The 72,089-nt window shown below is 41.5% G+C and overlaps 1 protein-coding gene across 3 annotated transcripts; it reads right to left on the bottom strand.

Annotated features, from left to right (window-relative positions):
- Positions 1 to 17,205: 17,205 nt before the first annotated feature.
- LOC148018824 (mitochondrial import receptor subunit TOM40-1-like) lies at positions 17,206 to 64,850 on the bottom strand. 3 transcript variants are annotated; one of them, XM_087701610.1, is made up of 14 exons: positions 64,616 to 64,850; positions 64,411 to 64,485; positions 64,033 to 64,331; positions 34,786 to 34,867; positions 34,601 to 34,700; positions 34,425 to 34,520; positions 33,852 to 33,902; positions 33,681 to 33,746; positions 32,696 to 32,797; positions 32,517 to 32,585; positions 32,324 to 32,407; positions 17,965 to 18,060; positions 17,810 to 17,879; positions 17,206 to 17,709 (listed from the first exon to the last, which is right to left on the bottom strand). In XM_087701610.1, exons 3-13 carry the CDS (start codon positions 64,277 to 64,279, stop codon positions 17,820 to 17,822), a joined length of 1,053 nt encoding a protein of 350 aa, XP_087557736.1. In that variant the 5' UTR covers positions 64,280 to 64,331; positions 64,411 to 64,485; positions 64,616 to 64,850; the 3' UTR covers positions 17,206 to 17,709; positions 17,810 to 17,819. The 3 variants fall into 3 exon arrangements, with proteins under 3 accessions (XP_087557736.1, XP_087557734.1, XP_087557735.1); XM_087701608.1 differs by having other exon boundaries at positions 17,208 to 17,709; positions 64,423 to 64,485; XM_087701609.1 differs by having other exon boundaries at positions 17,208 to 17,699; positions 64,423 to 64,485.
- Positions 64,851 to 72,089: the final 7,239 nt, after the last annotated feature.

The raw sequence follows: 72,089 nt of genomic DNA, 5'->3' as shown, positions 1-72,089 counted from the left end.
CTATTAAGCAAAAATTAGAGGTGTTAGCTGCATTTCAATGCTTGCCTATGATTTGACAATGGGAGTGAATATGTCCCTAAGGCATTTGAGTAGTTTTGTGATGAGAGGGATACTAAACATTAGTTGATCACCCTGTACACCCCACCCTAAAATGGCATTTCAGAGCACATGAATAGGACTATTCACGAAAGAGTCCACTATATGCTTAGTCAAGCAGGCTTACCACAGTACTTTTGCAATGAGGTAGTTACTATTGTTAGATCACCTATTTAATAGATCCCTATATATTGCTCTTGGTAGTAGAGTTGCAAAGGAGGCATGGTTTGGTAAACCTCCCTCATATGCATGTACTTTTTGTCTTTGGATGTGAGACTTTCTACCATATTCCCAAAGATAAATAAAATAAGATGGATTCGCAGTCTATCAAATGTATCTTTTTTAGATATGGTGATACATATGTGATGGATTAATGCCTTTGGGATCCATAGGCTCGTTTGCAACTTTGATGTCATATTCTATTAGGAAAATATGCATATAAGAACAAAGCAATTAGTTGAGATATGGAGGGTGATCTTCCAAGATGAGCTTCCTATTATAGTCCAAGTAGCCCCAATTAGACAATTTGTTGTAGCTGTTAATGATGTACTGGCCTAGGATTCACCTCTTATATACTATCAAAAGGGAAAAATAAAGAAGATAGGCCATACAAGTCCCATAGCCAATCTCGATATGCTCCACTAGAGCTTCACATTCTCCTAATCATTTTGAGTCCTCTATGCATTATGTTAGGGAACATATGATATTGGTGAGTCTCTCACTTATGATGAAGCTATGCATAGAGATGCTAGTCACTCTTGGGAGAGATCCATGCAGTCTAAGTATGGTTCACTATAGAAAAATTATATATGGATGTTTTTCCTTAGCCCAATGGAAAAAATGTATCACCACGCAAGTGGATGTACAAGTTGAAGAGTATTCATGGTCATCCTAAGCTAGTAATAAGGCTAGATTGGTTGCTAAGTGTTTTAAGTAGGAGAAGGGTGTTGATTTTGATGAGATATTCTCTCGTGTGGTCAAGATAACTACCCTATGCTTGGTATTGGCCTTGGTTATGCATGTGGATTTGGACTTATACTAGATGGATATGATAATAAATTTTCTTCATTGGGACTTGCATGAGGATATGTATATGTAGCAACCTAAGGGCTTTGAGAAAAAGAGTAGGGAACACTTAGTGTAAAAGAGTCTTTATGGACTTAACTAGCACCTAGGGAATGGTATCATAAGCTTAATGCCTTTATGCATTCATAGGGTTACTCCCGTAGTGATATGGATTCATATATTTACACAACAAAGACATGTGATGGTAGCATTATCATTTTGGTACTATATATTGATGGCATGCTATTTACTAAGAGTACTATGAGCCAGATGCTTTGAAGACTTAGCTCAAGAAGAGCTCTAAGATGAAGGACATGGGATATGTCTCTCACATACTTGGTATATGCATTACGTGTAATTACTGTAAAGGAATCCTCTACCTATCACATAAGGAGTACATTTATAAAGGCCTTGAGAGGTTCCATATGCAAGGTGGAAAGCCTATTGGCTATCCATTATGTTCTCATATAAAGCACAATCATGCAGATTGTCTTCAATCAGGCTGATAAGCATTAGGTCAAAGAGCCTTTATGACTTTGTAAGGTCCACAATATCTTGGGCTTAGCTTCTTGAATTTCCCCAAGGATAAAGAACTCTTCTTTGGGCGTACACTGATAAAAACCTTCTCCCCTTCTTGGAAGATTCGCTCTTTTCTCCCTAGGTTAGCATAGGCTTTCTGCCGATCCTTCGCATCTTGTATATTTTGCTTGATGGTTTTGACTTGTTCGTCCATCTCTTCAAGCATCTTCTTAGAAGCTTCAACCTTCAAGGTAGGGTCAGAGAAGTTTAGCGGAGTTAGGCATTCTTGCCAGTATAGATCTTAAAATGGGGTCATATGAATGCTCTGATTATAGGATTCATTGTAAGCAACTTCCACCAAATGTAGATATCATATCCACCCTCTAGGTTCTTTGCAACAATGTACCCTAAGTATGTCTTCAATGATCTGATTTACATGCTATGTTTGCCCATCAGTTTGAGGGCGATAAGCTGTATTAAAACAAAGCTGTGTACCAAGAGCTTCAAATAATCCCTTCCAAAAATGCAAAGTGAATAGAGAATCACGATCACTAATAATTCTTTTGGAAAATCCATGAAGTCTAAAGATTTCTTTGACAAATAACCTAGCAATATCTAAGGCTTAGTCAACATGTCCACGATAAGGTGGGTAACCTTAGTCAACATGTCCACAATTACAATGATTGAGTTGTATCCTCCTTGAAGTAAGGGTAATCCAACTACAAAATCCATACTAATGAATTCCCATTTCATCTTAGGAATATCAAGTGGTTGTAGCTTTCCTAGCAGCTTAACTCGTTCAGCTTTTATTTGTTGGAAACTCAAGCATTCGGTACGTATTTAAGTACATCACTTTTGAGCTTTTCCCAATGATAGCTTTTCCTAACTGCATTGAGAGTTTTGGCATAGTCAGGATGTCCTGAAAATGGGGAATCATGAGCTTCCCATAGTATCTTCTTCTTAAGTTCTTGACTTGAATTAATACATAAGCTTGTCCTGAAGTAGACAAGCCCTTCATCAACAAAGAAGCTAAGATACTTTGTCTTAAGCTTGTGATTTTGCTCTTTATTTTGAATTTCCTTCAACATTTGCTGATATTTGGGATCATTATTCACCTTCTCCTTGGCTAGCTCAATGATGGGATTGCTAAGCATTGATATCATTGTAGCTAGTGTTTGAGCTCTAAGAGGTTCTTCTAAGATAAGTGCATTGAGAAATGATTTTCAGCTTAAAGCATATGCAATTACATTCTCTTTTTCCGGCCTATATTTGATCTCAAAATCGTACTCTTGCAAGACTTCGATCCACCAACGTTGCCGCATATTTAGATCTGGTTGAGTGAAGATCTATTTAAGACTTTTATGGTTGGTTACAAGTGAGAATTTCTTCCCAAGTAGATAATGTCTCCATAACTTAAGAGCGTGGATAATTACAAGTAATTCCAGGTCATGAGTAGCTTAATTTCTCTCGTGAGTCTTTGATTTTCTGGAGGAATATGGTACTCGATGTCCTTCCTGCATGAGTACACATCCCAAAGCAAGAGAGCTCGCATTGGTCACCACTTCAAATTCTTTGCTAAGATCGGGTAGTTTGAGGATTGGGACTATGACTAAACTTAGCTTGAGCATGTCAAAGCTAAATTGTTCAACTTGGGTCCATTTAATGCTAACTTGCTTCTTGAGTAGGATGGTGAGGGGTGTAGCAAACAATCAAGGCATAATTCATGATAAAGACATGATACCATCCTGTTAAACCCAAAAAGCTACGAACTTCGCTTATAGTAGTTGGAGATGGCCAATCTTGTACATCCTTTACCTTGGTTGGCAAATCTATTGATATTCCCTCTACTGAAACTATAAACCCTAAATACTCGATTTGCTTCTTGAATAACATACACTTCTTCTTCTTAGCATACAGCTTGTGAGTCCACATTGTCTCAAGAACTATCTGCAGTTGTGACTCGTGACTTCCTTCATCCTTGGAATATGTTAAGATGTCGTCAAAGAATACAAGGATGAAATCATCAAGATAAGGTTTGAATATATCTTGCATTAATCTGTCGAAGCTAGTAGGGGCATTTGTTAATCCAAATGGCATTACAATAATGACCATACCTTGTGCTAAATGCAATTTTTGGGATATCTTCTTGCTTGATTCTGATTTGGTAATACCCTGATCTGAGATCAATCTTGGAGAAAATCTTCGCTCCTTGTAGTCAATCAAGTAGTTCATCGATCCTTGGAATTGAATACTTATTCTTGATCCTATGACATCTTTCATTCCTGTCATGAACCATCATTCCCATTAGTGCTTCCAAAATAGTTATTTGCTGAAAAGGAAGACTTCATGTTTGTTGAATGAAAACATTTAAGCTCCAACGTAAACTTTCCTTTCAGACTTGCCACCCTTTATTTCAAAATTTCTGTGACATTTTTTCTCAATCGCAAGTTAACATGTTTATTTCCTTTTTGCGTTTAAGTGTAGACTAAGGTTTTCACTGCAATGTGTTTCTTCTCATGTGTTCATGTGTTTGCTTGATTCTGACTGGTTTTGATTTAACTCCCTTATTGCTTTACTCTCACCTTATTTGATTTAACTCACCTTCTACGTTTGAGAAGAATCCTTCTTAGGATTTCGAGCCAAGGGCATTCAATGTGTGGATCGACTGTTTATTTTCACATGAGCCAAGCATTGAAATCTGGACTGTACTCCAATCGAGCTTCATGGTCCATATTGAAGGGTCGGCTGCCTACATGTGTGATGTAAGTCAGGACATCTATTAGAAAGTCGTTGAAATTGATACGGCTAGCAATATGTAGCTCTTCCTTGATCAGGAGGCAATCAAGGTAAGGGTATCCTTTGATGTGCTCTTCCATTGTTCAGCCACAAATAGTTGTTAACACCCTATAGGAAGTTGGAGAAACATAATTCGGGTCATACTCTGGACATCTTGATTGTGCATCGCTGCTCAACATTGGTCATTATTTGGCATCCTTTGAGTTCCCATTGCAATCGAAGAGCATACCAGTTCTGTAAGAACAGGGATCCGGTCTCAACAAGCTGTTTCAACTCCTCCATTTCTGGTCAAAGATAGTACAAGTAACTTGCTTATCGTATGACGTGATGAGGCATTGTTTGATGGCTTGCTCTTTAGTTATCTCAATACTGAGCAACTCTGCAGCTGATTGGGGTGCTTTGACGAATACGAATTCAAATGCGTCCCATGAACAAGGCATTGTATGAACTTCGGTTGCAAAGGGCTCTTGCAACAGGTCCAAGTCCAAGCGGTCATAGCTCAGAGCCAGCGACATGAATGTGGCATCTACGCATCGAAGGCAAGTAATCATATCATCTCCTATGTCTTCTACTAGATCTGCGGTCAGTGTCAAGAATGATTTCCGCTCATAGCAGGGACTAAGGCCTGTGGGTGGTTGGGGTGTGAAGAACTAGAAAGTTTGGTAGCATATGGTTATGGGTTTGGTTGTTCCTAAGATTGCGGTTGGGTTCTTTGCACCACGGGCTGGGACTGGCTCCTAATGGGGTACTGCTACTTGCAGATGCGGCTTCTTGAGTCTTGGTAGAGTCATGTGGTACTAGTTTGGGAGTAGCAAGCTGAGATTTGGCCCGATAGACTTGGCTGGTCTTCATGGGCATAACCAATTGCAACTCCCCAGGCTTAGTGTCTCCAGGCTTATGCAGCTTGAGGCCTTGGCACGTGGGATAGCGGGGCATGGTTAAGTGCGAGAGCGGCGTTTGATTGGTGCCTTTGGCTGTTTTAGATATCCAGGCATTACCCACATAATAGCCTTGTGCTTGCAATAGGGTCTTAGGCACCCAGCGCAGCTTTAACATACATTGATGTCTGTAGCTATGTCTTGGTCTCCTAGGTTTTGAGGTTGCATTCTTAGCTTTGTGATGGCGTGGCCGAATGTCCCTCCGTGGCCGGTTCTGATGTTTTGGCATCCATCTAAACTAGGGTTCATGGCCATCAGCTTTGGCCTTAGTAGCAGGTTGGCGGCATAGAGGCTTGGCGGGTTGTAACAAGTCACAACCCCCCTCCTTAGACTTGGCTACAGGCGTTTCTATCGGTGACTTTATGGATCCCATAGGAGTCGCGCAGTCCTTGCTAAAAGATATTACTGTATGAACATTGCCAATTGCTAGGTGGATACACTACGACTCATAATCTACATTGCAGCAGGCTTGCTTTTTAAAGTTTTGACCTAGCAGCAACTCTATGCCTGTATCTTTAGTGTTTGGTAACACATAAAAGATCATTGGTATGCTCTCAGACTCGATATAGAAACTGCGGCCATGCATTTCCCTAGGAGTGCATATGATCGGCCCCCATATGGGCTTAGTTTGGCGGTAATGATCGTGGGTTAGGACATTGAAGTTTGCTCCCTCATCAATCAAGACGTTGAAAGTGCATGTCTGCTTGGCAGTGACCATGATGCAGAGGTAAGCACGTGCTATGGCTTCCTCATCTTCATCATTAATCTTCGTGATGGTTCAGTTCCTTGTAGCATGAACCGCCGATAATACCCCATATGACCTAAGAAGCATTGAACTCCCTTATAGTTGGTTGGGGGTGGAAGATCAATGATGACCCTGACTTTTGAAAAGTATGTTGCAATGCCATTCTTCGACACCACGTGCCCTAGGATGCATCCATGCTTTACCCAGAACTGGCACTTTAAGGGATTCAGAGAGAGATGATATAGACGACATCGTTCAAAGATTGCTCGAAGTTTGTATAAGTGTTTTCTCCAGGTGGAGTGAACACACATGCCCTCCATGAAGACTTCTAACTCTTTCCTGAGCATGTCTTTAAATATATTGCACATAAGGTGTTGAAAGGTGGCTGGAGTGTTAGTCAACCCAAAGGGCATGACTATGTAGGCAAAGACCCCCCACTCAGTGGGGAATACAGTCTTATGCCGATCATCAAGGTATGCCCGCACCTAATTGTATCCAGAGAAGTCGTCTAGGAAATTGTAGGCCTCTTTGCCTGCCACTCTCTCGAGCATGTGCTCGATGTACAGCAATGGATAGTTATCCCTCGTAGTGGCAGCATTCACCTTCTTGTAATTGACACACACTCTAATCTTTCTGTTTTTCTTCATTACAATGACTATGGGTGACACCCAGTCAGTGTGCTCAATTTCATGCGTGACTATCAGTCGCATAGGCGGTCTGATGCACGCGAAGCAGTCAAGCAGGGCAAATCCAAGCCGGAGTGGCTTGATACATAGGACTGGAGCAATCTCCAGGATGAGGCGACATCCACTCCAAACAAGTGGAAGCAGCAGAAGGATGCAACAAAGGCGCACTTGGACGCAGGATCGGTGAATAGCGGCTACCATGCAACATTCGTGGCAGATTTTGTAAGTATTAATAGGGTAGAGTACTCTAATTTAATGACATCTATGTTGATGTATGTATTTCAAACATGAATCTCAAGTACGTTGTTTTTCAATATTTGTGTGCCACAACAAGGTTTTACGAATTGCAACCCGACTGCCAGATGGCATCTATATCTAGTAGACCGCAAACTATGGGACATGTAAATCTTGTCCAACATCATCATGGGCAACTGGAACATCAGCTACAAGCTCTCTAGTTATTTGTACGGTAATAGAATACTTCTCTTGAAATATCACTCTGTGTATCTCAATTACTTGTTCATGTTGCTTATGCATCTTCTCTTCATGGAAACAATATCATGGCTACGGATCACCTTTCTAACCTGTGTATCTCAATTACTTGTTCATGTTGCTTATGCATCTTCTCTTCATGGAAACAATATCATGGCTATGGATCACCTTTCTAACCTATGGATCCCATAGATAATAGATGCATCCCCTAAAACCAAGAAAGATTCATTTCACTAATTTAGGATCCATCTTATTATGTAGTCCTTGGGAATATGGCAAAAAGCCTCACATCCAAAGATGCACAAATGAGTATATGATGGAGGTTTTCTAGACCATATCTCCTCTACAACTTGGCAACCAATAGTAGTATATATGGATCTATTTAGCAAGTGTACAACAGTAGTAATTGGCTTAGCCCAAAAATGTTGTGCCAAGTCAACCTGGCTAAGTATACTACGGACTCTCTCTTGAATCATACTATTCATGTGCTCTACAACACCATTCTTGGGTGGGTGTAAGGGGCAGTCAACTAACGCTTAATACCCCACTCATCGCAAAATTGCTCAATACGTAAGAGACATATTCACCCCCATTATCTAACCTTCGGCATTTCATTGTATACCTAGACTAATTCTCAACAAGAGCAAGCTAATGCTAAAAGGTAGCCAACACATCTTATTTCTACTTTATGGGATATGCCTAGACCTTGTGCGAATAATCATCGATGAAAGTCACAAGGTACTTCACACCACCTAGAGATAGAAAATGCATGGGACCACATACATTAGAATGAACAAGAGCCAAAGGATTACCCATGCATCTAATGCTAGACTTCTTATGAGAATTGCATGTCTGCCTATCATAAAGGCAATGATCACATGAGTCAAAACATTTGTAGTCAAGGGGTGGATGATAATGCAAATGAGAAAGAATTTTCATTCATTTTAAGGACATTTTTCCAAGGCAACAATGCCATAAAGATACATGTGGTATGTCAACCATAGCTAAAACATGGTCAATAGATCCAGATACAAGCAAGGAACAAAGGCTATCAACCTTGGCACCTCGAGCAAATACAACATTCCCACGGCGGGTAATCTTCCATGCGGAATCACCAAAAGATATATACATAAAGCCATGCATCATCCAATTGTTCAACATAGAGTAGCCCTCTGGTCAAAGCTAAAACATGGTGTACATCATGCAAAACAAAAGTGTTTCTTGAAGCAAACTGTAGTCTAACATCATTAATGCCAATAATATCCAATATCAAGTCATTTGCTAGTCTCACAGAACCTATCATGATGTAACAAGAATGAAACCAGTTCTTATGCAGGGTAACATGAAAAGAAGCCCCCAAATCAAGGATCCAACACTAAGTAAAAGTGGATGAGGCATTAGCCAACTAACTGGCATCAAGAGAAGAAGCTACCAAGATGTAATCATCATTAGACTCAGGCTCCGAGGAATTTATCTCCTCAACTTTCACATTGGACTTACTAGGAACAATGCTGCAATCATGAGACTTATCATGAACTTTGCCCTTGCCTTTCTCCTTGCAGTTATCATCATACATTTTATAGCACTATAGCCTAATATGACCCTACTTTCCATAATAATGACATGTAAGAGAGACCTTACAACCACAAGACTTATTGCAAGACTGCCTGGGAGATTGAGACCTTTGTGCGTCTCTACCATGGTGGTAATTACCACTCTTACCATCATGTCTCCCCCTAATAGTCAATGTATGAGAAGTATATGTTGCATCCACATTCTTTCTGTTTATCTCCTCTCTGAGTAAGGCACCCTTAACATCCTGGAGTTTCAAACCATCCTTAGGAATATTAGTACTACACATGGAAATATGAAAAGTGTCCCATGACTTAGAAAGGGTTACAAGAAAGAACAAGGGAAGAAGAGTATCCTTAAACTCAATGCCTTGCAAAGTCGATTGGCTGAAAATCGAGTGAGACTCATCCTTCAAATGTGCAGACACATTAGTCCCTTCCTTCATGCAAAGGTCTTGAGTTGTTTCAACCAATACATCTATGAAACAAGACTTTTCTTATCATAAAGATTACATGACTTTTCCCATGAGTGCCAAGCATTATCTTCATGTGCCACAACATTGAAATTTGGACTTTACAATTTTGGTTTTCAAAGGCCTAACCTGCTTCTTTTGAACTAGTACCTACCATATATGTGTCTTCCAATAGGTGAAGTTTGATCCGTTAAGCTTTTCAATATTAAAAATAGCATTGTCATTTGAAAAACCAACCATAATGACAATATACCAATGTAAAATCCAAGAGAATGGGCTACTATAAATGATTGCAAATCATCCCCCAAAACTCAGCCAAAACAAATGTGAAACAGGAGGAAATACCAAAGTATAGAGCCGTCCACGAACCACAAGCAATAGACTACCAAAGTACAATGTCTACTCTCTAAGACAATGTTGAAAATTGTAATTGTAGTAAAGTTGAAATAAATATAGTTGTATATGTCAATCCAACTATGGGAAAATAGCCAAGAAAGTAAGCTCCCATTGCCAGGGATATCCGAGTAGCCACCAATATCAAAGATTGTCACAAACTCAAATTGTTAGTAAGCCATACATCCCATAATCATATACATCACTGACAAACTGGTGATAGAGGTAAGTGTCGATTTTAAAGCATACGAAATCAAATCAGCCCACAAGTGTAGGTATTGTGTCCAATAGAATATAAGAGATCAACCTCTGCCAAGTACAAGCATCACCCACTAGAAGCAAATCCATAATGCAAAGTGAGCAAGCAAAGCTCAAGACATATATATCAAAGCATCCGAGAAGCCCAAGCGCATCACAAATACATCTAGGAGCATAAGTGTCAAATGAAGCTTCAATATTTGTAAGTAAGCATAAAAGCTCAAAGAATTTGACTAAATTCCAAGTACATCAAATGTAGCTCAAATCCAATAATCAAAGCATGTCATAACCATACCTTGGTTTATACATCAATGCTAGATATCACCATAGAGACATGTAGCATACTTGAAATACCATGTAGGCACAATAGGCATTCAAAGCATGAAGTTCATTGTTGTATGCTTGCTATCCAAACTATTATAATATCAATAAACACCATATCTTCTTCATCTTACCATTCATGTCCTAGCTTTCCCCATTGACTATGTGTGCTTCTACACAATACCTCTGATAAAGCATGCTAAGGGACTAGCATTTACCTAGGAGGGTACAAATATTCATTCCATGATTGCTAAAAATTGAACTCTTACAAATAGTAATTATCAAAAATAGATATTATTTAAATCCAATAGCTCAAAGAAGCCATCAAAGGCATGAGGAGTTACCACAAGCATCATCTTCAAAAGTTGTTAAAAATAGTAAGTGGTAACTAGTAGCTACAAGTAGCAAGAAGAGACCAAGACAAAAGCTAACCAAATAAGATAATAACTTTTTGGCATGTTTCAGGCTATTGTAGTCTCTTAAAATTTCATTTCTATTCATACTTTCATCCCATAATTATCTCATTGCATTTTAGAGTTTACACAAAGACTGCATATTATAAAATTCAAGTGTCGAGCCTACTCCTATGCAAATTGGTAAGCCTATGGGTGAAACTAAATTGTCTTACAAGCTTATGTGTGTTTGAATATCATGTATGCTTAATATAACAATACCACGCATGCATATTAAATCCCACATGTGCAAGCTATGTCAACCTCATCTAAAGGCCAAACAAGAAAGGGACTAAATGGTCAACGGTGCCCACCCAAAAAGGATACCCTGTGTATGTAGTTTGCAAAGATTAATGGATAGCTCATTCTTGGCTATGCAAAATTGTAGAACTCTTCTTCTCCTTCACAACTCCATAGGTCGAGAGAACGAGAGCTTGACAGAGCATGAGTGAGTGAGGTAAAAAGCATCAAAGAGTGAGTTAGAGAGGAGTCCACCATTATTATTCTTAATTTCCCCCCTCCTCCTCCTCCTCCTCTTCTTTTGCATTCTTAGGGTTGGAGCTTTAAATGCATACTTCTTCGTAATATTCTCTTTGATTATCTTATCAAAAATATTTCTTTACCAAAAAATGAAATTGAAGTTCCTCAAACTCAATTATCCACTTGATTAATCTCCATGAAAGTCTTCTATTATTGAGAAGTTGATGGAAAAGGGAATAGTTAGCCAAAAAGGAAACACGTTTGGAAAGTAGATAGGTTTTGATTCTTATATATGGAAAAAAATCATGATCTATTATGAGTTCCATTGGAATCCTAACTCTATTACAATATTCCTTTCATGTATTGAGAATATTTTCTCTTTATGAAAGGACAAGTGTAATAGCAATTTCGCATATTGATCTATCAGTATGATAAACTTACTCCCAATCTAGTGGTCGCAAACTATTTATGTTCCCGCCCTTTCCTTTCATTCTAAAAACTACATATTTGCATTCATGCATATGGCAATATAGCAATAACAAGGGATATAAGACTTGGAAACCAGAGGAATAAGATCTTGTTTTTGTCTTCTAGCAAAATCCAAAGTTGAAATAACCAAAATGGTCATAGAGGCTATATCTCTTATACTCTGCAACCTCATCCAAAATATAATAGATGGATCAATTTCCAATCAAGGAATGGAAACATATAATGATCTCTTTGTAGTGCAACATTGAGGGGCTTGCAATATACACAAGTCTTCCAACCACTAGTATTCTTTGTTTGAAACACCACAAGGATAATCCACTATGAAAACTCTGGTGAGAGTAAATGTCCTAGCCTTTAATAGCTTGTCAATACCATAGCTTGTTCCTTCAACAAAAACCTCAACCTTTTATAGATTGGCTTGGCTCCTTTCGAAATGATGTGATATTTTCTCCCTTCTAACCATATACTTCTTCATAAGATGTAATGAACACATTAGGGAACTTTCCAATCCTAATTTCGTAGGCACTACTCTCGGCATTTGTAAGATGCAAACTTAGCATCTATTCCATCAACTCCTTTGCACCCCTTTACAACTTCAATTCCATCAATTTTCTTTCCTTAACTCTGCTTATTAGATCCCATTATTCAATTACTTGGGCGATATAGGCTTCAGAAACCACGTCTTCAAGGAAAGGGGTAGATATATAAAGATCGAATACACAACCAGAGTTTGACAATTTATCTTCTACAAAATCACCTTCTTCTACTCCATCATTCCTAGTTGCCATGTTGAATTTCTTTCTTCAACCTTTCTTGTTGTGAAGAGTGAAAATACCCCATTCTTATACAACTCCAATAGCTTGTAAAAGAGATAAAGCACCAAGCTTTGCATGCATTACATGACAAATTACTTTTATAAAAACTCCAAATGCTTTTCCCTCTAACCCTCAAATGATCCCCAAACACAAACTTTTGCCCAATTAGTCAAATGGATTTTGGAACCCAAAAGACTAGACTATTGAAAGTTAACCACTTTGTACAAGACTATACGATTAAATGCATTTGGATACCTTTATCAATGTACACCTCTCCAACACTAAAAGTCTATACCAACCATCTATAATGGAAAAAATGTCGAGGTCTTCAATGCTATGAACTCTCACAATTTCCCTCTCTTGCACAAGGCTCATTAGAGACCTTTAAGTTGTAGCATTCTTTGGCCTTCTCTCGAGTGCAAATGACATAGCATGAAAATTTGTTCTTAATTTTCATTTCTTCTTTGACACTCTCCTTTCATATTCTTCTACTTACTTCCCTTGTTCCATGCCTCATCTTCTTTGTCTTTCTCTATCTTTAACTATTTCTGTGTGCATATTAGCTTCTTCACCTTGACATGGCTACATTCTTTCCTCTATTATTACATTTCAAATGAGTTGTTATATATTAAGACTAGGGCTTTGATTTCTTTTAATTTGGGAAGGAGATAAGGAGGGGAGTTAAAATTAGACAACACTAAAGGGGCCCCCTTACAAATTGTGTTGAAGTAGATGAGGAGAAGAATTGAAATTGAATAGCACTAAAAAGGCCTCCTATTGAATTTGCACATGTGTATACCTTTAAGAAAATTAAAAAGATAAAGCACTAAAAGAACATCACCTAGAATGTATTTCTAAGCAAGGATAATATATAACTTTTCCTAGGTGACGTGCAAAGATATATATTTTGATGGGCTCTTTTTTTGTTATGCATAACTACATTAATTACATAGAATTTATAAGTCGCATGATTACTAAGCATCACACAATGTGGCAAAGGAGATGCCAACATGCCAATGAGCCAAATTAACCTTGGTAAGAAAACCCACATGCTCAATGGTGCTAAACCACCACTAAAGGAGAATCTCTCTCTCTCTCTCTCTCTCTCTCTCTCTCTCTCTCTCTCTCTCATCACCATTCAAGGATGAGCTGGAGAGAGTGGCCTTCATGAGGAAGAAGGTTATCCTACAAGGACTCCCAAGGGATCCTATCTATATAGACAATTATCTTACTAAATCCAAGTGGAGCATCGATGCGCCAACATGATTAGAATCCATTAAGCAAGAAAATAAGGCAAAACTAATGTATAGGGATAGTTGGGCCATGAGCGATCACCTATGAGCAAGATCCTCTAGAAATACCAAAGACCATATGGAGGTGTAACTATGTGAGGATTCTTTTGAGCTATTTAAAGTCTCTCAAAAGCTTCAAGAAGCCTTACATGGCCCATCACAAGTAATGAAATATCTTGCCTTTGTATATATGTACGAAGATGTATGATCATAAATTCATGCGGTGATAATAATATAAATCCTCATGCCCTTGAAAACCGTCTTGCACATCATGATACTGGTGACCCCGTGAGTGAGATAAGAGGGATATGTGAATCAGCCCTTAAGTGGCTCTAAAAGAAGAGCATTACGAGTGAATTTATTCAGGGAATTCAGTCACAAAAAAAGTGACGACTTAACAAAGCGTGATACCAAAACTGGCTACCAACCTTGGCGCCAACATCATGATGCTTTCTTGGCAACGATCAGCCCAAAATGACCGTGATGATGACAACACCACTCACAGGACTGATCATCGATACGGAAATCAGCAAATCGTGATCTAAGTATCTTCACAAGATGCGAGAAATTAGCAAGACAACTCTAGAACTGGGTATAAAGAGGCAACGGTGTTGGATATGGAAGCATGTGAGAGCGTCCCACAACTTGGGGAGTGTAAGGAGAGAAGTATTAGTGTGTTGAGCAGACAACAGGAGCTGCTTTGAAGCCCAAGAGCGGGGACTTTCATGATAGGAAACTCTTGCTCCTCTTGTGTATGATAGAGGAGAGGAGGGGGGTTATTCTTGTTGGAGATAAAGTGTTATTTGGGGTTGTTTTAGCAGTAGAGAAGGGGCTACTCTCTTTTGGAGACATCAAGAGTGTGTGAAGACAAAGAGAAGAAGACCATCCTGTCCATTTATCTATCTGAATCACAAGGACTTCATTTCATCTTCATCAAGCTCACTGGCCAAGAGTCCAAAACAGACGAGTTCGTGTGTTCATGGTGACAAGGGATTTTTGACTTCTAGGAAGCTTCGAGAGGTCTATTTCCCATCTTTTGGTGGTATCCTGGTACGAGTGTTTGTTGTCTTATCGGACTGTTAGATTTCCTTTTGTCCAATGCTTTGTAAATGCTCCTCTTGGTTGTGTGAACCATGGGTGGTAAATTGTTAATTTATGTGTCAAGAATCAAAGTTCAAGGGTGCTCTCATGTCTAATAACGAGATGGGTCTTGGTGCATTTGATGCCTAATAGTCTTTGTTATCTGATGTATTTCAATCATGGTGTTAGAGGTGTGAGCTTTCTTTTGGCGATATAATCATTTGTAAACAAACTTGCCTTTATATACTAAGTTCTATCCCCAATTTCAATGCTCTACTTAAGTCTCCTGGTATGAAGAGGTAAATAAACCTAGTAGTAGGCAATTCTTGTTATGCTCATTATCTATATCTATTTTGATCCTTTGAGTTGTGTGTCCTTGGATTTTTGGTGCCCCCTCGTGGTTATAACTAATATTTTGCAATAGATAACTCTAGACACATCTAGGGAGAATGGAGGCAATTGAGAATCAAGACATGATCATTGTTACACAAACACACCAAAGCTTTGAGAGGGACCCACCTAAAGTTTGTGACACACTTCGGAGTCCACCTACATATGCAACATAAGACATCAAGTTAAAGACTAGCTATATTGATCAAACAAGAGGTATACGATTGGATGTGCATCATTGATAATAAGGCAATCATATAGTGACTCGCGATTTACGAGACTCCGAGCATATGAGTGCAATATCAAGCTTTAATGGCTCACTACATCTAGGAAAAATGGAGATAATCACAAGACCAAACATGTATCATTACACGTGATCTTGAAGCTTGATATATGTGGGTTAGACTGAAGATCTCACGAACGAGAGAGAGAGAGAGAGAGAGAGAGAGAGAGAGAGAGAGAGAGAGAGAGTCACCCTCTGTAGACTTATTAAATGATATTATACAATACTCTAGACTAGGATAGATTCTTCTTGCAAGAGAAAGTGGACGAGATCTAGAGCACTAATGTTTCCAACCCATTTGCTCCAATGCAATGGACGTCATCCTCCGGTCACATTGAGACAATGGAACTAATTGGATATTCTACTAACCCCCCTATGCCCAATTGGCACAAAATGTATGTAGATCCCTCACTATACACTTTAGTACTTTTCATATTTAAGTTTCATCATCTTGAAGACCAATTTTTGTGGGAAAAAAAAATTGGGGATGGGGGATTTCATTTCATTTGAACGTTATGTACTCAATGGAGCATCCCAACATCATGTACTGAAGTCTCCATTGCATAAGTAGATCCCTCACTATACACTTTAGGTAGTACTTTAATATTCATATTTCATCATCTTGCAAACTAATTTCTGTGTGAAATGATATTTTTTTTGGTGTGTGTGTGTGTGTGTGTGTGTGTGTGTGTGTGTGTGTAATCAAAGCATCCAATTGTTACACAGCTCAATTGAAGGTTGAAATGAAGGCAATACAGTAAGAAAGAAAGCAAGCATGGATAAAAAACTCTTCCGTCTTGTCACTTTGCTTTGAATTGTGTATCACATATTACACTTCGTATGACACACTTTGATGTCCAATCACATAGTCAAGTTGTGCCCAGTCCACCAACCCCCACTTTGTATCCCTATGTGGATGTTGTATTGCATATCACGTGGCACTTTGCTTTGCATTAAATATCGCAGACTTTTCCTCGCACAACATACTGATAAGCAGTGAATACTACCCATTTTACACACTTCCTTCACCCAAGCCACTTTCGCCCTCAATAGACATTAATATATCTTTTTTTTTCCTCACCCCCTACACACATGCCCCCTTTCCCCCACTTATACACACTAGTGAGTATGTAAGAGGAGCAACTTCAATTATAAATCAACTGCTGGCAGTTTTACATAGACTCAATCGGGTGGTAAATACATAAAGGATGAGTATTTAGAAGTGCCTGTTTGCTTACATCCATATTAAATTATCTTAAATAAAATCCTCTTTTCATTGATGATTGTTGTATACTGGCATGTGGTAGAAAGAAGTCACCCTGTTATAGCTATAACATTGAGCTAGGCAGGAAACAGAAGGCACAGTACATCAGTTGATAGCACAATGAACAATCTGGAATCAGGCCTAACCACCTCAACCCAATTTATGTAGCATGGCTATACTGCCAGAAACAAAGTTCAGGTGCAATAGCCCAACCATTTGTTTCGTCATAAGTTCTATGACACAATTTCACGGGACTTCTCATAGTATCCTGATTATTTTATGGTTCACACCTCCCACTCCGAGCATGCAAGAAACAAATACAATTCTGAACCATCACATGGCACTGCCAACCGTTGTCAGAGACTAAATCTATAGCACTTCAAGAAAGCCAATACAAAGGGAAAAGCTAACATAGCCAAAGAGCATAGGTCTTCACTCTAAACATCCACTCACTAGAATATAAATTGCAGCATCTACTTAGATACATCTAGTTGATGGATGTATATACATGGACTACTGCTGACATTACAAAATTTACTGCTGCTGCTCCTCAAGTTAATTCCAGTCGTTTTATTTGCACATGGTGCAACATCAACAGAAAATTCCAACAGCACATTGCCTGTTGAATAATACACTCAGCCACTTGCAGATTGTAAGAAATTGGTATGGCAAATTGGAAGAAAATTCCCAGAAGAGAAGATAATATTGTCATGAGTAATTGCCATAAGTTCTACGCTAAAAAAGCTGGCAGTAACCAACCTCAAGAAGCCAAAAAATCAAATGATCTGCAACATAAATTATCTGCAAAAGCCTGAAGCAGACAAGTTTAGGAGATCCATAAAACACGGCATTTATTCTGAAAGACAGCTGAGATGCGGTGTGATTTAGAGAGTATGATAGCAGTCGCTTACACTGCAACAACTAAAACTCTCCGACACTCAGACCAAATCCAAACTTGTGATCTTTCTTCCAATGATCAATCTGTGTATGAGAAAAGTAAACCGCATTTAAGGTAATAAGGAAATACATGAAAGTATAAGCCTTTACACATTAGCAGTGTGCCCACCTCAGCTGACAAGAGAAGGTTGACCCCTAAGTTTAGTCTCTCTTCCAAATAAGCTGCCACACGACCATTTGAATCAATCTGACCCCTCAAGCGGCACTGTAAAGACAAACAACAAACAATTCCAAAGATATAACTGTCTCACTAGTATGAATATATCATGACACAAGCTAAAAAATAATTTATTCTGACCTCTCAAGCAGCACTAAAAGACCCCCACCAAAAAAACAAACAAACAAAACCAACTCTATGGATTAATTGTCTCACTAGTATGAATTCACATGACCACAAAATAATGACGACTATTTTTCCTTCAACATTGTTTCTGAGTTGTAAGGACCTGATCTGATAGTCCAGGCACTTAAATAAGAGGATGATCCACCATAATTTCAAAATATTTAGCAATCCATACAAAACAGTATGCCCAGGCAGCACAGGACTATCAATGACTATTTTCTAAACCCCCCTATTCGATTTCATGTCCTTGAGTTCGAACTTCCGAAAATTGACTTGATACTCAGGAGCCAATTCTACTGGATGGTTGGGCAGCTTGAGTTTGTCCATGGAGAAAACTAAGTCTGCTGTCAGCCCCCAAGTGAACACATTTCTGTTACCAATAATGGATTATGTGAACACATCCCTATGAGGATGTGTCTGAACTTTGAAAAAGATGTCTACAAATCAGAAATGAGTGTGCATGCCAGCTATCAGACCTCACATTGGAAGACTGTATCACTTGAAATCAGAATAGACCATATCCCCTAGTTCCTGGGGTATGAATGAATTCTAAATAGGCTAGGGGATAACTCAGGGATGACTGAGCTTGAGGATCATAAATAAACTGGGAGATCAAACATTCATAAAAGATTGGCCTCAATCCAGCTCTCCTTCCATCACCAAGAGGGGGTTTAGATAGAGCCCAGCTCCATGTTGGGTGCACACATGTTTTGTCATGGACACCTCACTTTTTACACACACACACACCCCCCACCCCCCCCCAAAAAAAAAAAAGAGGAAATCCTAATAAATAGCATTTCAGTGATAATCACCACCAAAGGAAATAACACTAGTACAAATTCCCTTTCCATACACTAATTTACAAGATAGTGCATGTTGACACAATAGAGTGGCATTCCATAATTGCCTACCATATGCCCTAGTTCTATTCAGTTTCTTTGCATTCCATGATGCATCTTTAATTCTCCCTCTGTTGTAAATTGAGCCCAAGTGTGTGTTACCAAATTTATTTTTCTTACAATCACTACAAAGCAAATCCATGACAAGACTAAGGGCTGTGAATAAATGACAAGACTAAGGGCTGTGAATAAATGGAGAATCAATACAAGAGTGCAGCTTTTGTCAGTGAGGTTTGTCAACTTTAAATAACCTGAAATACTAACTTGACCCTAAATGGCAGAGTCACATCCTAGCTCAAGCTGTAGTTAGGGAAAAGGCATTCGAATGGATTCAAACCAAAATTCTTAGAGCCTTGCAAGTAACCAAAGACATGTTTAGCAACTTGGCACTACTACATCCTTGGGTTGTGCATGTGCCTACTCACCTGTCATACTGCAAACTGAATACCAAGCCTCGCATTGCAAAAAAAGATAAGGCATCCTGTAGCCAGGCTGTAAGTGGAGGCATCAAACAATTTATTACCATTCGCGATAGGTTTGCAACCTGCAACCAAAACTGCTCTAACAGTCCTTGCAAATATTTAGATTGTTATGTAAACATGCCCTTTGCGTTTTGCATGAGTAGGATGGGGCAGGTCTATGAATAGCCATCCTTTGTAATCTCAAAACCTAGAGGATGAACCAAGCACACCTCTTCAGGAACGTCGCCATTCAAGAGTGGAGTCATTCTATCTTGCTCGTACACATGCAGCCATAGCAATCACATTTTGAATGGCAGTCTTCCTGGATGTGGCCTCTTCCTCATCATCCGGCTGACTTTACATAGTGTTACGCCTCTGTCTCAACACAAACTACTGCCAATTCCACCATCTGATGTGACCTTGAAAAGTTGTGATCGGCCTAAAAAGTTGTGATCGCCCAGCAGGGCATTAGAGGTCCTTCCCATAAATCTTAAAGTTTTCATCGACTGCATGATCCACATCCTTGTATCAACAGACTCACTGAACTGAGCATTTAGCACACTAACCTATTGCTGCAAATCTGATTTTGAGTCAAAAACTTCGTCGATAGTAACACCTCAAAATCCCTCGAACATGTCATAATTTTCAATTGATTGCTGTGTTTTAAAGTCAGCCATATGTTAGTGTTAGAGATTAGTCATCCCCGGGACTAGCATTTCTCACACTACTATTGGAGAAGTCAATTCTCTCAGAGGTACTCTCCAAGGGCACTTGGCATTTTTCCTATCAGTTTGGGTATTATTTCCAGCTGTCACCAGTATCCAAGCAGGTTTCATGGGCAAAACAGTGCTATGCAGGCAGGCTGGTATTTTTCACACTTATTGCAGCTGCTCAATCGGCCAGTTATAGCAGCATTTGGCAGGTCGGCCAAATTTGACAGCAATCGGCCAAATTTGGCTGGCTGATCTGCATACTTCTCATCTCCTTTGCTGGCTGTATCAGGGTTGTCACGTCCGATGGCATCCAATTAGTACAGTCCGATACTAGTATGATACTAATCGGACTAATAAATCTTCGACCTACGTCCAATGTTACGTCCGACGAAAGAAAAAATACATATATTTTTAAGTCTATGCTTAATGTTTGGACTTAAAAGTTAAAACATAAACTTGGAGATTCAAGTCAAAAGCGCAAAAGAGAGTTGGAACAAGACTTGAGAGTGTACTATGTAGCATGAATAATGAAACCAACAACTTTATTATGAGCCAGATGTGCAATCTCATACAGAAAGTATACAAAAATGAATTGAGATAAAAGCCATTATCTATGGCTCAATCCGAATCAAGATACATGATTACTCTAGGTGCTCATATCACTCTCGGCATCGAAGGTGGAAGCATCCTCATCGCCGCTTGAGGAGCCATCACCCTCCTCAACAAAATCACCCTCAATAATGACATTGCCCTCGTCATCATACTCAAGCTCTCTAAACTCTAGGTAAGAAGCAATGATAGGTATGTCCTCCTAGGACAAACTAGGAGTACTTCTCGAACCACTCCCACGCCTCATGTAGCATCTAAGGGTCCCACAAGCATCACAGGCAACCGATGTGGATGCCGAAGTGAAAGCTCCATCGCTACCGATGCAAGGGCGAATAACAACACGGGCACACCGTGCTTGAGTGCGAGAGACCCGCCACTCTATCTCCTCGAGCTCCAAGTAAAGCTCCCTAAAGATTTGCTCCTCCTCTAAGTCTTTCTCACAAGTCACACTTTTAAGTGTACTAGCGGAGAGCTTGAGTGAATCCACATTTATCTATACATTTAAAGAATAAATAACTTAGATTAAACAAATGAAACTTCTTTAAATATATTTCATAATCTATGAATAAAGTTATGAACTAAAAAGTATAAAAATTGAATATACGATACATGTCTTGCTATAGGCATCTCATGTTAATTACGTAGCATGCCTAAATTGAAGCAACAATAAATTAGTCGCTCCAATTGTCGTATGCTAAGCTTATTACGAATTTTGGTATGCATGAGGGAATAGGCGGACCCATTCCTCTCACATACACCCCACGAACAATCCTAAACCATGTGCAAAAAAAGTAAATTTAAACTTTAAACTTGCAAGTTATAAGTTTTAACTAGAATTAAATTAAAAATGAGAAAAGATTTTCAAACATGTGCAAGAATGCGTAAGGCCACTCTTTCGAGGTGAGGTAATTGGTAGCCAAATGACTCCCACCAAAAAGCAGCTTCCCAATGATTCTCGCTTCCAACAAATGATAGATGCGAAAGCGGTATCCCTTTGATCACTATAATTAATAAGCTCTTGGAGGAAGACACCACGGTGCTCTTAGGTCAAAGCCTTTGAAAAAAAAGTATCATGATTGGCAAGGGCATTGGTATCCATGAAGAGAGAGGGTTTTTTGAAGGCGGGATACAAGAGTCCCGCAAACCCATGCATGGGTCGCTTCATCCACTCCCATCTTTTCTTTGTCAAAAAGAGAATATCATCTCTTTTACGTGTGGTATCCAAGATATCACTACAATAAGTATAAGATAGTAGAGATTTAGAGAAAGATTTAGAGGTGAAATTTGAAAAGAAAAAGTATGAGACAATATGAAATGTAGATTCTAAAACAAAAATAAAACATGAATCGTTTTTCTTAAGAAACAAAAACAATACCATAAAACAGAGACCTCCCCATCCAAGATGATCAATAATTGTATCTCCTCCATTGTATCCACCATAAGATGATAGAGGAGGTCAATAGTAGCCTCCTCCATGTCTAAAAAGAAACAAAAACAATACCATAAAGAAAAGACCTCCTCATCCAAGATGGTCGATAATTATATCTCCTCCATCGTATCCGCCATAAGATAATAGAGGAGGCAAATAGTAGCCCCCTCCATGTCTATCATGGGAAGCACCTTGTAGATAGGAGTGCCGGCAATGATAATGCCCCTCACATCCATCCAAAATTCCTCCTTTAAGCAAAGCCTTTGAACGGCCTTTGCTTTCACTTGGCATGATGTGGACTCTCGTTCAAGCCATTTCTTAAACTCATTTGATACAACTGTTTTTTGTAGCTTATTGCAAACGTCATAGAGACGCTCAAGGAAAAGCCACATGATCGTAAACCGAGTCTTCGAGGGTTTCTTCAACTCCAAGTCTAAGTATGAGCGATAAATCACAAGAACTTGGACCTTGGAATTGACAAAGCCAATGACTATGTAAGCATTGTTGACAATCCTCGCTATCCACTCCAACTTCCCTATATCTTTCATAAGAAGATTTAGACAATGTGTAACGCATGGTGTACATACTATGAACGAAAACTCGGCCTCAAGTTTTCACCCCATAGATGCACAATTCGAGGCGTTGTCCGTGACAACTTGTACCACATTTTACAACCCAACCTACAAGATTATACACGATGAAATAAGAATAAATTTGGAAGGTTAAAAGAAAAGAGAAATTACAAAATAATGGACTTAAAAGCATTACCTCAATGACGGCTTGTCGTATGTGCCAATACATGAACAAGCCTATGGTTCTTCTTCCCCTTGTGTCCGTATCCACTGCTCGTAGAAAGTATATGCCAAGTGGGCAAGAGACGAGAATGTTGATGATCCCCCTTTTTTTGCCGTCACTCCATCCATTGGATAAAATAGAGCATCCATACTTTACCCAACCGACACGCACGGGCTCAAGGGACTTATCAAACCTCTCTCTCTCCTCATAGCGTTTCTTGGTCGCACGTTATTGTACGTGACACCGTACCATCCCTTACATGAACCAACGGCAGCAATGGCTTTCACCATCCGCTTCCATTAATCCACTTTGAGAATACAGAAAGAGAGATCGCACTCTGCATGCAATCTCTATTTTCGCTTGCCTTTGCCTCTCCTTGATAAAGAAGAGGGGACCGAAAACTTGCCCTATTGCTTAGGCAAGAGTGGCTTATCTTGAAGGAGAGAGGAGTGCGCAATGAAGTGCGAGATGGAGACACAAGTTGTAGAGCTAAGAGTTAGAGAGAGTGAACACAAAGATAGGTGTACCAAATCGTAATGGTACACAAAGAATAAAAGAATGTATTTATATGTTAGGATACAATAAGGGTGTGAAGTGATACCTTTAAGCTAACCAACTCCCACTAAACGAATGCAATGCTCATGCTAAGCCTTTGCAAGACACTTAGTGAGAACATCTACAAGGTAATCTTAGGTTTTGACCTTAGTCAATGTGACAAGACCCGAATGAAGTGATACCGAACATCTATGTGTTTGGTACGTGCATGGAACATGGCATTCTTAGCCAAACATACTACACTCTAGCTATCACAACCAAACACTGGGGTACGTGAAGAAAGACCAAAATCCTTGACCAAACGGCCAAGCCAAATAGCTTCCTTAGAAGCTTCTTTGGCTGAAATATATTCAGCTTCTGTAGTACTCAATACCACAATTTTTTGCAATCTTGAACACCAACAAATAGCCCTACCAACCAAAGTAAAAACATGCCCACTGGTAGATTTTCTAGTGTTAAGATCTCCTCCCATGTTCGAATCACAAAATCCTTGCAACTCTAGTATACCCTTTCCATAGCATATGCACTTTTCTTGTATACCTTTCAAGTATCTGAGGATACATTTCACAGCTTCCCCACGTGGCTTGCCACGGTTAGACATGAATCTACTAACAACTCCCATTGCATAAGCAATGTTAGGGCGAGTTGCAACCATGGAATACATCAAAGATCCACAAGCTGATGCATAAGGTATACCCTTCACGGCACTAGTAACTGCATCATTCTTAGGACAATCATCTTTGCTAAGCTTTGTGTGTGGCGGTAAAGACATACCAAGAGGCTTAGCATCAGCCATATTAAACATGTCAAGTACTTTGTTAATGTACTTGTCCTATGAGAGAAACAACAAACGTTGCTCTCTATCTCTTTTAATGCGCATGCCAAAAATGTATTCAGCTGCTCCCAAATCTTTCATGGAGAAGGCTAAACTCAACTGCCTTTTAAGAGCATTCAAAGTACTCTTATGCTGTCATGTAATGAGCATGTCATCCACATATAAAACCAACTCAATAAGGTTTCCATCATCAACCTTTTTAGTGTATAAGAAGTGATCTGCATGATTGCGTTTAAAACCAATGGCTGAGTATAAAGCTATCAAATTTTTTGTACTATTGTCTAGGGGCTTATTTCAGCCCATATAAACTGTGTTTCAGCTTGCAAACCAAATGCTCTTTTCCTGAAATAGCAAATCCTTTTGGCTGCTTCATATACAACTCTTCATCCAAGTCACCGTGAAGAAAAGCAATCTTCACGTCCATCTGATCCAACTCTAAATCCAAGGATGCAGTGAGAGCAAACAAAACATGGAGCATAGTCATCTTCACCACTGGTGAAAAGACCTCCTAGAAGTCTATGCCTTCCTTCTATGTATAGCCCTTAGCAACCAACAGTGCCTTGTACTTGGGCTTTCCATCAATACGTTTAACTTTGTAAACCCATTTATTTGGAATAGCTTTCCTATCCCTGGGCAAAGCTCCCATGTGTTATTTGCATATAGAGACTTCATCTCTTCCTACATAGCAAGGTCCCACTTTCTCTTGTTTTCACATGACTGTGCCTCTTTAAATGTCTGAGGCTCACCCTCATCAGTCAACAAAATGATATCCAAAGATGGCTGAAACCTCTGTGGCTGCCTTTTGACACACGTAGACCTTCTTACCCAATGATCTGTATTATCAAGCAGTGAACCTACATCCTGAGGAATGTGCACACCATCACCAAGTGGCTGATTTTCAGCATTTTCTTGCTGCTGTAATCTGTTTTCAGCATGTTCTTCTTGCTGTCCTATTTCATCTTGTGCATCTATTTGCTGTCCATGATCTTCTGGTTGTAGCACAATAGGTTGCTGCTCATTTTCAGTATGAAAAGGGACAAAACTTTCAGCTAATGGCTGCTGAATGGCTGGCTGTTCACGCTGAAATTTAACCTTCTTTTTATCAAGATCACCATGTGTAGCATTTTTCAGCAACTTTGCCTCATTAAATACTATGTCTCGGCTGCATACTATCTTCCTGCCCTAAGGAAGCCAAACTCTATAACCCATCTCTCCCTCGTCTCCATATCCCAAGAAGATGCCCTTGATGAATTCCATGTCTAGTTTGGTCCTTTTTTCCACATGTACATGCACAAAGGCATCACAACCAAAGACACACAAATGGTCATATGAAGCAGTTTTGCCAGACCAAACCTCTTCAAGAATGCCATTTTCCAATGCATGATTGGGAGAGTGATTGCGTACATGAACTGCAGTTTTAAGAGCATGAACTACAATTTTAAGAGCCTCTCCCCAAAATTGTTGCAGGAGATTAGTTGTGGACAGCATGCATCTGACTCTCTCACAAAGTGTGTGATTATATCTTTCAGCCATGTCATTTGATGCAATATTATAAGGGGTTGTTAACTCCCTCTTAATGCCATGCATCTCACAAAACTTGTTAAATTCATTTGAGACATACTCACCCCCATCATCTGTTCTTATGGCTTTCAACTAAAGCCCTTTCTGTGTGATAACAAAAGCATGAGCAACCTGCAGTGTATTCAAAAAATGAATCCAAAGAGGGGGTAACATGAAAAGTGGCACTGCTGTCCACTATCCATAATTGTAACAGCCCATCGTGAGCTAAAAGTAAGGCATCAATGACCTCCTTTTTGGTTATGTGCATATCACCAGCTGCTGCCATGAATATCTGCATCATTACATGAGGCTACAACAAGTATCTCTTCAGTGTCAGGAAGCTCTTCAATGACCACACCAGATACAATATTTACCTTCACAACTTCTTTTAAGGAAGAGTTGTCATCATCTTTCTTATCATCCTTCTTTTTCTTACCCTATTGTTTCTTTCTTTCTTGCCCTTTCTTGAAGTACCGGCAATCGGGCTTTTTATGCCCTTTACACCCACACTGATAGCATGTGGCATCCTACTGTTTACCCTTGCTTTTGCTTCTGCTTTTACCTTTACTGGCTACAGTACCTCTCTTTTCAAACCTACTTTTCAAAGAGGGATTTAGTGTCACTACTTCTAGAAGCATTTGCAGTCATTTTTCAGCAATACACCAGAAATTCAATGCAGCAATTTATGACAGCAAAAATGAGCTGAATATTCAGCTTATTTCAGCCCAAATTTTCAGTAAATAATAGCAAGATTCAGTCCAAGTACACGTACAACAGTAGAATGAATGACTTTCAGCAGTATGATTGCAATTTCAGCATACATTAAATGCATACATCACTGCCAGGTAACTCCCACTTCAACAATATCACCAAAAATACATCTACAACAATCCCAGATCTGCAAATGATCACTAAGATTGCTGCAACATAAATAATCAGCAATACATCAACTCAATGGGAGCTGTCCAACATCTGTACTGCATACATATGTGCTCGTATCAACTTCTAATACACAAAACACCAACAAATCTCTGCAATTTCTCCAAACTCGCACAAGCGGGAGATAAAAATGCTCAAATCACTTTGCTTATGGCAACAAGATTGCTTCAGCAAATATTCCCAAAGTGCATTTCACACATCAACTTTGCCAAAATTCACAAATTTCGGCAAAAGCCCCAAAATTTCACTGACCAATCTGCCCCATTTGCATAAATACATGTTCTGAGAGCATAAAACGGGCAAATTTAGCAAAATTTCACAAAATTGTGCAAAAGCCCCAAAACTTCCAGGTTCAAGTGTGCAAAAATGTCAGCCAATCTGATTCAGCTGAACAAAATTTCACCAATACAGTGAAAGTCCCAAATTTTATGGGTCCAATGTTGAGAAATTTTACTCAAATGAGCAAAATTTCATTAAATTTGGTGAAATCCCCAATTTAAACGCGCACAATGTCTGCAATTTTTTACGCAGATGCCTCAATTATGCATGAACAACACTACAACTAAAAAGCCCTAGTTTTCTCGGCATAAATCTGCACAAATCTGAGCACTGTGCTTGCACGCGTGAACCCCCCGTCAAGACAAGAGGAAATTCAAAGGAGATTTTGAAGAAAAAGATTTTTGATTTAAGGAAAAACAGAGTAACCGAGGTTCGTTGACCTGTCAGGCGGGTAGGGTGACTGACTACCCGCTGGCATCTGTTCCACACGTGCCTTGTCACACACCCGTCCGCTGGTCCCCTTTGCACGCTGCGCAGTCCCCATTACACACTGCACCTATTGTCCACTGCCCGTTGCGCCTACTCCCCGTTGGTGGTCGCGCCCACTGCACGCCTACTGCTGCCCATTGGACTATCACGTGCACCTGCTACTGGCACCTGCTGAGCTGCTCGCTACTCATCTCCTATCGCCCACTGGATTTGTCATTGGTCATCAGCTAGTTACAGCTTCCGCTTGGGCTTGCTTGCTGGACGTTAGCCCTGTCACCTGTCAATTGACTGCACCTTGGTCTCAGGAAGCGTCCAAAACCTATGCTCTAATACCAGTTTGAAGAGAAGAGAGTGCGCAATGGAGATCGAGATCAAGGCGCGAGTTGAAGAGCTGAGAGTTAGAGAGAGTGAACGCAGAAATGGATGTACCAGATCCTGATGGTACACAAAGAATAAAAGAATGTATTTATATGTTAGGGTACAATAAGGGTGTGTTCACACCCGTATGACTATATATTCGAAGACGAAGGAACTTTACACCCAACATGTCTCTTGGACATAGATGCACCACTCAAATGGCTTTTTCTAGATGGGATAGAAGAGGCTCCTCCAACGGAGGAGATCGAGATAGTTGAAGAGGGACCGTCTTTCGCATCTAAGACAATAATCGAGAGAGATCACCTCCTTACTTGCCCTTGAAAGGCCTTTGCGTCGCTTCAACGACAAGTATTTCTAACGCCAATCTTCATAGACATCATCAGAATACTGGGGCATGGTGTGGCCTCCCCTCCTAATTTGCAAAGATAGATGAGAAAGCGAGTGATGAATGAGATTTGGAGCTTTGGGCAATACTTGCATAGACACTTGGAAGTGTTGGATTTCTCCTTCACTCATTCGAAGTAGGCACAATGCAAGCAAAAGGCCTCATGGAGAGGGGGTGCCATTGATGATGTATAGAGAGAGCCTAGAGGTAGAGGGTCATGGGTGGAGGGTGAGATGATTGAAAAAAGGAGTGGAAAGAGTAGAGAGCTTGAAGGAGTAGAGAGCTTGAGGGAGTAGAGAGAGGCTATAGGGAAGGATGGAGAGCTTGAAAGAAGTAGGAGGGGTGGAGAACTTGAAAGGATGAATGAGATGGTGGAAAAGGGGAGATTTTATAGAAAGGAAGAGTGCTTTGGGATTTAGGGTTTACCCTTGAGAGAGAGAGAGAGACAGAGACAGAGAGAGATTTCAAATTCTTAAATTTGAATGGTGACCCATCATCCATGGGAGAGGATGGTTGCATTGTGCCATAATCCATTGTGTGTGTGTTTCTAGCCATCACCAGTATTATCCAAGCAGGTTTCGTAGGCAAGACAAGGCCATGTAGGCAAGCTAGTATTTTTCACATTTATTGCAGCTGCTCAATTGGCCCGTTATTGTAGCATTTAGCTAGATTTGACAGGTCGGCCAAATTTGGCGACAGTTAGGTAAATTTGGATGGCCAACCTGCCATATTTCTCCTCTCTTTTGTTGGCTATATATAGCCCATTTCAGCCTGCCCTTCCTCAATTGTCATTGCAGGTTGGTGGGAAAGATCGGGCTCAAGAAGATACACTGATAGCCCTTGTACATCTGCCCTCTTCATCTCAGCATTCATGGACTGCATATTTCTATGTTCTTCTACCTCTGTTCTCTCTCCTATTCTCTCATGCTCATTGTCTTTGAGTCCTATCCGTACGCTTCTGCATTCGTTGCACTCTGACAGTTAGCAATCTAGTTAGCTTATGAGTGAGTCTAGGCATATGTGTTCCACTAGACTAGGCATTTTAGTGCTATTTACGTAATTTTTTATTTGTCATTATGATGGTAATTTGGGCACTTATTGTTGGCCAACCTGATCACTTTATTGGCATATTTTTGGCCTTTATATTCAACCTCCCTCCTCCATCAATTATCATTCACCACTTGCAAATTCCAGTGCAGATCCATTTGGAGAGAGGAAGCCACTGCCAATGCCCATGCAGCCAGTGACTTACTATTCTATGTGATTGTCTCGAGGCCTATGGATTCCATTCCCCAAGCATATCTCTAAGTTCTCCTTTACAATGCTCTTGTGTTCTCTTTTCTCTCTCTTTTTTTCTTGTATTCAGCAGTTTATTTCAGCATTCTTCTATGCTTCCATTGTTGCATCCACTTGTGTTACCAAAGGCTGCACTAAATGCTCATTAAATATTACATCCTCACTTACAAGAATCCTCCATATCATAGTAGTGTACAAATGATAGCCCTTTCTCTCTTTTCTATAGCTCACTGCATAATCATCAAGATTGCCACACAGCTCCTATGGTATATGAGCATAGGCCAATCAAACAAACATTGATGATTGCACATCCAAGTACAAATGATAACTTGTAACGATAATATAAGAGGCAGCCCTTTGTCTTTCAACATGCACTGTGCCATCTCCAAGACTTCTATTTTTCCTTTCATCCACTCCATTTCGCAAGGAGTGTATGGTGCTGTGTTTTAAATTCAACCATGGGCTGCACTGAATTCTCATTAGATATTGCATACTTGTTGACAATCCACGATGTAGGATTGTACAGATAACAAACGTTGGCCACTTAAGCACACGTGCACAATGTCATCACCATGAGCCTTCTATTTCCCCTTTCAACTGCTGTATTCTGCTGAGCGTGGAGTATAATGCCCTGGTAAACTATCATGTAAACCAATGGGATAATTAATTAACAGGTGTGCACACATTTGTTAAGAATTTAATGTGTTTAATCACAAAAGGGTCATGCCAAGGACAGTTTCAATTAAGCATACTGTTGTATGGCCGTTTGTTCTCCATGAAACCCTCCCAAAAAAAGCCTGATCTGGGAGTCTGCAACTTGTTATCCGACTCATTAGAAACAAAATGTTGAAAATTCGCAAGACATCAAACTTTACCTTTGAAGGATACACCTAGGCATACCCCCAGTTTCTAAAAATCATCAACGACTGTCAAAAATAACAGATGACCTCCCAATGCTTGTGTTTGCATCAGCTAACACACATCGCTATGAACAAAGCCTGCAATTCATATACACATTTGTTTTCGGCCTAGAGAATTTGCAAATACACAACACCCCATCCTTAGAAGGACACATGGACATCTTCTCAAGAAGCCATCCATTTCCAGTCCATTTATCCAAGCATTCAAAGCTTGATAGCTGTTAGCCCTTACACATGATGTAGCCTTTCCATTTTGTCAGTTACAAGGAAGAGCAGGTGAATGGCTGACAGAAACCATTCCTTTCTCTAACAGCTGACGAAAACTTACCATTTTTGTAGAAGTTGAATCTCAACTGGCAAAATGGAATCTCTCTATACACATCAATGAGCAGCTATTTTATCCAGCTAGGAATAATTGATTTGTTGCAACAAACTTTTGGCCAAAATATCACCACCCAAAACTGTTCTTTAACAAACCTTGAACTAGCTCTGCTAAGATATTGTACAGCCAACTGCACGGTAACCATGAAACACATTTCTGCCCTGACATTTCACTAATGAAACACTTCAGTATGCAACAGTTTGCAAAACTGTGTAACCATGAAACACGTTTCAGGCCTGACATTTCACTAACGAAACACTTCAGTATGCAACGTTTTGCAAAACTGTTTCACTCCAAGGTGAAAAAGTAATTTCTGATTAAAAACTTGCTGAACATATGTAATTTAAATGTGTTATTATGCCATTTCATGTGGCGCTTCACTAAGGACCTACCCAAGGGTCAGACATTTCACACTGAAACGCAACCTTTTGGGTGTGAAACATTTCACGGTTACCTTGGCCAAGAGGCTAAGATAGTACTTAAAATTAATTCAAGGGTTTCAGGTCTCGATAAAAGCTCCCTGCATTGTAATATTATTTAAGAAGCACATACAAAACACAGTTGTTTCACTAAGGTATCAAAGCTTGAAAGTGGTTCCAAGTCTAAAATATTAGAACTTCTAATTGCATGTAGTTCTGAGTTCTTTACAGTATTCATCTCTAATGTGCTATAGTTTATTTCACAACTTGTACAGCACATTAAAGAATAGTTAGTTCCTCTCCACTTGCGACAGACAAACCTTTCATCTTAGAAAACACTTTTAATTTCTGGTATCTGATTGCAGTAAACAGCAACCTTTTGCTTCAAATATTTCAGTCACTACAAAATTTGTGCAACACTCTTTAGACTATTCCTATAATTCAGATTGTACATTTGAATCCCATGCATAACATGCAGCAAAGTCATCAATGCACTTTACATCCACATAATTAGATTGGACTAGCTAAGAATGTTGTTCAACATTGGATTCTGGTACAGACTGTTGCAAAAATTCAGACTTTTCCTTGCTTTAATGATCCCTGTACAAAACAATAAAGATGCCATTTTGTTCCATCAAAATAAGTATGACCATATGTAATTTGTTTCTATTGACACTACCTTATTGAAAACACAATTCGGTCAAAGACAGCAACTTGACAGTGATACAAGTTTTTACCCAGAAAGCATACAAGTGGAGTTTAATATGTTTTCGAGTGTATACCTGGCGCAGCAAATAGTCATACCCCATTGTTGTTGTGGCCTCTTTGGTAGAGACATTGTATACAAATTCAGATGCCAGGGATACCTGTAGGAACAACAAGACTTAGACCACACTCATATATAAATCAATTAGATACAATGTCCTGCTGCATCACTATCTAAAAGTTCCTTGGTACTGCACTGATTAAAATCACCTTCTCAGACACTCTTTGGACATAGCTCATAGCAACAAGCCCTGTACTTGCCACTTGGCCAGTCATAATCTGCAAAGACAGGTCCAGGCTCAAAATTTATGGTACTACTAGTAATGTATCGTGCAGCAGAACCAACACCAGATTTTCTCTAATGATCCAGCCAAAAGGTAGGAGATCACCGTTTTATCTGTGTTGTATCGTGCAGCGAAACCAACACCAGACTTTCTCTGATGACCCAGCCAAAATACTTCACCACCGAGTGCCAGATGTGGAGATACACTCTGTTGAAACAACAATGTGCAAGGTTTGATCCGCTTCATAAATGCATAGTGCAAAATCTAGTTTGTAAGCTTGAAGATAGAAAAATGTAACTTTAAATGGTGTACCAAGATATACTAGAATAAATTTCAAACATATACCAAGATGTACAACCTCTTGGCAGCTAAGACAAACAACTGTGCTTTATCTTTCTTCAAATTTATTGCAAGTATAAGCTAGTTTTGCAAAATGCATGATGGATTACAGTGTAGGGAACAAGTCTGTACAGGGCACAATTTCAAGAATATATCTGTCACCATATCACCACTGAATATCAAAACACCAAATGACGTAAACCACTTACCATCTGAAGTAATATAAAAAACTTATTTGCATGTTAGCTTGATAGAAATGAAAAGGTTTTCTTACAATTTGATAGAGCTTGGCATTTGATCACCAAACCTTGCTTGATTGATTGATCTTTAAAAATTTGCAAACCCACCCAAACAAGCAAACACTATAAAAAGGATTTCCTTCTGACAACCTCTAAAAACCTTAACAGATAATTTAAGTGCTTGCTCACCACACTACAAAAAGCAAACACTGTAAATAGGAGTGACCTTTTACAACTTTTAGAGATCTCCAACATATGTTTAACTGAACTTACTCCCATATTCTAACCTATTTAACATTACTAACCCGTACACCTATTCTCTCAATTCACCCTCTCACTTTGAAGTTAAACTGATTAACCATTACTGGTCTATAGGATCAGTGCTCTGTGCGACAGCAATGACCATCCACGTCCGAATTTAGGTAGTCCCAATTTCGACAAGCACACAGAGAAAACAGCGAACTGATAAAGGAGACACAGATGGCAAAGTGAAAGAAGGTAAAGGATACTACCTGAATATAATTGGCACCATAAAAAGCATTATTGCCAAGTTGTAACTGAGTGCGGAAATCTCTGCCCTGTCAAAACAGCAGTTGCAAGCATAAGCATGTACAATCAAGGAAGGAAAACATCAAAAAATAAGCAGGGTCAATAAAGTGAAATTGATACAGTATAGGACAGACCTTATAATCAAAATTGAACATTCCTTGAGAGAAATGAGGCTCATTGGTGAGCTGCCAAGCACAACACAAGAACTTTCACTTTCATTCTACAAATAAACAGTTGTTACATCAAAACAAGGCATGATGCAAAAGCAATTGAAACTGTAATGCAATAAAAGAAGAAAAAACCCACAAACAAGCAAGCCTTCAAATCATCATGGCATCAGCACATGCCCCATGTACAGCACAACAACAAGTAGATGGAAAATGAAATTGAAATGCTAACAAGGGATCCACAGAGGCAAACAGAACTGCAGGGAAAACATAATAATATCCATCAGAAACCCTCCCCTAACTTTCAGCCTAGTATGCAGTTGCACTCCTTGTGGTGTTGCAAAGAGATATTGCAGGATTTCCGGGACAGGGGGGCTCTTCCTTCAACCAGTGGAAGGACAAGCAACCATGCCATAGCAGCAGAACCTACTGAAACTAAAATTTACATTTAATGCTCAAATGGTAACCCACTGCAATTGCCAACTTTTACTGTGCTTGTTATGATTAAATTGTGCAACAGAACAGACAAAAATAGATGACCTGAGCATTTATCTTGATTGTGAGATTATCAGTAGCATCATATTTCACCCTTGCACTCATCCGACCATCTGTTAATATTCTTCCAATAAGCATGAACTGCAAAATTCCAAAAAGAAAACATTTAGTCCAGTAAGCAATGAGTATTGAAATCAATCTCCCAACATGTGCAGCTCTACCTTAGGATCTAGAAAGTTGGCACCGAACTCATAATGTGCAGCAGGAACTTTAAATGTCTCCGGGGATTGTGAGGGCATTTCAAGTGCTCCCATGAAGACACTGTTGCAAAACATGAGCAAGTTAGAGAACTTTACACAAGGGAGAAACACTCGATGCAAATGATGGGATGGGAGTGCTCACTTGCCTATGGCTCAGCGAAAAGCGTTGATTCAACGGCTTCGTAAAATCAAAACGTAACCCTTCAAATAGCTCTGGCTTCAATGACACTGCAATTACCAGGAAAACAAAAATTCAATCAGTAGACATGATGGTTACCATGTGTCTCTTGCAAAAAGAGGCTTTCAATGCCAATATAGCAATATTACAAAGGTTCCACTTAAACATATTCTCTAGTAAAAGGTCCCTTTTTGCAATAGTTTTACCTTTGGAATGGTTTTACCTTTGCAAAGGGCCCTTGCCAAAAGAAAATGCAAATATACAGTCTTCTTGATAATAGTTAGTCCGCGATGAGATTCCAGATTGCTTCAAGACAATTCCATGAGAAGGTACAAATATCCCTTGCTAATGCCATGCAACAAGGCTATTCCAAATAGTTATAATGCCAAATCCAATGAATGCAATGCTAGGATAGGCATTCAAAGTTGACTTTAGACTTTGCTGTATGGTTTGGACACACAAGCCTAGAATGGCCTTCCAAGGAAGTGAGAACCAGCTGGCTATGGCACATGGAGCTCCATGTGTGTGAAGAAAGAATGAATGAAAGATACATTGACGTCTTTGAGGCCAACATCAACCTATAAGGCAAAACCATGTACAATGTTGATCATCACTAGACATCCAAGTGTGACGTGCTAAAAGGTGGCCAATGCTATGTTGTGAAAAGAAGCTAATGTGATGTACAAGACAAAATAATGCCCATGTAGGGATACACTAGGAGGAGCAAGCAGTACATGTCTAGCTCTATGGCTGAATGATATACAGATATCTAGTTCCACCCAATCAAGATCCGTGGGTATAGTATGTCATACATCCCTGATGAAATGGTACAGGGGTAGCATCTGGACTGATTCCTTATCTGTCATGTGCTGCTCATGTCGCGGACAGATCTGCCTCATCTCTCTTGCATAGCATCTATGTGGCGTATCCCTACATCTGTAGTTGGCATGCTGCTCTGATCTCCTTGGCTCTTTGGTCTGTCCCCCTCTCCCTGTGGCTGTTGTGTGTCAAGTCAGTATCTAGAAATCGGTAAGCAGTGACTAACATCCCCCTCTCTGTATGGTGCCTGCCTATAATAATGATGTGCGGAGTATTTGAATCTCAACTAAGAACTGGCCTAGGCACCACTCATCTCCGGACTCCATGACTAGTTTGAGGGGGGTGTCTCATCAAGATAGCATGGGGTATCTAGCTCAAACTGTACTATAGGCTCTGCATCTGCAGATATGGTGCTCCTTGCTCTCCACCTTGTCATGGCATAGTCTGCAGATCCACTCAGCTCTAAGGATGTGGGCTGCCCTCCCAATCTCAATCTCAAGCTAATGAGAGGATACTCTGAGTTGGCCAATAGCTACTCGCATCTCATGTGGCATGTATACATTTAGGTATCCAAGTCTCACAATGAAGCCATCCCCTATAGTCCTCATTAAGTGATCCCTATAGTACATCTTTGATGGAAGAGGCTGCTCAGGTGACATCCATGTGTGCTACATGTACAGCTGGTAAAGTTCCTATCACATGACCAAATTCCTCTTGGTGTGGGAGAGGTGTATGGAGGGGGAGTCGGGATCATACTAAAAAGGGGCAGGTGGTTCATGTCAATCCCATATCCTATGAGCCATTGCTAGATATATGCATACCATGAATTCTCATGTCCTACCTGAGCTACATGTCAAAAAGGCCTTGAAGGGTTTCCTAGGTACTCTATGTGGATACATGTCACATACTCTGTGTATGAAGCTAATGGTCTGAACCCCACAAGCAAGCACAACAGATCATCAAATGTCTTGTACAACAAAAGAAGAGATCCTAGCCCAATTGGAGAGAGACTTATACCAGCTATTCTTGAGTTAGAGCTCTAAAGAGGCTTGGTGGCTTTTTAGAGGGCATTGTCCAATCACACCCATCACATAACCAAGTATATGGGAACTATACACAGCTAGTCTCCACACAATAGCAAGTCCGCCTCCTCTCCATGATCCACCAAAGTCTAGCCCAAAGACCACTACCTTCTTTATAGAAAACAGAGTCCGAGAGGCTATTGACATGCCTGATGGTAGTTGTGCAAGGATCGAGATAGAGTGCAGATCAGGTTTAGTGCAGAGTTCACAATAGAGAGAGTGAGCAGAAAGAGAGAGCACGACACTCAATGTGTGGGTACAATGCCGCGTACCACTTTGGGTTATATATATAGTACAAGTGTAAGGGTGTGTGCACACCTGAACACCGTAAAAGGCATGGTGAGCCTTTATTTCCAACAACCTCCCACCTAAAGGAAACATGCCTGAATGTAGAGAAAAGTAATCAACTAAGTACACATATACTATCCAACCCCCATCATCTAGCGGCAATGAGCAAATCGCTTTGCTGGAAGACCCTTCGTGAGAAGGTCTGCAAGATTATCATTTGTATATACCTTGACAAGCTTAATGCTCTTGCTGTCAAGTACATCCCTGATAAAATGATACTTCACTTGTATGTGCTTTGTCTTTGCATGAAAGACAAGATTCCGTGCTAGAATGATAGCACTCTAACTGTCACAATGGAGGATAGGAATCTTTGTAATGCCAAGCTCTCTCACCGAACGTGAAAGCCATAAAGCCTCTTTGCATGCCTCAATTGGCAGCCACATACTCTGCCTCTGTAGTAGACAATGCAACACACTTTTGTAACCTGGATATCCAAGAGACTGCTCCCCCTTTGAACATGAACACATGTCTTGCAGTGGACTTCTTGCAGTCAAGATGACCAGCACAGTCTGCATCCATGAAGCCAACAACAAATGACTTCTGCTTACCAAAGTAGATATACAAATCCTTAGTGCCCTCAAGGTATCTCATGATACCCTTCACTAATTGCCAATGCTTTTTGCCAAGATATACCATGCATAGTAGAAAGGGAACGCCGTTCCACCCCCTTTGAATGCATTTTCTCCTCCCGTTGACATTTTTGCGCATTTCTTGTGCAATTAAAGCATACATCGGTCTGCCTTCACTTGCTGGATATTATCCACATGTGCCAGAATTTTTCTGTGCCCATTTGAGAATTTTTAAAAAATTAAATGCTAGTCTGCCATATTTTAGGCCCCAAATGCAGATCAGCCAATGTATTAGGGGTTTGGCTATACATAGCCCCCAATTGGCTGGCTAGTCCTTAACATCCTTCAATCTTCCCTTTGGCAAGTCCACACTCCAACTCTGTCATTTTCTTGTATCTTCAGTGCTGCCATCATCATTGGCCTAATCTAGTGCCCTCATTGACGTTGAAGACTATGCGCAAGGATTGATCAATCCTCCTTTTGTATTCAGCATTTGTTCCTAGTTCTATACAGATTTCTTTCTTCTTTTCTTGCAATCTATGTCCATGCCTTTGTCTCTATGTTAATGTTTCCTTTCCATTGCGCACTTTAACATGGTATCAAAGCCTGAGAGAGAAATAGCTGATTTCTCGCAGAGAAGACCACTCCAGGCTACCAAGCAGCCTTGCTACAACAGCATTTTGCTGAAAATGCAGCTTTATACTTAGTCCTCTCCTATTGGAGACAATAGGCTTACTCAATCAGTCTTGTCTTTTGCAGCAAGCACACATGTTTCTTTGTCAAGCAACAGATCTCCTCAACAAACGCACCATCTTTTGTATAGGCAACAATATTACTCCACCAAGCAAACCCTCTACATCGACTTCCTTGAGATCCTAAAGCCGTTTCCTCCTATTTTGGGGCTGTCTTCAACCAAACACAAATTTCTTGTGGGTATCTTGCAAGATATCAAAGATGTTTTACAAACTGTTTCATGGCTTTGATGATACAAATGAGAAGCATTCTTTACACTCCTCTGAATGACGGCGAGATTAGTGCACAAAATGTGAACGCAAGTCATCAAGCCAATTTGTTCGGGAGACCTCTCCTCCCCATTCTCTCCATGTTTCCCAAAAGGTCCGTTCTGCTGGCCTCAAAATGCCATCCATGGTACCCTCTATACGAGTGTTCGTACTCCCTTCTTTGCCCAAAAGAAGACCTGCTTAATGATTCAAACTACTTGGTTTGGTCATGTAAGGTGGAGCCACATTAGGTGGACAACAAGAATATTTGTCCTGTAATCCTTATATTTTTGCAAAAATTAGGGTTTGTCAGTCACAGTGGAACCCATGCCAATAGGAGAAGGCATCATACACTAAAATCAACACTTGAAAATCATTGAATTGACAAGGATTTTAGATGCCAACCCATCCATTGTAAATTGTGGCAGCATTTGGCTGGTTGATGGTTCCATTGTGCAAGTTCTGGGTGAAGATCAAGGGGTAATTGGCCTAGATTGCTTGTTGATTGTATGTAAAGCAAGGGGTTTTTGGATCAAAAAGGAGATTCTGGAATCTCAACTTGTACATTGTCCATTAGCAATCAAAGTTAAAGAAATGTCGAAAGGGGCGCCAGTTTTAGGGCCAACTAGGTATCTATTATTAAGCTAATGTGTACATTTCGATTAATGCTCATTTATTAATTATTGTAATTAAATGCTTGATCAGGTTTTATCACCCTATCCGAAGAGGAAGGTTGGTTTCATGATTCCATTGCCGGAATACCACTCAATCCCTTGATTTGGAGGGCTCGAGCCACCTGATTGCAAAACAAAGCTTTGTGCTAATGCCAGCTTTTGCTCTCAACTACGAAATTACAACAATGTCTTCATACAATGAGATGGAATCAAGCAGTGATGACACCTCTCAATACAAACATTCACATGGAAATGAAGGAAATGCAATGTTGATCTTCAACAAGGCTCAAACCATGGACAAAAAGCTTAAAGTGTTGCTATTGGCCAAGATGTAGGGCCTTCAAGATGTGAGAGTGCGCAACGGAAGAAGAACACGAACACAGAGGAGAGGAGAGAGAAAGCAGGGAATGAAGGAAGAAAGTCTGCACTGACTGAGATGAATGCTGAATACACTGAAATGGACAGAGCAGTCCCTGCACGCAGCCCGGAGCGTCAGTGAGGGCACCAGAACAGACTGGAAGCAATGGCAGCACCAATGCCGGAGACGGAGATGACGGAGACAGTGCTGAACCTGCAGAATACAATGCCGGAATGACTGGGGGGACTGCTATATATAGCCCCCAGGCCAGTAAACTGGCCGACCTGCCAAATCTGGCCGACCTGGCCAGATCTGGCCAACCTGCCCAGTAAACTGGGCCGACTGCACAATAACAGCCCAGTATGGGCTGTGTGACTCCCAAAGGCTGCAGACTGACAAGGACAGCCACTAAAAGACTGACAGAGCTCCTCTGTCTCCTGTCAGACTCTGACAGGAGCTCACAACCAGGAGATGACAGACTGAGAATGATAAAGAGCAGGCTAACACCCCCTCTCAGATCCTGGGAGGGTCTGAAGACCCAAGAACCGCATGTGATGAAGCAAAGAAGCCTGAGGCAAAGGCTTCGTAAAGAGATCAGCTACATTGGCCGCCGTAGGACAATAGACCACCACCAGCTCCGAATCCACGATCCGCTCTCGAACATAGTGATACTGAACCTCAATGTGCTTCGTGCGAGCATGAAACACCGGGTTCTTGGCCAAAGCAAGAGCACTCTGGTTATCCACGCGCAGCTCCGTAGGTCCGGTCTGGGAAAAGCCAATCTCCGCCAGTAAGCGACGGAGCCAAACTGCCTCCATAGCGGTCGAACATAGGGCCCGATACTCAGCCTCTGTAGAAGAAAGGGCCACAGTAGGCTGCTTCTTGCTGCTCCAAGAGATAGCACCGGATCCAAGGGTGAAAGCATAACCTATAGTGGATCGTCTCGAATCCACATCACCTGCCCAATCAGAATCACTCCATCCAGAAAGAGTAATCCCATCTCCATACATGATCCCGAAGGATCGAGTCCCCTGTAAATAGCGAAGAACCCGCAAGGCTGCCTGCCAGTGATCCTGGGTAGGAGTCTGCATAAAAGAAGACAATAAAGCCACCACAAAAGAGATATCCGGCCTAGTGTGAAGCAGCCAGATAAGAGAGCCGACAAGGCACCTGTAACGAGTGGCATCTGTAAGGGGAACTCCAGCTGTCAAAAGCTTGGACTTTGGATCCATGGGGCATGAGATAGGCCGACACGCAGCCATATCAAACTCCGAAAGAAGCTCGGAGATGTACCTGTGCTGCGAGATAAAAATGCCCTGTGCCATCTGATAGATCTCCAGGCCTAGAAAGAAGTGAAGGATCCCTAGATCCGTCATGTCAAACTCCTGCTGAAGAATGGACCGAGTATGCTCCACCTGCTGAGTGTCGCTCCCTGTAATGATAAGATCATCCACATACAAGATAAGGAACACAGAAAGAGAATCCACAACCCGTAAGTAGAGGTTGGGATCATAAGCGGAGCGCGCAAAGCCACTCTGTAGAAAGAAGCGGTCAATCCGCTGGTACCAAGCACGAGGAGCCTGCTTCAAGCCATAAAGAGCCTTCCGCAGCCTGTAGACATGATCCTCCTTCCCCTGCACAAGAAAGCCAGGAGGCTGTGTATCCCGTGAAGATCCCGAAGTGGAGATGGAAGAGCTCGTAGAAGACGGAGTCACATCCACCAAAGGGAAAAGGGAAGCCGAAGGAGGAGGAATAGGGGGGGTGCTAAGGGGTATCCTGGAAGGGGGGGGGGGAGGTGGGGTGGTGTCCGTCGATGACGAAGAAACATCTGAAATGGGACCATCAATCGGATCCTCAGAGGCCGAAGCCTCATCAAAAATCACATCCCTGCTCACCTTAACCTTCCGCGTCGTCGGGTCGTAGAGCCGATATCCCTTCGTGGTCGTGCTATAACCAACGAAGATAAGCTTTCTCGACTTAGAGTCGAACTTCGTCTTCCTCTTCTTCTTGTCCACATGGACAAAAGCATCGCACCCAAAGATACGAAAATGGGACACGGAAGGCTTCTTCCCAAAGAAAGTCTCATACGGAGTCATGTCCTGTAACGCCGAAGTCAGAGAGCGGTTGCGAATATGCACCGCTGTAGCCACCGCCTCACCCCAAAGGAAATGAGAAAGACTCCTATGCTCCAGCATAGATCGGGCCATCTCCACCATGGTCCGATTCGCACGCTCCACCACACCATTCACTGATGGTGTGTTCGGATGGGAATACTCCACCCGAATACCATGATCCCTGCAAAACTGAGAGAAAAGGTGAGAAGTGAACTCGCCACCGTGATCAGCTCGAACGCCACGAACCTTGGAAGTTGTTTGGGTCTCCACAAACACCTGCCACTCACAGAAACGGGAGTACGCCTCGCTCTTGTACTCCAAGAAATAAGGCCACACATAACGACTAAAGTCGTCCACAATCAGCATCAAATACCTGGCCTTCCCAAGGGAGGCCGTGCCCATAGGTCCGCAAAGGTCGGTGTGAACCAACTCAAGCGGAGAAGTAGCCCTCCTAGAAGCAACCTGAGGGTGAGGCTGCCTGTGCTGCTTGCCCCTCAAGCAGCTAGGGCACAAAGTGTGAAGAGGAGGGAAATCAGGAAGTCCCTCCACCATCTTCCTCCTAGAAGCCCGCCGAAGAGAATCGAGGTTCAAATGACCATACCGAGCATGCCAAAGCAGCCCAAGCTCATGGGAAGTCCGCGCAGCCAAGGCTGTGAGCGTATAAAGCCCACCCTCCTGTGTACCTATCCAAAGAGCATCACCTGTAGAAGCATCCTCCACTGTGACTGCATCCTGTGTAAAAAATGACTCGGGTACCTAGCTGAGTAAGGCCATGCACAGATAATAGGTTAAAACCCAAATCAGGAACATAGAGAACTTTGGCGGAGGAAGACCGCGTGTCAGAAAACATAGGTAAAGTCCCCACGCCTCGAACAGGGACTGTAGAATTGTCACCAATGGTGACGGTACCCCCTCTGGAACGAAGATCCTGAAGCCAATCCTGACGGAAGGTCATATGTGAAGATGCTCCACTGTCGACGAGCCAAGGCTTCTCCTGTGTGGTAGAAGCTAGGGCTGTATCCTCCTCAACAAAGACATGCACAAACGCAGATTCTGTTGTGGCTGGGCCCGCCTTCGAGTCCTTCTCCTTAGGCTTCAAATGGGGATACTTCTGCCAACACTTCTCCTCGGGATGAGTGCCCTTCCCACAATGGGGACACTTGGGCTTCTTCTCCTTCGCATCCTTCTTGTCCTCCTCCTTCTTGTCCTTGGCCTTCTCCTTCTTTTGTTTCTTTTTCTTGCCACCACCTGTGCCGGCCGTAAATGCCTTGGTGGAGCCACTGGCTCCCACCTCTTTGAGTCGCTCGTCATGCTCCAAGACAAGCGGGGAAAGCTCCTCCCATAGGAGTGTCTCACGGATCCTCGAAGTGATGAGGCTGGTGTAGAAGACATCATAACGGGGTGATGGCAGCTGAGTCAACAAAATCATCGCCATATCCTCAGACGATATCAGACGACCAAGAGAGGCTAGCTCGCCTTGCATATCCTCCATCTTCGTGATGTGCTCCTTCATGGAAGGAGAACCATCAAGACTGAGCATCCGCAACTTCTTCTCCAAGAAAATCTTGTGGGCAAATGTCTTGTGCTGATACAAAGACGCAAGCTTCGTCCACACTTCCGCCGCGGTCTGTAACCTGTAAACATGTACAAGAACAGAATCATGGAGACTCATAAAAAGAAAGGAACGAGCTCGAGAGTTGAGCCGATCCCATAAGGCTGCACGGTCAAGAGAGGTGCCATCGGACGAATCCACGGGGGGACGGTCGATGGGTGAATAAACAAGCTCCCAAAGGTCAAATGTATCGAGAATGCAGGCCACCTTGCATGACCAGAGGGAATAGTTGAAACCATCCAACTTATCTTCCTTCGGAAAGGAAGGGAGAATCGGCACCTGAATAGAGGGAATCAAAGAAGGCATCCGCACATCTGAAGCAGTCTTCACGGAAGAAACCTTCGCGGTAGATGGAACCCTCTGAGATGCATGGACTGAAGAAGGACGAGTGTGAGGAGGTTCTTCCCGACGTCGAACCTCACGATAATCCCGCCTCCGCTCAGAGGAATGATGAGAAAGAAGTTCATCCTCTGAGTCATCAAAGCTTGAAAACTGGTAAGACATCTTCCAATCTGCAAAATACCAAAGAAAGTTGTGCCGATGTCGAAATATGACCAGCAATGTGGTCACCAACCACCAAGACGCAGGCAGAGAATGCCTACTAACACCTGGATCTGCAAAACGCAAAGATAACTGATGTCGAGCACCAGAAAAGAGACCACCAGCACCAGGAAACAGCCCGGACAGAAGTCGCCAGCAGGAAATGTGCCGCCTGGAGTGGTAGCGACCAGCAGAACAGGAAAACGCAGCCTGTAGCGAGGTCGCCCAGCAGAAGGAGGGACAGCCTGGTGGAAAACGCAAGGTTTCTGCGTCGCTGGATGACGTGGCAGCCTCTGCAGACAGCGTGGGCAGCAAAACGCAGGCTGAAAGGCCTCCTGTAGAAGTCGCCTGGCAGTTGTTGATCAGTTGGCAGCAGCAGTAGGGTATCTCACTCCTGAGGGTATGTCCTCCGTGCTCTCAATCAGGCTCTGATACCATGTGAGAGTGCGCAACGGAAGAAGAACACGAACACAGAGGAGAGGAGAGAGAAAGCAGAGAATGAAGGAAGAAAGTCTGCACTGACTGAGATGAATGCTGAATACACTGAAATGGACAGAGCAGTCCCTGCACGCAGCCCGGAGCGTCAGTGAGGGGACCAGGACAGACTAGAAGCAATGGCAGCACCAATGCCGGAGACGGAGATGACGGAGGCAGTGCTGAACCTGCAGAGCACACTGCTGGAATGACTGGGGGGGCTGCTATATATAGCCCCCAGGCCAGAAAACTGGCCGACCTGCCAAATCTGGCCGACCAGCCAGATCTGGCCGACTTTGGCCAGATCTGGCTGACCTGCCCAGTAAACTGGGCCGACTGCACAATAACAGCCCAGTATGGGCTGTGTGACTCCCAAAGGCTGCAGACTGACAAGGACAGCCACTAAAAGACTAACAGAGCTCCTCTGTCTCCTGTCAGACTCTGACAGAAGCTCACAACCAAGAGATGACAGACTGAGAATGATAAAGAGCAGGCTAACACAAGGCATAATGAAGATGACTAGCAAAGTAAAGAGAAATATGTTGACGAGTCTAAGAATTGGATGAGAGGACAGTAACAAATCTCTTTGCTAAATTAGCAAAGGATCCTCAGTTCACCCAACTTTTGAATGCTCCGAAGAACAACAAGGGCAAGCTCCCAAAGATGCTATGGAAGTAAAACAATTAGTACCTACGAGGCAAGAAAGGCAAATGCAAGGCCATCATGGAAGTGCCAATCCAATGCATTTTGGACAACTGGGCATGCATGCTATGATTGGGCAACTAGAATACTTTGATAGTAGCACCATTTTTCATGCTATGGTTGGATAGGCACTACATATGAGTGTATGGCACAAATCCTTGTGGTATGCAGCAACCAATGCATGGTATGGAAGGCCCAGTGTATTCGATTATGGCTGCAAATATGCAAAACCCCATGTATAGCAGCATTGACTTGATGCTTAGGGCACAAAGTAGCATGTTTGGTAATGCATCTACACCCTCGACTGCTTATGGGATTCAAGGAATGAGTATCGATTATGCAAATGCTCCATTTGGTGTTGGTTTTGATGTAAATTCAATGAATGCTGCCTCTTTGTAACAGCCAATGTATGACAACTGAAAGATAGGCTGAAAGCTTTGGCTTTCATTTAGTAGTTTGATGTAGCCTATTCAAGGGGGAACTTCACCAAATCTTCAAAGATTCGAAAGGCAACCACTTTCTTCAAGGGGAATGCATTGCAATGATGGTCCACTCGTTTGATGCAAAGTCGAGCACTGTCAACATGGATACAATTAAAGTGAATGTTTGCATCGAATTGGTTGACAAGTATCTTTGAGGTGGACATCATGACAACTTGAAATAAACTGAATGCTAAGGAATGTAAGAATTTAGAGCAATATAATAAAAAGTTTTCGGATGCATTGCTGCCCATCACTACTTACTGCCCCGTACCCCTTCATGAGCAAGTGGAAAAATATGTTTGTGAATTGCCCAAAGGAATCAAGGGTTTTTGCATTGAATCCACTGTGTCTAGCATGTCTCAGCTCATAGAGATTGCTACTACAGCAAATAATTTGCTGTATGGAAAGGATTCAGGCTTCCTAGAGAGTGGGGAGAAGCCGAATAAAAAGTTATTTTGAGGCTAAGAAAAGAGACAAATCTGAAAATCAGCATGAAAAGAGGTCAAAACAGCAAAGAAAGGGCTCGAAAACATTGGCACAATGCAAGGAATTGATGGCTGCAAATAAATGCCTTATTTGTGAGCAAGAGAGTCACATTGCAAGGGACTGTCCCAATTAGGCAACAAGCTGAAAAATCAAAAAAACAAGGAGATCCTAAGGCAAAGAAGCCCAAAACATCAGTGGGATTGGTGTTTGATATTATTAATGATCAGTCCAATCATGATGCTACTGAGTTATACAAAGCATGCGCCAAAATTAGGGATCAATATACATTGATTTTCTTTGCTAATGGTGTACGAGCCAACTTCATCTCTGTTGACATGGCAATCTATCTAGGCATTAGAGAGGATGAGATGGAACCCATGGGGAAAGTTGGAATGGCATGTAAAGGCCATGTAGAGCATATATAACACCACTCATTGAAAAGCTTCGGTTGCATATGCAGAGATATTTGGGACAACGAAGAATCCTTCTTCGTTGCTCCACTTGAGGGTTGGGATGTATTGTTTGGAATGGCATGGTGTCACCGTATGCATGCAGTGATTGATTCTCGTGCAAAAGAGATCACTATTCAACATAAGGAAAAGACACTCACACTTGGTATAAAGTTGAAAGGGGAATCTATCCCTATTGTATCTACAACTACCATTTCTAATTTAATGAAAAATCATCTTTCAACAAACTTGATTTTACTAAGGATAAAGATGACAGTGAGAATGTTGAAAATATATCTAAGTTAGAGGAGAATCGCATGTCATTTCTGAAAATGTATGCGCGTTGCTTCTCTTAGTCACTTCGAGGGCAACTACCACCTAAACGACCTGAAGATCATGGCATAGAACTTATCCCTGGAAGTAGCCCATCTAATAAGCCACGCTATAGAGTCAATGCAACACAACAAAAGGAGATTATTAGTCAAGTGAATAGCTGTTAGAAAAAGGATTGATTCAACCCAACTCGTCTCCTTTTCATTCTCCAATCCTTTTGGTGCTGAAAAAGGATGGTTCATGATGTATGTGCATTGATTACTGTGCTCTGAATAAGATCACAATAAAGAATCAATTTTTTATCCCTCAAATCAATGATATTTTGGATAGATTGCACGAGGCAACTATATTCATCCGCATAGATTTGAAAAGTGGGTATCATCCAATACGCATGACACCGAAGGATGTGCCAAAGAAAGCTTTTAGGACATTTTTTGAATTATATGAGTTTCTTGTCATGCCTTTTGGACTTACGAATGCTCCTACCACTTAATCAAATGATGGACCACATTTCAAGCCATGTAGAGGATTTGTGGGCACTCTCTTTGATGACATGCTTGTCTACTCAAAGAATGAGATAAAGTATAGAAAGCACTTGGATATTGTGTTTAATGATCTCTATAAGCATAGGTTGGTTATCAATGACAAGAAAAGTAAATTCTTTTTGTATGAAATCCACTTTTTGGAACATACTGTATCAGTTGATGGTATTCACATGGACCCTACAAAGGTTAAGACAATGCGATCATGGCCACCTTTAAGCAATATACATGAGATTCACTGCTTTTTTAAGTTTGTGTTCTTACTACAAGAAGTATGTATGCGGATTTGTTGAAATTACATCTCCATTGCATGCTTTACATGAAAAAGAATGTGCCATTTAGATGGATAGCAATGAAAATTTTAGCATTTGAAAAGTTAAAGAAAAAGATGACTTCAGATCATGTGCTTGTGTTGCCCGATCTAAGGAAATCATTCGTCATTTAGCGTGATGCATGTAGTAACAGCATTGGGGTTCTTCTTACGCAAGATGGTTGTGTTGAGTCTATGAGAGCCGAGCTCTCCACTCGGTAAAGAAAAATTTGCATGTCTATGAAAAAGAGCTCTTGGCTACGTGGAAACATTATTTGTTGGGGGGTAATGTTACAATGCAGACATTCATCGAACTTGGAGGTACTTTCTAACGCAAACAAAGTTGTCAGAGAAGCATACGAGATGGGCGAATTTTCTCTCTATGTTTCATTTTTAGATTGTACATATTGATAATAAAAAGAATGTTGTGGCGATGCACTCTCACATAAGCCACAAATTTCAGCTATTAGCATGGTTTATCACACTGAGTTGGATACTATGAAAGAGCAATATGTTGTCGATTCGGACTTTACTAATGTTTATGATCAATTGTGCAATGGCCAAAGGCATGAGCACTTTGTGCTAAGAGATGGATTTTTTATGATGCATGGAGGATTGGTGTCACGAAGAAATTGAGGCCTAGATTTATCATTAAAAGTTATACTCCTCCATATGCAAGACATAGAGATATCGATGCCACAGTCAAGGCAGTGGAGCATTTCTTTTATTGGCCAGCTCTGAGGCATGATGTAGAGTAGTTTATTAAGACATGCATCGTATATCAAAAGGTAAAGCATGATAGGAAAAAGATACCAAGCTTGTTGCAACCCTTTCTCATTCTTGATGGGCCTTAGCAGAGCATTGCACTACACTTTAATTTTGAATTTCCTAAGACACCAACAGGGAATAATGTAGACTATCATTTGCGGGTTTCGTAAACATGCCATTTCATTCCAATGAAGAAGAAAACAAAGGCTGATCATATGGCATGCTTGTTTCTACAACATATCTTTAAGTATCATGGTATGCCAGAGCCAATCGTCAATGATGGAGACCCTCAGATGACCTGTTTATTTTGAAAGGGGTTGTTTGAAAATATAGGTACCACGCTGAAATTCTCATCAAACCTTACATCCATAAATAGATGGTCAGACTGAGGAAGAAAATTCCACAATGTTAGATCTTTTGAGGTGCTATGTTTCAAACCACGAGACATGGTGGGAGGAGTATTTGCTAGTATCCTAACCAGACTAGATAACAATAGACAAGAGAGATTGTATCGAAAGTTAAGCATGAGATACCATGGGCCCTTCCAAGTGTTGAAAAGGGTCAACAATGTGGCATATAGGCTGAAATTACCTCCATATTGGCGGATACACAATACCTTTCATGTCACTTTGTTAAGGCCTTTACATGGTGATGTGTCAAAGGACATATCTGCTGAAATTTAGTCTAAGGTTGAGGAGTTGGATGAGATTTTGGTACCTGAGCATATCTTGGCACACAAGAAAAGAAAGTGTTGGGAATGAAAGGTCACTATGCCTTTTACAATGCTCGGGTGTGCACACACCCTTACACATGTACTATATATATATAAATCAAAAACCTAAAGTGGTACTTGGAGATTATACCCACATCAAGTCTTGTGCTCTTTCTCTCTCTCTCTCTCTTTTCGTAAAAGGTAATTGTATTAATTACGAAAAAAGGTACAGGTTTACATGATTACAAGATACACGATGGCTCTAAGCCATCGTGTGTAAAATCTCAGTACGAAACCACAAAAGAGTTACAAAAGCCATTGCAAAGACGCAGAGGAAATTGCCATATGCCAAGGAAGTAAGTCCTCCCGAGGGAGCAAGTCAAAGTGCCGAATAAGATCTATCTGCCAATGCAAGAGACCTTTAAGCCTCGCAATATGTCCCGGAACATTAGAGGCCAAATCAAAAAGAAAGGCATTCCGAGTGGTCCAATTGTGCCAGCATCCCTAGTATCTAAGAAAGTGGAACAAGATCTTCATATGCAACTGTGCCGGTGTGGGGTATTTTGGCCGTACAAAAACCCAATCAAAAGGGCTTAGGGAGAAACCAACCACAGCTCGCCAAACCGCTGACAAGAGCAACCAGATATTCTTAGCGAGAGGGCAAGAAATAAATCGATGACGGGCCGATTCCACAGTAGTGATGCAGAAGAAACAATTGCCGTTAGAGATTCGACGCTTGGAAAGGGCCGAGGCAAGATGAAGACCACCAATCATCACCCTCCAAAGAAAGACCTTGCATTTGAAAGGTGTCTTGTTCAACCAGCCCTCCATCACAGTTGCCTTCCACCATGACTGAGATTTCCGCAATCCCCATATAGTATTAGCTTTAGTAACCAGCCATTGATGATCTTTAATCACAAGATGATACACCTGGTTAGCTAAGGCTTTTTCCAAATTCAACCGACCTGCAAGGTCCCAATCCTGCCAAGGACGATACAAAGCAAGGGCAGGAAAGGGTTGCCTGCTCTGGAGCACTAACAAAAGCTGGTCCCATAAGTCACGGTATCCACGAGGGATTCTGAAAAGCTTCCTGGCTGTACGAAACGATATCAAGACATTACGACTGGCAAGGTAGCGTCTGCAACAACTGAAGTCAAGCCCAAACGTGCCATGCGGTTAAATTTTGGTCTGAGCTCATGTTTGCCTTCCCACGAAAGTAATCGTGAGGCTGCCAACAATTCCAGTTGAAAAGAGTTAGTATCTAAGCGGTCCTCCGCTGGATGCCAACGCGCCTTCTGGAGAACCAATTTCCAGGAGCAGACCAAATGAACAAGCAAGGATGAGGAGGGACTAGAAAACCGAGAGTCTGCATTAAGAACATGCCACCAGGAGCTCCGAATTTGTGTATTACCATGCAGAAGCCCGTGGTCCTCAAGAAAATAACGGGCTATAACGGCCCATGGATGATGATCCACGCACACGGCACGAAAAAGAGACCAACGAAGTGCCAGCATATGAGTTTCAACATCCGAAATAGCCCCACCACCCATGCGTTTGGAGGTACATGTATGCGACCAAGAAATCCATGAAATGCCTGCATGCAAGGAATCCTTCTTCCATAACATGAAACGAATGGGCCGAGTAAGAGCATTCAAAGTAGTAGTAGTCCAAGGCAGCAATGGCAAGAAATATGTGAGCATTGACAACATAATTGTGTGAACCACTTTGAGGCGAACATGGAAGGGCCAAGCTTGCGACTTCCAATACAAAAACTTAGCTACCAGTTTCTGTGAAATCCACTCTAGTAGTTGCTTTGGCCGAACATCAACCCCCAAAGGGTACCCAAGATGCCTAACAATGGAGCCACGGGAAACAACCTATCCCTGCCAGCCCAACGACTGTAAATCGAACTCCGTGCAACTGAGAATGGCTGATTTGAAAGCATTGATACGAAGACCAGAAGCATGACCAAAGAGCGTCCAAACATCTAATACCTTGCGAAGATTGTCCTTGTCCGCACGCAAAATCATAAAGCTGTCATCAGGCCAAAGATTGAGTAATGAAGTGCTGTCCAAAAGAAAGAGACAATCCAGCCAACTGAGTAGAAGCTGCCATAGAAGATAACATCGAAAGAACCGGATGAGTCGCAAGGGCAAAGAAGAGAGGACTCAAAGGGCAACCCTGTCTCACAGAGCGTGCAAGGACAAATGGCTCTGTAACACCACCATTTAGCATAACTCGCGAAGAAGCCGCAGCACTAATGGTGTAGATCAAGCGAGACATCCGAGTTCCAAAGCCCATAGTAGACATAAGTTCTGCAATGAAAGACCAGTCTAAATAATCAAAAGCCTTTTCCAAATCCAATTGAATCAATACCACTTCCTGACTAGAGCGCCCTGCATAGTCAATAGCCATTTGCACATTTAAGATATTATGCAGAATGTTTTGGCCCTTAATGAAACCATATTGAAAAGGATGCACAATGGCCAAAAGATGCTTGTGGAGCCGATTCGCCAACACTTTGGAAAAGATTTTATACATCAAACCCATCAAAGAAATTGATCTCCAATGCTGCAACATTGACGGCGAAGGAACTTTTGGAAGCAATTTGATCAGACCTTCTTTCCATGAGGAAGGCATGAACCCTGTTTCCCAAACCTGCTAAAACATAATCATCAATGGTTTCACCAATTGGGTGGCAGAACTCTCAAAGAATTCATTGGTGAGACCATCCCAACCGGGACTTTTATCGTTGGGCAGGTGTAACAAAACATCCATAACGTCCTCCTCACAAATATCTGTCTCCAAAGTAGTTTGCATATCAAGTGAAACCTGATAGCGGACCAGATCATAGAAGACTGAGCGTGCATGCATAACCTAGTCAGAAGGTGAAGGAGAAGAACCAAGAAAATCTAGAAAATAATTTCTGCACATATTGACAATAGTTCGACCTTCTGAATCCTGAAGTCTAGTCATATTTTCTCGAGCAGGAGATGCATGTAGAGCGCGAAAGAACTTATGAGTCTGACAAGCACTATCTCGCAAATTCTCAATCAAATTTTGCAATATGGCCTGTGATAATATTTCAACTAAAACTCTTTAACAAGATCAGCCAAATGCATCGCCAGTGACGGCAGAAATACATCATCTGGAGTGTCCACCAGCAAATAACAAACCAATGCCAGTAAGTCCTCCGCTGCTTGTCGACGCCGCCGACAAAGAGAGGCATGATGGATCCCATACTGCCGAGCAACCCGCTGCACATTAGAGAGCAATCGTTCAAAAGAAGCATTGCCCTCAGAGGCAAAGTCCAATAAAAATCTATCAATCAATTGCTGCATATAGCCCTGAAAGATTGAATGCTTCAAATAAGACAAGTTGAAACGCAAAGGGAGTCTATCCAGCAATTGCATAAAAGGTGCAATGGGTTGTGCAAGTATCTCAAGCTGTAGCGGGAAATGGTCCAACAAGGCATATTGCTGCAACACTTTCATTTCCAGCATCTCAGGAATAAAATCATCATCCTGCATGATGTACATGCGGTCCAACTGCGACCATGTAGTTGCATATTGCGCCGAATGGAAAGTAAACCCTATAGAAGAAGGGTGTAGCCAAGACTAGAGATCTTGCTTAAGTACAGCAAGACCAAACGCATTCCACACACGACTTTCCGAAGCGTCCATGACCGAATGCTCTGATGTGGACTGTGAAAAATCAACACACATATTAAAATCCCCCATCCAAAAACCCCATCTGCCAAGTGACAAGGAGGTCTGCAAAGTATTCCAAAGATCCCGGCGGGATACAGGGTCATTCGGAGCATAGAGGCCCAACAACCATAAGATCTCTCCTTCAAATAAAACTTCAATTACCACAAAGCGGCCATGTACATCATTTTTAATAAGAACAGGCTGATATTTCTCATGTGCAATCATAAGCACACCAGAATAATGCATGGCATGTGTCCCTGCATAAAACAAGCGAAACCCATGGCAATCCACAACTTTTCCTGCTTCACCGTGACTCTTGTGCTCAACAGCACACAAGACATCCCACTGATTCTCATGCAATATAGTCCACATGGCATGTTGCTTATGGCGAGAACAAATGCCTCGCACATTCCACGTGACTATCTTCATGTGTATTCAAATAGAGAATCAGGAACGAGGCACAGCTTGCCTCGATTTAACCTTTTCTGCTAGAATGTCAAGGACACCCTCATCCAAAAAATCAGCTAATACGGCAAAAGAGTTCTAACGGCCAGCTTTACAAGTAGACGGAATATCCACTGTCTTGGGGATGGAATGGGGATAACGACGATCCCATGGGGTAATCACATTACCTCTAGTATCAAAAGCCAACTTAGCAAGTGGACCCTTTGGACCGTCTGTATATACTTTCCTAGTAGACTGATTACGGGGATCAGAAGAAACCATAGTATGAGCAGTGTGCTCTAAAGACAACATTTCTTTCCTGCACATATACGTGCACATGGAATCTTGTGAAGCATTAGGCCCAGTATCCGCCAGGCCAGCATCAAACCTTTTACCTTTTTTGGGTCGTGCCTCTACCCAATCATTGCCACAGGAATCCAAACCCGAAACATGTTGTTTACCTTTATCCAAAACTTTAGGTGGCTCGGTTGCATCCTGTGACAGAGCTTCAAGCATCATATCTTCCATGGGCAGCACAACATGCTCATCATCTGAAGACGGTTGCTTCTCTGGGCATTCGGCCATAAAATGCCCCAATTTTCCACACGAAAAGCAATGTCCTGCAAAGTTGCCCCATTTTAAACGAAAGTGCAAAGGATGCATACAAGAGCAATTAAGACAGCCACGCAGGCCTTTTTCTCGCACTGTCCCATAACATACACAAACGGTTACAATTCATGGCCCTTAAGCTCGGGGGTACCAAAACAGTTCCCAAAACGGCCATGGCATCCTTTAATAGTGGCCAATAGACAGTCGGGCAATTTTCCACTTCAACCCACACTGGGCATTCACGTTGAAGCAGGCGCTGAAAGTCTGCCATAGAGCGCCATGGCACAACATGGACCAAGTAGCGATCAAAGAACAATGGCAGTTTAGACAGGAGATCAACACGATGCTTCTCAGATTTCAACAGCACCTCATAGAAGCCTCGGGGCCCAACAAAAATCTCCTCAACACACTCCCCTTGTAGTAGATTGTGCAACCACTGGCGAATATGGGAAAGCACCAGGATCCCGCCAGTGAAGAAGAGTATAACAGCACGGTCATAAAACACCGAAAATGAGCGCAAGACATTCTTCGAGTCCACCGTGGCTTCCAAAACATCTTCAATTCCAGAGTCAGAAAAAGCTTCATGATTATGTTGGATATAATCGCCAAGCAGAGTGTTGGCAAACTCCAGCAAATGCTCCCAGTCAACATCCTGAGAATCCACAGAATCAGAGGCAACCTGAGCATAAGAACGTTCCCAATGACCCATTGTCTCTTCTGAAGTATGCTTGGAGCGTTTGCCACAGGCTGGAAGTCAGGACCAGGAGGCATCTCCTCTGTACAAGGAACCATATCCTCTGGTTTCTCTGTATCAGAATCCGGACCAAGGGTTGCCACCGTTTGGTCGATAAAAGCCATATCTAGACCAGCCATGCTTCTCTTCTCTCTCTCTCTCTCTCTCTCTCTCTCTCTCTCTCTCTCTCTCTCTCTCTCTCTCTCTCTCTCTCTCTCTCTCTCTCTCTCTCTCTCTCGCTCGCTGTACAGGGGCAGGTCAGCTCTGTGATCTGTGCAAAGTCGCAGTCGCGTGCTCCCCGATTATGTCTCGCTCTCTCTCTCTCTCTCGGCATAGCAACATGCACTTTGCAGGCACCCACAGGCAGCAGACGCAGCACGGATGGCTGACGGGGCAACAGCTGAGGTGTACCGGTTAACTGGATAGCTGGCGGAGCATGTCAAAGCGGCCAGGTGTGTAGCACGTGAGCAGCGACGAAGAGACTGCCTGACAAAAGAGTCGGGCACACAACTAGACGTCAACGGGGGTGCAGCGAACAGCCGAAGGGGGTGCAGTGAACAAGCGACGATGGTGCAACGAACAGGCGACGGCATAGGTCTAGGAGTCAACGCAAACAGGAGCACAAACCGTCGACAGGTAGATTAACAAAACGAAACACCGAAGGGAGGGCTCGACATCGACGTCAAGGGCAGGACAAATCCTACGCTGGTCTGAAGGCGATCTCCCGCAGCGCACAGGACAAGAAGCACGTCGCTAGGTCAAGGGGGAGCCAGGTCTGTGTGTGTGTGTGTGTGTGTGTGTGTGTGTGTGTGTGTGTGTGTGTGTGTGTACACTCTGCACTCACTCGTCGTGCGAACCACAATATCGCGTGTCTCGATCCTCGTGCACTTCACTAATAAACTAGTATCAGAGCTTAGGTTGTTGGAACTGTGTGGACAGTCGTCAGAGTTGTGTCAAGACTACATCAAGACAATTTGTCAAGCTACGTCAGACAATCCATCAAACTGTGTCAATTCGTCAAACAACTCAAACTGCAAGTAGCAATCCAATCAAGTTAACGGGACAAATTTTTCATTATTTTTCAAAATTTCAAAGGTTTTCTGAATTAAACACACTAAAATTTGGGCAAAGCGAACTTGAGAAAATTGGGGCTTTTGCAAAATTTCTTCAAATTGTGCAAGAATTGCCTGATTTATGCACTTGGATACATGCATTGATGCAATTTGGGCGGATTTGCCTTTGAAAATTTGGGGCTTTTAACCGCAATCGTGAAAATTATGCCCGAGAATACATTTGAAACAAAAACTGCAGCAAAATATTAGGGATTTCACATGCAATTGGTGCCTTAGCCTCTGAATGTGGCTGTAATTGCTTGTTGAAAGGGAAGTGAAACCCAGGAGAAAGAAGCTTGGCAGTGAGAGCTATGGCGGATAGAGAGCAAGAGCAAGAGAGAGAGTGAAACTCAAAGTGGAAACTCCAACAACCACAAATGTGTGGCCGAGCCTTCCTTTAGTCAAACTGTCACTAAAAGAATAAAGAATAAGTGACTATAATGGGCGCCCGCCACCTACAGTGTGCAGTGGCGAGTGCTGTCAATGTAGTAATACACGGGCGGCTAGACGGAGGCACCTTTACCCCCAACAACCTCCCACTTAAAGGCAAATCTGCCCCAGTAAGAGAGAAAAAAGAAAAGACAGTACAACATGTGCACATGTACAAGATGATGAGGAAAAAGACGTCATCTCATCCAATGCCCATCAATCTCCGGAGGAAGGCAAAGCGCTTGGTAGTGAGGCTCTTCATGAGCAAGTCTGCAAGATTCTGCTCTATCGGAATCTTCACAAGGTCAACAGACCTGTCCTCAATGACCTCGCGAATGAAGTAATGCCTCACCTCAATATGTTTCATCTTTGCATGGAAGACAGGATTCTTGGCCAGCTGAATGGCACTCATAGAATCCGAATGCAGTATAGACATAGAATCTGTCATACCAAGGTCTGCAATCAAACGGCCTAACCAGATAGCCTCCTTGCAAGCCTCTATGGTTGCAATGTACTCAGTCTCTGTAGTAGAAAGAGTTGTACACTTCTGCGCCATGGGCATCCAAGAGATAGCCCCTCCAACATAAGTGAACACATAGCCAGAAGTGGACTTCCTACTATCTACATGTCCTGCATAATCAGAGTCAATGTAACCCACGACTCATGTATCCTAGCTGCCATAGCAAAGGCATATCTGCTGTGCCCTTCAAGTACCTCATGATACCCTTCACGGCATCCCAATGTTTCTTGCCAGGAGTAGCTATATAGCGTGCCACAACCCCAACTACAAAAGCTATATCTAGACAGGTGGCTATCATGGCATACATAAAACTGCCCATGGCTGAGATGCATAGGGAAGCTTAGCCATCTTGGCCCTCTGCTCATCTATCTGTGGACAATCAGCCTGTGAAACCTTCACATGAAAAGGTAATGGACAGCCAATAGGCTTAACATCCTGCAGGCGGAAGTGCTCAAGGACTTTATGAATGTACTCCCTCTATGACAGATAGAGGAGTCCCTGAGATCTATTGCCCGTAATACGCATACCAAGTATATGAGAGGCATGTCCCAAATCTTTCATCTCAAAGCTCTTCTTGAGCTGAGCCTTAAGAGCATCTAGCTCCTCATAAGCTGTCCCTGCTAAAAGCATGACATCCACATAGAGTACCAAAATTAGTAAAGAATCGTCATGGGCTTTCTTTGTGTACAAGCACGAATCCATAGCACTGCGACTGTAGCCCTGTGACTGCATGAATGCATTAAACTTATGGTATCATTCCCTAGATGCCTGCTTCAAGCCATATAGACTCTTCTTTAGCTTGCACATTAGGTGTTTCCTGCCAGGGTCTACAAAGCCCTTAGGCTGCTCCATGTAAATCTCATCATGCAAGTTCCCATGTAAAAAAGTTGTCTTGACATCCATCTGGTATAAGTCCAGCTCAAGCTGTGCAACCAAGGCCAAGACTAAGCGTAGGATGGTCATCTTGACTACAGGAGAAAAGACTTCATCAAAATCAACACCATGTTCCTGCTTAAAACCCTTAGAACCAATCGAGCCTTGTATGCTGGCTTGGGATGTCCAGGGATACTTTTCAGCTTGTACACCCACTTGCATGGCAAAGCCTTCTTACCCTGAGGTAAGGAAACCAAATCCCAAGTCTGATTCTTATGCAATGAGTCAAGCTCAGACACATAGCCCTGTCCCAAGAGTCACAATCACCCCTGTGCATAGCCTCATCATAAGTAAGAGACTCTCCTGCATCTGTAACCAGTACATAATCCATAGAGGGAGTAAAACGGTTAGGAGGTCGTCTATCTCTAGTAGAACCTCTCAACCCAGGCTCTGCTGCCTGACCAACATCCTGTCTAACATATGGGCCATGAGCATCAGGTGATGCTACACGCTATCTAGTTGGCCGTGGAGCAGGTTGAACAGGAGCAAGTGGCTCCTCCTGAAAGATAACTATACGTACCTCAACCACTTTCTCAGGTTGCATATGCATTTTGTCCTCATGAAAGATGACATCATGGCTACGGATCACTTTCCGCACCTATGGATTCCATAGTCGGTAGCCCATCTCTCCTGTATCTCCATAGCCAATGAAAATGCACTTGACAATTTTAGGATCCAGCTAATTGCGTTTCTCCTTGGACATATAGCAGAATGCCTCACATCCAAAGACACGCAAATGATCATAAGAGAGGGGGCTTGCCTGTCCATACCTCCTTTGCAACCTGAAAGTCAATGCCACTGCTAGGCGACCTGTTAATGAAATGCACTGCAGTAGTAACTGTCTCAGCCTACATGTGCTGCGGTAAGCTAGCCTGGCTAAGCATGCTACTGATTCTTTCTTGAATGGTCCTATTCATGCGTTCAACCATACTATTCTGGGGAGGGGTGTAAGGGACAATCAATTGACGCTTAATACCCCGCTCATCACAAAATTGCTCAAAAGCACGTAATACATACCCGCATTATCTAACCGTAGGCATTTTAGCCTTTTCTCAAACTTGTTCTCTGCCAATGCAAGCCAACGCTGAAATGTGTCTAAGACATCGGATTTTCTCTTTATGGGATAAGCCCAAACCTTACGTAAGTAATCATCTATGAAAGTAACAAAGTATTTTGCCCCACCGAGTGACTGACAGCGCATGGACCCACATACATCTGAGTGTACAAGAGCCAAGGGCTCACCCATATGTTTCTTACCAAACTTTTTATGCGTATTTCTAGTCTGTCTGCCATACAAACAATGATCACAAGAATCAAAATGCAAAGAGTCAAAAGGCGAAAGATACTGCAAAGCACGGAGTATTTTCATTCCTTTAAGAGACATGTCCCAAACGAGCATGCCAGAGGAATACATGGAAGATAGAACCCACAGACAAAACACGATTCAATGAGCTCCAGATACAAGGAATAGAGGCTGCCAACTTGGCACCTTTTGCAAGCACAAGCCTGCCACGAGTAATCAATCATGCAAAGTCTCCAAAAGACACAAAATACCTTGCATCATCAAGCTATCCAACTAACATAAGGCTGCGAGTCAACGCAGATACATAGTGTACATCATGCAAAACAAAGAAACTGTCAGAAAGAAGCTACAGCCTAACATCTCGAATGCCCACAATGTCAAGAGACCTATCATCACCAAGATGCACAGAACCAAAGATAGTACAATAGGTATGAAACCAATCTCTATAGGGTGTCACATGAAATAACACACCCAAATCCAAAAGCCAACACTGCGCATACATAGAATGTATCTCAGAAACCTGTAAGACATCTACTTTGATTCTCATCTTCAACAACATTATGATGAACCTCTTCTAAGAGTGACAAGATAATGGTAGACTTGCATAGCTTGTCAACTTCCATCCAAACATCATCATCCGTATACTCGGGTTTAACACCCTTGAAATGCAAGGGTTTAATCTGCAATTTTTGTACCAAAACCTGTTATATCCGAGACTTCCAATACCCATAGTTGGTACCATCCAACTTGGCAGTGTTAAAGAGAGCTGTGTCTTTCAAATGACCAGCTATACTGTCCCAAATCAAAGCAAAAAGACAAAATTACAAGTTGTTGTAATTAGCAAAAAATGCACTGAAGCCACTGCTAAAACTAGCTGAAAAAGTGGATATCACCAAGAGAAGCACCTGTCCACCAAATATGACCAAGATAACATCAAATAGTAAGCATTATCCTAATAGAAGTGCTCGAAATCTGCAGATTTCAGCTTGCTGTAATAAATGACAGCAATATGTAAAACTGTCCCAAAATGAAGGAATCACTGATACATATATTACTGCAACTGCCAGGTAGCAAGATACATCCAATAGTAAGTGTCAAGGAGCAAAAAGGTACCAAGAATTGTCAAACCAATAACATGTCAGACAAGAGACATCTCATAGGTCTAGAAATCATGCATGTAATGGGTCTCGAGGTAAGAGAAGAGACCAAGCACAAGCACAACTGATAGAGCAAGAAGCTCAATGCATAACCATCCAAGATGCATACAAAACTAACAAACCTATGACAAAGATAGGTGCATGTCCCAATAGGCGTATCAAATCAGCCCACTACAGACAAACTGCAGACATAAAGCTCTCGAGGGAGCAAATGCATGTAACTGTTCCACAAGCTCAAGCTGAAGTGTAAGACTGTGTACATCCGAATATACCAAGAGACTCCCGCTGAAAGTAAAGTCAGATGTAAAGAGAGCAAGCAACGCTCTAATACATCGAATGCATAGCATCAGACATGAGAAATCCTAGTAGTATACATCCAGAGCATAAATCCCAAGCTATCTCAGACCCGTAAAGCATAAGCCTAAAAGCATTCAAAGAGCATATAATTGTCAACCAAATGTAATGCCCAACAGGTCCAAAATGCTCAAATACATCTAAAGACGAAGCTCCAAGTAACTATCAAGTATGGGCAAACCAAATGGCATTCATATCCGACCAAAGTATAAATGCAAGAAGCCTAAATGTCAAGCAGTGACAATAGGCATAGACCAGTCCAAAACATGCCAACTGAAGCCAAATGCCAGTGAAGGACGACCAAGTCGGAGCCTAATCCAAGCTCAAAAGCATTCCGGAACCAAGAAGAAGCATTTGACAATCACCAAATACATCGGTATGATCATTCAAACCTCCAGTGAGCACCCCATATCCAAGAACCAATACATACACCAAGTAAATGAGCTTCAGCCCACTGTATTACAGCAGCATATTTACTGTTAAATGAAGCTCAATTGGTGTCCAAACCTGCTCCAAATCAGTCCCAAAGCATAGACATAGCATCCCATAACATCCGAGTATCAATAGGCATCAACCGGGCAATGCCAAGAAGCACCAAACAGTAAATGTCAAGTACTCCCCTGTTTTGACAGTCCTGGGATTGTGTATACAGTAAGGGCTGAAGGGGGAAGCACTCGAATCGATCACCGAGAGCCAAGCACTAATGCCGAGGAATCCAACAATGATCGGGAAGGTTGCCAAGAGTGCCGGGAAGCCGATGAAGAGTCGGTAAATGCCAGGAGCAGGTCAGCCCAACCCCCTAAAAATGCGCCGCATTTTGCACTAGCTGTTCCTGGGGACTAGGGGGTCTTCAACAGTGCTCGAGAGCACTTGACAATATCGAGGGGCCTCGATGCAACCTTGGAAGGTGCCAATGGAAGTCCTGAAGCTCGAGGAGGAGGCGGGAGATCAAAACATACCTGCAAATGAAGGTGTCATGGCTGCCATTGAAGCTCGAGTTGAAGCCCTTCAAATCTGGGCTGAAGAGAATGACGAGCAAGCTCCAATGCCTTTGCTCCGATACCATTTGAAAGGGAAGTGAAACCCAGGAGAAAGAAGCTTGGCGGGGAGAGCTATGGCGGATGGAGAGCAAGAGCAAGAGAGAGAGAGTAAAACTCAAAGTGGAAACCCCAACAACCACAATGTGTGGTCGAGCTTTCCTTTATTCAAACTGTCACTAAAAGAATAAAGAATAAGTGACTGTGACGAGCGCCCGCCACCTGCAGTGTGCAATGGCGGATATTGTCAGTGTAGTAATACACGGGTGGCTAGACGAAGGCACCTTTACCCCCAACACTTGTGGAGTGTTGTAACAGATATTCTCTAATTTTGGAAATCAATTTGCAGATCTGAAATTTCTGCAATTTCTTGATCTTCCATGCTGGTTGGTACTTGCAATGTACCATGGTCATCTGTGTAACATTTGGGCTTGCATTTACTGACGTTTGAGTCAATTTAGTGCTGCAAATCATGGCTGAAAACAGTGACAACAACAACCTTTTGCACATCAAGAAGCTTGAGGATGCACACAATTTTGCAATATGGCAAAAACAATGCTACAATGTCTTGGTGCAAAAGAAACAAGTAAAGCCCATCAAAGCAAAGGGAATAAGACCAGCGACTATGGAACAAGAAAAGCGGGATGATTTGGACGAGCTTAAGCCTTACATGCTCTACCATTGAGCTCTCAATGTCAAACAACTTACTCTTTCACATTGAGAAGCTGAATTCTGCATAAGTAATGTGGCAAAGACTTGAGGAATTGAATGCTCAAAAAGGTTATCAAACCATGTTATACATATGAGCATATATCCTCCATTTTAAGTTTTATTATTTGCCAAAACATTACATCATCACATACCTTGAGACTAAGGCGAGCAATCTAGCACCAATGTCTAAGGAGGAAAAGCTATACAAGCATTGCCATGGAGAGAGTAAGAAGAGAATCCTCTCATAAAGGGCTCAATAATTAAGAGAGCCTCAACTATTAGGACCATCAAGAGATCAAGAATACTGAGACACAAACCTCCTTATTTATACTAGACAAAGATTGCTCAAAGGCTAAAGCCAATCACATCATCATGAAGCCATAGAGATAAGAATACAAAAGCTACAACAAAGCACCTTAGATATAAAAGGTATGGGATATTACATCCTATCATACCCATAAGATCAAGATTTTACACTCAATGCATACGAGATAGTGACTAGGTGGTATTGAAAACTTAAGAATCCATGTTCGTTCATTTGTTTCATAGGCCATCTCCCTCTCCTCTCTTTCCCTTGCCCCACCCACCATGATATTTGCTTAGAGAGACCATTTCCTCAAACTTACAATAGACAAATTTAGGGTGCTTAGGCTACAATAGCGTGCATGTATCCTGTGCTAAGTTTAGAGAGTGGTGATTGGCCCAATCAAATCCTTATCTTACCTCTTGAGATTTAAGGCAAATAAACCAATAAGGCAGCTGCAAAAAGAAAAGCACTAGAATAACATCACCTATTCAAAGGTTTTGGCTTGTTCATAACTACAGAGCTTTACGCATCAAAACTAGTAGATCAAACTACCTAGTTACACACCACCAAGTATATATTAGATAGATAAAGCATCCCAATCCACGCATAAAATAGTTGTAAAGGAGAGAGTATGAAGCTTGCATTATGGCATATCAAACATGAGAGCTTTCCTTGCTCCCATGTATGACATATTGGTGATATACCAAATCCCATCACATTCATTGGGTGAAGTTAAGTAATGGATTAATTATCATGATTGTATATTTATAGTAGTAACCAGATGTAACATGCATCAAACTAGCGTTTTTCAATTAGAAAGAATGCAACGGCTATATGTAGGAAGATGGAGACCAACATACCTACTATCAATGCCTCGCGTGTCAACAAAGGAGGCAACCAAAGAAATAGTGCTCATGCTCAAGCTTGAGAACATAGAGAAGAGGAACTCTTTAATTATTGACAGCAATGGTTTGAAAGTGGAGGTGCACCCAAAGAATGACCATCCATCTATTGGAGTCTTGATCTAGATGATTCGAGCATATTGAACATTCTTACAACAAAAACCAAGAGAATCACCCCTTGTGGCATGGCATAAATGTATATTTGTATGATCTACATACCTCATCTACTTGAGAATGTCATGTTTGTGTCACTTTTGTTTAGTGGTTGGCACTTGATAAGCATTGCACCTCTAAGGTCTCTTGTATTTATCAATCAAGTAAGAAAGTTCTTCAGTGGCACTCCTCCATAGCTCTCATTTCCTACAGCATCATTACTATAGAATACTCTTTAACTAGGCAAGAGCTTACTCCTGCTTGGAATGCTTATTCAGTAATGAAATAATGGAATGTCATATGAATAACATGTTGCATCGCATATGAATAACATGTTGCATCATAAAGTACATTGTGAAAAAGGAAACGAGCCAGTAGCATTTTAGAAACAAGAATGCAGCCAATACAATTACATAACTAACTTACTGATTGCTTCTCGCTGAATTTCATCATAGCTTATCGGACAGGGAAGATTCAACCAATCCACTTTCTCATTGTCTTTCTTTTCTGTCTCCACGTCCAATGCTGACCCTTGAAGAGGAGGAACTGGGGGACTTGTAGGGAGGGGAGGGGACGGTCCTGGTGCTGGTGCTGGTGCTTGTCCTGGTGCTGGTGCTGGTACTGGTGCTGGTCCCGGTGCCGGTGTTGCATCATGACTGACCGATCCTCCCATAATGTTGGTGAATCGCAAATGATGAGGCAACGAAGCTTCAGATCATTCCTCGCTGAAGGAAACGATGGCCAAACTCAGGCGAATTACCACAAAAGGGGCTTATAATTTATGCGAACAAGCAATGTAGTTACAATGGCAGGTACCGAAAGGAGGGAAGGGACCGCTTAAAGAGGAAAACCTACGCAAGGTCACGGAATCTCGAGGTCCTGCACATGGAACAGGCTCAACATCATAGACAACGCTGAGATAAAACACCGAAAGTAAAGCGAAGAGACAAAAATGAAGAGCAAATGATAGGCAACAACATGAAAGGTGAGATGCAAGGCCGAAATTTACCTGGGAAGTATCAACGGCAAGCTCTGAGACTGAGAGGACGATGGCTGTGCAGAAACCCTAGTGCCGGGCAGCAGGCGATGACGGCTGCAAACCCTAGCCCCGAACAACAGGCACAGCTCGTTGTTGCTCGGAAGTAGGGGGCGGGCGCCGTCTCCCAGTCTCTAATTTTCATTCGTTTTGTGCTTTGTTTGCTCGACTGAGCCTTGTTTTGTTCGATGCAACTAAAGTCTAAAACCCCAACTGCCCCCCTCCAAAAGCTAAAACCCTTCCTTCGATATTTTGTAAAGCACGTGCAAAAATATGATCCGCCCATTAAGGCTGAAATATTTGTGGGAAATGTGTAATAAAATCCGGGTTCATCATTTGTAAGCCCTCGCCCAATAAGTTTCATACAAATTCCCACATTGTGATCACAATAACATCATGAGTTTTTGCAAGGGAGCCACTCCATATGGGGTTGCTGATGTTTTTGACAAATGTAAGGGAGGCATGACATAGGGGCAAGTAAACCCCTTCCCGTAATTGCAAAGAGAAAGAGCCTCATTTCCAATATAGAGGCTATCAAAAACTTCTTGAGTCATCTACTTTTCCTGTTGCAATGGGGGATGGGGATTGCACCAACCACACGGAGGCTAGGGGAAGGTGAGTCTTGTCTCATCCCCCACTCCTACAAGCTAGTGTTAAATATTTATCCACTTATGAATCCTTAATTCTCAAATTCTATCTATATTGTGAGCTTCTGCAACAACAGATCATGAGCCCTTAACCTATTGGAGAGGGGATGGCGATCACAAGCACTCATTGGCATAGGTAGGGTATGAGGTGGCTCTCTTACATGAGCTCGTGATGTTTACCATACCATGTGGTGTTAGATATGCTCAATGCCTCATCCCCGTAAGGTGCAACCAACAATAGTTCATAGTGCAATAGTTGTAAGGCCCCCATACGAGGAGATGCCATGTGTGAGTCGAGACATTAGTCTAGCCATGACTTGTGTGTTAGATGAGGTCTATGTGACTAGATTGTAAAAAAGGTGACATGTGTGGGCCTAGCCTACAGGTTAGATGGAGCAGCTAGACTTATAGCAACTCAAGGCACAAAACATCAAGTTGCAAGGTGTGGAGTTATCAAGGGCCGCTATTTTGGGTTTGAGGGAATACTTCCTAATTGGCTAGCAAAGGTTCATAATATGGTACGTTTGTCAAGCCAACCAATCACCTTCGTAGGCTATAAAAAGGAGGCCCTCTCAAAACCATTATTATCCATTTGTCGAGTCAAATTTCATTCAACAAGCTCTAAGTTCTTCACCTTGGATCTATTTAGATCACCGTTTAAGCATGAGTGTAGAAGTGCACAGGCAGATAGAGCTATTATCATATCACATTGTTTGCAATTAATGAAATTTCAATTCCTCTCTTATTTGTTGTATAGTTCCCATTCTTTGCTCAAAATTTCGTTTGATGTGACATGATATTTTAAAATGGGAGTAGCATAGAGTTTCACACTAGGAAAACAATTTGTACTTCTTGTGAGTTAGCTAGTTGTGACAAAAATTAAGCTTGACTCTATGGACAATGATTGAAACAATCTTCATGAAACATTGTCCCCATAACAGCTGATACGAAAATCTTCTACTTCAAAATTTACAAGGTTTTAGATGTAACATTGTAGTTTTTAACCATTTGTGTGACCAAAATACATTGAAATTTACAAGGTTTTAGATGTAACATTGTAGTCTTTAACCATTTGTGTGGCCGAAATACATTGAAATTAACAAATATTAAGTATTGTACCCTATATAATATGGCTACTTCCTAAAACTTGGTATTCACCTAGCATAATGTCTTTATTTGTGATTTGATTAACACACAACCCAATTAGAGCAAAATGGGAATTTGCTTGTTCCACTATTGGTGGTGTAAATAATATGTATGCCAAATTCATTTCTCATTTCCTTCTTTTAGCTTTATGCCATTTGGATATGCCCTTTTTTTCAACTCTTTAACTCTAGGGTGGCCCCAAGTTTCTTTTTTCATTTACTAGTCAATTAACCTTGTTAACATCATGTACTTAGAATTCAAACCTTTGTGTGGCCCTAGAGGTCCTTTTTAGATGGTCATAGTCACATTTATTTTGAGGCCTTACACACTCTCCTTAAGTTTCCACCCTGTAAGTTGGTATGGAGATGTGATAAGTAATGTACGTAGAGGCATGTCATCTATGGTGTCATGGATGTCACATACAAATTAGGTGAGCATTATTGATTAATTAATAACTCACAGCATTAATTGTGATGAAGTCATTTAGCTTTCTTCATACCTCTGGACATAAATCCTTAATGTTGAAGTGACCCAAAGGTAAGTTTGAGCAATGAAGTACCATGTGTGGGTAACTTCTCCTTCAAATTGCAAATAAGAAATTGTGGTGTTGGGCTTTGAATGTTGCCTCATGTTGTGAATCATTTCCAATATGTTAGAACCATCTCCATATATACAATTGTTTCATCTAGAGCATAATAATGAATAATGATATTTGCATTTGATTTTATGCAATAACAGGTCCCCTCAATAGCCTTGGATCAACTCTCTTTTCCATCCATTGATAAATCCTTCTCGTATTAGCTATGGAGAACAAACCATGTTCTTAATGTCCATGGCTTTGCAATAGATGTAATAACATTTAATGTTAATATCTTAGGGGAGAAATCTAGCTATTATAATAAGTTAGATGGATCAATGAGATGCCATAGCCTACAAAGACATGAATAGAATGATGGTCATATTAAGTATTGACAACCTTTTTCTAATGGAGTCAAAATAGCAATGATTATTGGTGTTTAGGATAGTTTTCAACAAATTATATATATATATATATATATATATGGGAGTAATATATTCTCCCAATGTCATGTAGTAAAGCATGTTGTGGCCTAATCTTATTGAATTTTTTAATAATGTCATATGTTGCCTACAAAGAAAACAATCATGTTTGATGGGAAATAATAATAGAACGGATATTTATTGTAGTTTGATATCAATTGATATACCACAATCCTTTAGTACTAAAATTGTTCGACCATTATGCCATATATAACATCATTTACAAGTGTAATAAGAATATATTTACTAGATGTATCCAACATATGCTTTCACTACAAGCTTCAATTTGATAAAAACTTATTAACATTGCTCTAAGGCCACTGTGAGTTTGAAATCTTACTCTTGTTTTTTACATTTTCTCTAACCTTGCCATGTTTAGCATGGCAAAGCCTCTCTCTCTCTCTCTCTCTCTCTCTCTCTCTCTCTCTCTCTCTCTCTCTCTCTCTCTCTCTCTCTCTCTCTCTCTCTCTCTCTCTCTCTCTCTCTCTCTCTCTCTCTCTCTCTCTCTCTCTCTCTCTCTCTCTCTCTCTCTCTCTCTCGGAAATGATGAATACAAGACACCCAAGTGAACTATACCACTAATAAAGAAACTAAAGAAATCATAACATGCTATGAAAACAAATTTATCATTGGAAAATATTTATGCATACTCTATGATGCTAAACTACCAATGAAGAAGACCTTTCAATTGATCAATACAACTATGCACTTCAAAATGAGAATCAAAAATGCATTCCAAATAGTTCGGTTATGCCACCAACCCAAAAAACTCAAAAAGTGGAAAACAATCTTCACATGAAACCACACATAATCCATCAATGTGGGCTTTCCAAAGACCTAGTCTTGTGGATGCATAGGAGCTCTGACTACAAGATGCCAAACCTCAAACAAAAGAGGCCATATCTTTCTTGGCACTAAGCAAGAGATAAACTGATGAAGATAGGTCTTTACACCCATAAAAAAGAAGAAGTAAGAACCATTGAAATATTGCAATTTGAGATTCCAAAAGTAAGAGGAAAACCACCCACCAACATTCTCCACATAAATACTTTGTCTTTGAAGGGGTTTTAATTAAGCCAACCCACCATCACCTTGGATTTCCACTAAGTTCTACCTTCATGAAAACCCCAAATGGAATTGCCCTTATGTGACAACCAATCATGATCCTCAATAAGCAAATGATATATCCAATTAAATAATGTCTAGGGGTTATCTAGGTGTCAGTGGGGAAATGGCGCTAATGAATAAAGGGAAGAAACATTCTAGATATTATCTTAAATGTAGGGACGAGAATTGATTATGACCCATGTACAAATCAAGAATTACTAATGATTTAATTGGACTTGGAGAAAGCATTTGACTATTTTGAATGATCACCCAACTCATGCAAAAGATTGGGTTTAAGTCTAGAATATCTCATTTGTTTTACACCATTAATAGGGGCTCTTCATTGAGAGTTGTTCTCAATGCTAGTGTTACTTCTTTATAGGTTTGTCAAATAGGGTTGCACTCTAAGCCATCCATTTTTTGCTATTGCAACAACATATCCTATTCTCACAATGTTGTCATGCTTGGCAGTAAATGATTATGTGATAGGCTTGTCTCTTCCTTCACAACAACTGATTGGTCAAGCCTTGGTAGGTGATACATTTATATTCTTGAAAGTTGATAAGGACAACATTTGCAAAGCCATGGGCATGTGAGACTTTTTACATTGGCTCTAAGGATACATGTTAGTCCACCAAACCTGCTCTCATCAATTGCATAAAATGAGACTCGCTAGCTTTGGGTTGGCAAAGGGAGGTGATAATCAATGGCAATATTGCAAGGCATGTAGATCATCTCGTGGGATGAATGTATTGTCTAAGAAATTTCTCAATTGGATATCCACAAGTATTATTGACAAATTTGTTTTTTGGAGATCACGAGCATAGCCTTTTCATGTGCGCCTTAAGGTTTCTTAGACAATGATGTTGCCCATGATTTCATACTACTTAACACTGTTTAATTAATTGAAGGCTAGTTTGCAAAAATTCACAAAATCTATAGATTTCATGTTTTGGAAGGAGTCTATGCATTCCGATTTGTTGGATATCTTACAATCATATCTATACACCAAAATGAATGGGAAGCAAAGCATTTCTGGACACTTGCATGATAGCACTTTGATAGTCACAGTTTGCGATAATCATCATTTGAAGCTACATTTCTTGGTCAACAAACTTAGGTTTCTATAGCGAGATTCTTTATTGTCGTGCATGTGGTGCTTGAGAAGTCTTCTTGGCATTCTTTCTAACATTCAAATGATGATCACTTGGAAGCCAATTCATTGCAAGTTGAATCGCATGTCATTTCTAATATATTTTCATGGAAAGGGGAACAACAAGCTAGGCCCGTGTTGACTAGAATGTCATGGCTTGGGTTGATTTTTATTGCTAATGCAAGTTTGCCCACATGGCAAATTTTGATGTCATTCTAGTTAGTCAAAGGGATTTTTCATATCCTCGTAGGATTTTCGATTTATGGAAAATCATATTGACACCCTTGCATCTTCAAATCTAAGAGTCCATTGATGGATACAAAGTTTGCCCATTGGGAGTATTGAAGGTCTAGCCAATCACCATTGTAGGCATTAAGTTCTCTATGAACTTTGTAGTCATGAAAGGGGTTGACTATGACCTATTGCTTAGACATCAGATGCAAAACACAAGACTCATTAACAATTGGGGCAATGGTCCAATCTTCCTCAAAAATTGAACCAAAGTAGTGAGAATCAAGATGGAAAGCTAAAAACCAATTTGGTGGACTTTGATGCAATCACTAGCATATTATATGGAGACACAAAGTGTTCTCCTTCACAACAGTATTTGAATTGGTATATACCAAGCCCAAAATATGAGCATCATTGGATGCATATATTGGCTACCTTAGAGCTACCTTTCATAGAGAAATATGAGTATCAAGAACCTCAAAAATGTATAAAGAAACTACATAATTTTGACATTGCATAGTGCTTGATTTTAATATTTCCCATGAGCCAAGGTTTAGGCATATTTTGTTGTTAACTCTCAAACGAACAAGGTGGAAAACCCAGAAAATCTAAAGCAAAAGACAAAGCCAAGGTAAAAGCGGAATGGAGAACGAAGGCACACTAAGAAAAATTGAGAAACACAAGAAGTGTGAAAAAGTCCTAAACGAGGGAGAGGCGCTTAAGAAAAAGCACAAGTCAATGCTTCTGCAGATGAGCACAAGGCACACTGTGATTTACTTTAAAAGCGTTGAGCCTTGACCCATGCAAATTGTAAATGTAGATGGGCAGTAGGAGGGAAACTAGGAGGATAGGAGGACAATGAAAAAAGAGCCTAGGCTATGACCGGCCATGTAAAAAAGGGATGACTGTCCAAATGGAATTTAGGGCTTTGTATATAAAGTTCAAAAAGTAAATGACAGCTCATTCTTTCGTGTGTGGCAAAGTGGACTCTTCTTCTTTTCTCCTGCTCTTCTCTTGCTTGCTTGTGAGTGCTTGAGGGAGGGATTGTGAGGGAGTGAGGGAGTGAGCTTGTGAGAGTGAGGGATCTTGGAGGTGAAGCTCTCCACCTTCTCCTCTCTTATTCTTCTTCTCTTCTATTCTCTTCCATTGTCTTGCTTGTGGCTATGGTGGATGGAGCTTGGAGGAAGAGACTTGAGGATGCTTGAGCTTGCATCAAGAATCATGGAGCTATCGATGTGCTTGAGAGAGGAAGCAACTCAATCGGGCATCAAGGTAAGCTCACTACATCCATAGAGAGGCAAGGTGCATTGGCTACCTGAGAGATAGCCACTAGGGAGGATAGGAGGACAATGAAAAAAAGACCTAGGCTATGACCGGCCACGTAAAAATGGGATGATCGCCCAAATGGAATCAGGGCTTTGTATATAAAGTTCAAAAAGTGAATGAGAGCTCATTCTTTGGTGTGTGGCAAAGTGGACTCTTCTTATTTTCTGCTTCTCTTCTCTTGCTTGCTTGTGAGTGCTTGAGGGAGGGAGTGTGAGGGGGTGAGCTTATGAGAGTGAGGGATATTGGAGGTGAAGCTCTCCACCTTCTCCTCTCTTATTCTTCTTCTCTTCTATTCTCTTCCCTTGTCTCGCTCGTGGCTATGGCGGATGGAGCTTGGAGGAAGAGGCTTGAGAATGCTTGAGAATGCTTGAGCTTGCATCAAGAATCATGGAGCTATCAGCATGCTTGAGAGAGGAAGCAACTCAATCGGGCATCAAGGTAAGCTCACTACATCCGTAAAGAGACAAGGCACATTGGCTACGTAAGAGATAGCCACTAGGAGGATAGGAGGACAATGGAAAAAGGGCCTAGGCTATGACTGGCCATGTAAAAACGGGATGACCGCCCAAATGGAATTTAGGGCTTTGTATACAAAGTTCAAAAAGTGAATGAGAGCTCATTTTTTGGTGTGTGGCAAAGTGGACTCTTTTTATTTTTTGCTACTCTTCTCTTGCTTGCTTGTGAGTGCTTGAGGGAGGGAGTGTGAGGGAGTGAGCTTTTGAGAGTGAGGGATCTTGGAGGTGAAGCTCTCCACCTTCTCCTCTCTTATTCTTATTCT

The sequence above is a fragment of the Lygodium microphyllum genome, chromosome 20 (genome assembly GCF_053477565.2).
Source record: "Lygodium microphyllum isolate KBCC chromosome 20, Lygodium_microphyllum_v1.1.10, whole genome shotgun sequence".
Taxonomy (NCBI): Eukaryota; Viridiplantae; Streptophyta; class Polypodiopsida; order Schizaeales; family Lygodiaceae; genus Lygodium; species Lygodium microphyllum.
The sequence above is the reverse complement of the archived record's forward strand: the minus strand, read 5'-3'. Positions and strand labels throughout refer to the sequence as shown.

Excerpts from the sequence above, each read along its gene's own strand:
- LOC148018824 (XM_087701610.1), bottom strand. The coding sequence starts at position 64,279 with ATGGGAGGATCGGTCAGTCATGATGCAACACCGGCACCGGGACCAGCA. Across the intron at positions 32,408-32,516 it reads TCCAAAGAGTGTCTGAGAAG|GTATCCCTGGCATCTGAATT; the intron begins GTGATTTTAATC and ends TTGTTCCTACAG. Across the intron at positions 17,880-17,964 it reads ACCTTCTCTTGTCAGCTGAG|ATTGATCATTGGAAGAAAGA; the intron begins GTGGGCACACTG and ends TCTCATACACAG.